Below are 72,089 nucleotides of genomic sequence, written 5' to 3' on the forward strand. Positions count from 1 at the left end.
AAAAACCCACTCTACTCACTATTGTAGATTTACAAAAGAAAACCAGTAAGGTTATACTCTTAAAATGCCACTTAGCTGCTCCCCTGCTGTAAGCTCCCACACACAGGATTTTCCAAGGTCAGCCGTGAATTTTGCTATTTGTTTGTTTTTCTTAGAACGATCTCCGATGTCCAAAGGTATGTGAAAACAGACAGCAAAAGCAGTTGCTATGCAGATTACTGCTAGATCAGACTGCAGTGTAGGTTTCTCTGTCTGTTTGAATCGCTGCCCAAGTGGTCACTGACCTTTGTCTTCAAGGCCTTTGAGAAGATTTGTAGCTCGGGTTATTGAATTGCTCACCGAACCGGTGGTTTGTTTGCAGACGTTTCGTCACCCTGCTAGGTAACACCATCAGTGTGCCTCTGATGAAACTTCAGTGACTAGAGACTGAATCAACAGTGATGCACTGCACTACATTTGTGACAAAAATCTTTTCAGCTTTAGCAGAATCTTTAGCTTTCCACCTCCAAAGGAAAGTCTACAGACTCTGTCATTCCTCTCTCTGTCTCCTTCCTGCCCCCTATCCTGCAGGCAGAGTGGCCTTGGCTCAGAAGCCCTGGTCTCCTTCCCCTGGCTGTGAAGACACTGGATGACATAAAGTCCCCGCCAGGCTGCTTCACAGGGAAGAGAAGGAGCAATGTGGGATGGGAGTGCTGGTGCAGGGGAAGGTCCATATGGGAAGGGGGTTTGGGAAGGTGAGTGTGAGCAGCAGAAGGAGTTGCGTACAGTATCTCACCTCAAAATCCTGAACTCCCACTGGCATAGCTCCATGGGTGTCCCTACACTCCTGAGGCTTGGGGTCAGTTAGCTCAGTTGGCTGGATGGCTGGTTTGTGATGCAGAGCAATACCAGCAGCATGTGTTCACTTGCAGCACTGACTGAGGTTACAGTGAGGTCTTTGTTTTCAACCTTTCCCCTTGCCTGGGGCGTGCTGACTCTCAGATTAAACTACCACCAGTCACATCCCTCTCTCTAATGCGAGAGCAGTCCCAGGCCCAGTGGACTATAGTAACTTTAAATTTACACTGCAGCGCTTCTAGAAGGCAGCTCCCCGCCACCTTCTCAAGCCAGACAGTCAATGCTGGACCCAGCTTACGAATGCAGTAATATAGAGTTGAACAGAAGGTGAAATCTAACATTTCCCAACTGTTCCCTGCACTGCCACCAGGAGCTACTATTCTCTCATTCGTTCAAACAAGCAGCAGTGTCTGTCTGAATGAACAAGCTTTCAAAGTTGGTGGTTTCGAGACAGTGGGACTGCATACCACAAGCTTGCACTAAGTAAAGGTTATCACAACCGAAGCTTTCACTAGTGGAGAGATGGGTTTGTTCTGAGCCCAGCAGAGAGATAATTTACAAGAAGGCTGAGGTGTGGCCTGTGCTGTGGTTAATTGAACATTGTGGTATTAACTGAGAAACAATGTTTGAACTGCACTTCCCAGACCCTTCAACCAGCCACCATTTACTTTACAAGAGCTGGGTCTTGAGGTTGAACTCTTATTTCACCATCGGTGCCCTGATCTGTTCTGCTGCCTTGTCAAAGGGCAAAACGCCAACTCTGCCCCCCAGTCGCAAGGGAAAAGCTACTTCCTGCCTGCACCACTCTCGACATGTCACAGCCAATAAGCCAATTTGCAAACTCTTCCTTTGTAGCTTAACTCAGTAGCTGGTTTGCTGCACCGGAAACAGGGAAAGAGAGACAGAGAATGAGAGGAAGAGAGAAAGAGGCAGGAAGAGAGATAAGGAGAAAGAGAGAGGGCTGGGAACAAGCGGAGATCTCTGAGCCAGCCTCCCCCTGAGTCACAAACTGCCAATTTTCTGATGTTTGCCCCAGAGTTCCTGAGTGTGGAGTTAATCAGCACAAAGGGAGTTCTGCATTGACAGTGAAGCCTCTGCTTTGAGCTCTGGACCCGGACCTCTGTGCCATCTGGGCTGTGCTCCCCCTTTCCTGAAGGCACTGATGCTTTTGTTTATTCACGCTTTGGATATGGGAGTCACTGGGCCAGCATTTATTACCGATTCCTAATTGCCCTTGAGAAGGTGGCAATGAGCCACCTTCTTTAACTGCTGAGGTCCTCCTGTGGGTTGACCCACAATGCCCTTGGGGAGGGAATTCCAGGATTGTGACCCAGCAACGCTGAAGGAATGGTGATATATTTCCAAATCAGGATGGTGAGTGGCTTGGAGGGGAAATTGCAGGGGGTGGTGTTCCCATGTATCTGCTGCCCTTGTCTAGATGGAAGTGGTCGTGGGTTTGGAAGGTGCTGTCTGATGTGAAACACAGCAACATGAATAGAATCAGTGACGAACAGAGAGGAATTTCCTGAGGCAGTTTGCAGAAGCAAAATTCAGTGAGGGAACTCCATCAAGATTGAGACTTTGTCAAATGTTTGATCATAGACGATTCCAAGGAAGAGCTTAACAAAGATGATGCCTGGTCTGGATTCCTAACAAACGCCGTCATCCATTCCACCTCTGTTTCTGCATCTGTGCTGCTGCTCACTCCAGTCTCTGAGAGATTTTCCTTCAACTATCTTTTCCCAGGTTCTCCTGAGTGTCCCTTCAAAGTGCAGTTCACCGTGTACGTCCCACTGTCTCAGGAGAAACATTCAATATTCTCTCTCTCTCACCAATTAGCCTTTAAAAGGACGTTACCATCACAGCGGGGGCCAGTGGGTTTATGCTGGCCTTTCTAATCTGTGTAGCACAGGCCTCCACTCCTTGAGAATACACCAACCAATAACAGCAAATCCACAACTGCTGTCAATGGCCAATAAGAAGGCAGGTGCTACAAAATGTACGTTTTCAATTCTTTGACAAATGCTCTCATTCCTCCAATTTGGTGCTTCTTGTTTTTTGTCACTCACACCAAACAAATAATCATTGTATCGGGAGGTCTCACAGGGACAAGTGTCAGCCACTTTACAAACTGATTTCAAACTCCACCATTTGCAGCCATCTCCAAAACGCCACTCACCAATGGATTCCAGGAGCAAATCCAACCCTCACACAGGGGAGGAACGTTCTGGAAATCAGCAACTGCCAGGGGGCTCAATGATTGCGCACGGATTTAATTTATATCATATCAGAAGGATAACCACCCACAGTGCCTACTCCCTCAGCACTGACCCTCCGACAGCGCCCACTCCCTCAGCAATGACCCTCCAACAGTGCGGCGCTCCCTCAGCACTGACCCTCCGACAGTGCCCACTCCATCAGCCCTGACCCTCTGACAGTGCCGACTCCCTCAGATCTGACCCTCCGACAGTACCCGCTCCCTCAGCACTGACACACCGACAGTGCATGCTCCCTCAACACTGACCCTCCGACAGTGCGGCGCTCCCTCAGCCCTGACCCACCTACAGTGGCCGCTCCCTCAGCACTGACCCTCCGACAGTGCCCACTCCCTCAGCACTGACACACCGACAGTGCACGCTCCCTCAGCACTGACCCTCCAACAGTGAGGCGCTCCCTCAGCACTGACCCTCCGACAGTGCCCACACCCTCAGCACTGACACACCGACAGTGCCCACTCCCTCAGCACCGGCCCTCCGACAGTGCGGTGCTCCCTCAGACCTGACCCACCTACAGTGGACGCTCCCTCAGCACTGACCCTCCGACAGTGCCCACTCCCTCAGCACTGACACACCGACAGTGCCCGCTCCCTCAGCACTGACACACCGACAGTGCACGCTCCCTCAGCACTGACCCTCTGACAGTGAGGCGCTCCCTCAGCACTGACCCTCCGACAGTGCCCACACCCTCAGCACTGACACACCGACAGTGCCCACTCCCTCAGCACTGACCCTCCGACAGTGCCCACTCCCTCAGCAATGACACACCGACAGTGCACGCTCCCTCAGCACTGACCCGCCAACAGTGAGGCGCTCCCTCAGCACTGACCCTCCGACAGTGCCCACACCCTCAGCACTGACACACCGACAGTGCCCAGTCCCTCAGCACTGGCCCTCCGACAGTGCGGCGCTCCCTCAGCCCTGACCCACCTACAGTGCCAACTCCCTCAGCACTGATCCTCTGACAGTGCCCACTCCCTCAGCCCTGACCCTCCAACAGTGCCCACACCCTCAGCACTGACACACCGACAGTGCCTGCTCCCTCATCACTGACCCTCCGACAGTGCAGCGCTCCCTGAGCACTGACCCACCGACTGTGCCCACTCCCTCAGCACTGACCCTCCGACAGTGCCCACACCCTCAGCACTGACCCTCCGACAGTGCCCGCTCCCTCAGCACTGACCCTCCGACAGTGCCCACTCCATCAGCCCTGACCCTCTGACAGTGCCCACTCCATCAGCACTGACACACCGACAGTGCCCGCTCCCTCAGCACTGACTCTCCGACAGTGAGGCGCTCCCTCAGCACTGACCCTCCGACAGTGCCTGCTCCCTCAGCACTGACCCTCCGACAGTGCCCGCTCCCTCAGCACTGACCCTCCGACAGTGCCTGCTCCCTCAGCACTGACCCTCCGACAGTGAGACATTCCCTCAGCACTGACCCTCCGACAGTGCGGCGCTCACTCAGCACTGGCCCTCCGACAGTGCCCTGTCCCTCAGCACTGACTCTCTGACAGTGTGCACTCCCTCAGCACTGACCCTCCGACAGTGTCCGCTCCCTCAGCACTGACCCTCGGACAGGGTGACATTCCCTCAGCACTGACCCCCCGACAGCGCGGCGCTCCCTCAGCACTGACCCTCCGACAGTGCCCACTCCCTCAGCCCTGACCCTCCGAGAGTGCAGCGCTCCCTCAGCACTGACCCTCCGACAGTGTGGCGCTCGCTCAGCACTGACCCTCCGACATTGCCCACTCCCTCAGCACTGACCCTCCGACAGTGTGGCGCTCCCCTCAGTACTGAACCACTGACAGTGCCCACACCCTCAGCACTAACCCTAAACAGTGCCGCGCTCCCTCAGCACTGACCGTCCGACAGTGCCGCGCTCCCCCAGTACTGACCCACTGACAGTGCGCACTCCCTCAGCACTGACCCTCCGACAGTGCTGCGCTCCCCCAGTACTGACCCTCCAACAGTGCCGCGCTTCCTCAGCACTGACCCTCCGACGGTGCGGTGCTCTCTCAGTACTGACCGTCCGACAGTGTGGCGCTCCCTCAGCACTGACCCTCTGACAGTGCCCACTCCCTCAGCACTGACCCTCCGACAGTGCGGCGCTCCCTCAGCACTGACCCTCTGACTGTGCAGCGCTCCCTCAGCCCTGACCCTCCGACAGTGCCCACTCCCTCAGCACTGACCCACTGACAGTGCCCACTCCCTCAGCACTGACCCACTGACAGTGCCCACTCCCTCTGCACTGACCCTCCGACAGTGCCCACTCCCTCAGCACTGACCCTCCAACAGTGAGATATTCTCTCAGCACAGACCCTCCAACAGTGCCCACTCCCTCAGTACTGACCCTCCAACAGTGCCCACTCCCTCAGCACTGACCCTCCAACAGTGCAACGCTCCCTCGGCACTGACCCTCCGACGGTACGCTGCTCCATCTGGTTTAAGGAACTCACCTCCTTCCTTTGGCAGAGCATTGTTGTCTCAAGGAGACGAGGGCTCAAGCCAACATTCCTCTAAGAATGGACAATGAATGCCAGTCATGCCCTCAATCTCAGAATGAAGGAAACAATTGGACACAAACACTCGAAAGTGTTTCCTTGTCAAATGTTCGGTGAGCAGTTACAAGCCCTGTCTGAATTGACATTTGGGAAGAATGCTGGGCCAAAATTGAGGTTAATTTTCCTCAGCTCGAGCTTTCCAGGCCTGAAATATCCAGAGTTATTGGAGAAAAGAGGGAGTGAGTTTGTAGACATGCTTGCTGAGCCAGTGTGTATGATTGCAGATGTTTCATCACGCTGCTCGGTAACATCATCATCATCGCTGTTCTGTCCCACTTGTTATTTATATGCCTCAGTTTGTCGGGATGTTTGGTAACGCTTCTGGTTCTGTTTCTCAGTGGCTTGTACACAGGGTCTAATTCAATGTGTTTGTTGATGGGGTTCTAGTTGGAATACTGGGCCTCCAGGAATTCCCTGGCATGTCTCTGTTTGACTTGTGCAATTATGGATGTGTTGTCCCAGTCGAATTCATGAACCTCTTTGTCCATGTGTACGAGACAAGTGAGAATTGGTCTCTTGGTGGTTCGTTGGTGTTGGTGTATCCATATTGTCAGTCTTCTTCCAGTCTGGTCTACGTAATGTTTCTCACAGTCCTTGTATGGTATTTTGTATATACTGGTTTTGCTGTTTCTGAGTATGGGATCCTTTATGTTCGTCATTAGCTATTGTAGGGTGGTTGTTGATTTGTGGGCTCCCTGATAACTAGGGGTCTGAGTAGTCTTGTGGTTTTTTCTGAAATGTCTCTGATGTACGGTAGGGTGATTAATGAGTCTGGTCGTGTTGTGTCTTCCTGTTGTGGTCTGTCTCGGAGGTAATGGTAGATTGTACTTTCTGGGTATCCATTTCTTCTGAAGACTCCATATCGGTGCTCCTGTTCTTCTCAGCGTAGCTCCGGGTCGCTGCAGTGTGTTGTGGCTCATTTAAATAGAGTCCTGATGTAGCTCTGTTTGTGGGTGTTGGGATGGTTGCTGGTGTAATTGAGCATCTGGTCAGCATGGATGGTCTTTCTATGTATGCTAGTCTGGATCTCCCCATTGTTTTTGCGTTCTACCATTATGTTCAGGCAGGGTGGTTTGCTGTTGCTCTCTTCTTCTTCAGTGAATTTTATCCCAGTGAGGATGTTGTTTATGCGTTGGTGGGTTTCTTCTAGTTTCTTCTCAACTGCTCAGGCCCCTATGCATCAGGGTAACCCACAAACCAATATCCATCCTACAACAGCTCCTGACGAACGCGAAGGATCCCATACCCAGAGCCCACAAAACCACTTTTATACCCACCATGATTGAATGAATTTGAGTGAGAATGAGTATGAGAGACAGGGAGTGAGTGTGAGTTTGTGTGTGCGAGAGTGAGTGAGTATGAGTGTTAATGAGTGACCACGAAAGAGGGTGTGAGTGTTTGTCTAAGTTTGAGTCAGAGTGAGAGACAGTGAGTGAGAATAACAGAGTGTGAGTGAAGTGTTTGTGTGCCTGTCGGTCGGTGTGTGTGTGTGTGTGAGTGGGGATCTGTGTGTGAGCGTGCGTGTGTGTGCGCGTGCGTGTGTATGTGTGTGAGAGTGGGGATCTGTGTGTGAGAGTGGGGGTGTGTGTGTGAGAGTGTGTGTGTGTGTGGGGGTGGGGGTGTGTGTGGGGGTGGGTGTGTGAGTGTGTGTGAGCATGTGTGTGTGTGTGTGTGTGTGAGAGAGAGAGAGAGAGAGTGTGTGTGAGCGTGTGTGTGTGAGCACGTGTGTGTGAGAGCGCGCACGTGTGTGTGTGAGCGTGTGTGTGTGTGAGAGAGATAGAGAGCGCGCTCGCATGCTGCATGAGTGAGAGTCTGTCTGAACACTGGCTAAATGACAATGAAATGTGCTTTTTTTGTGGGTAATGTAAGGGATTCTGTGATTGCATTAACAATCCAACAGTTCGGCATTCAAAACCAACTGTGGACATTTGGAAGTTCATTGTCAGGTTTAAAAATTGCTTTTCAGTAAAAGTGAACATGAAACAGTCGGATTATTGTGAGTTCCTGAATGTCACCGAATTCAGGAAGCTTGCTGTTAATACCCTTTCTAGTTGCGTGCATGTAACTCCAGGCTCAGGGTTGAATCCTAACTGCCCATGCAGTCATCAAACAAACTTCTGAGTTCTTGGCTTAAGTAATAATTACCAGGCTGTGGCAGAAGTGAAACAAATTTCAAAGAGTATCGACTGAAATATGTTAAGACAATCTTTTATTATACGAAAGCCTTCTTTTGCAATAAAGATAATTAATTCATGTAAAAGTATTTGTTGCCTTCAAACTGTTCCTAAATACAATCAAAGTAACATTATACAGAAATGATGCTAAAATTGCTTAAACACATTGAAAAGTTAAAACGAAATGTATTTTACCAGCAGATCACACAGTGATAAACTGCCGCACATTCTTTGAAAGAAATCCAATCACTGGTATCTATATCACTGAATCTAAGGTACAAAACTTAAAACAACTTGCATTTACAGAGCAACTTTAATGTAATAAACCTCACAAAGCACTTCACAGGAATTTAATTAAATAAAAATCTGGTACTAGGTCTGCGTTATGAAATATTTCAACATGATAGAGGTTACTTTGAAGGAGCAGCAACATAAAGGAGTAAGTGTGAGGTGGGGTGGGTTAGGGAGTGTAAGACACCACTAAGTCCAGGGATTAAAATCCTGTATGTTCAAGAGGCTAGAAACAGGGGAGCGACAGAGATGTCCGCAGGTTTGAGAGCAGGAGTTTACAGGGATTAGGAGAGTTGAGGTCATTGAAGGATTTGAGAACAGGGTGACAGTTTTAATATGGGAACATTCTAATGATGCAAAGATTCTCAACATTTTGATGGTGTCCTGGTCATTACAGTTCTCGGAAGATTTTTGGTTTTTCAAAATCCCTGGTTTCCAAGTCTTATTCATTTGACTGTGACTCCTGGTTAAATCTGATTGTGAATTAGGGGTGGCTCAATGCTGAGAGTCATGGCTGGGAAATGGGAAGCAGGAATCAGTGCTGGCACAAAGAATTTTCCGGGGCTCTGGAATGTTGGGAGTTTGGGGCCGATGGGGATGGGAGTGTTTTGTGGTAGCCTCTTGGAGAGGATGCAGGAGGCTAACTGACCAAGAAGCCAGTGGAAAATGCTGCGAAGGTGAGGAAAGGGAGAGTTTGAGGTAGAGTGCTCAGGCGCATGAGGAAGTGCCTGAGATACAGGAAAACTAGTGCTGGCTTAGAATTTGTGAATTATGCCACATCTGAAGAGATGTTGCAACAGGATATTGAAAGGTGTTGTCCCTCCTCAATATTCAGACCTGTGACCTTGATGTGATGATTATCGCTTGAAGTACTAACTGCCCAATAAGTTCAAAACCTAAAAGCAGAGGAAAATAACAGGAGCAACATTTTAAAGGGGAAAGATGAACATTCAAAGCCCATTTTTAATTTGTAGGTGGCAGGGACCGCAGATGCTGGAGAATCTGAGGTAACGAGGTGTGGAGCTGGATGAACACAGCAGGCCCAGCAGCATCAGAGGAGCAGGAGCTTTCTGGGGAGGGTCTAGGCCCGAATGGTCAGCCTTCCTGCTCCTCTGATGCTGCTTGGCCTGCTGTGTTCATCCAGCTCCACACCTTGCTATCGCCCATTCTTAATTAAAACCAAAAGAACTGCAGATGCTGTAAATCAGGAACAGAAACAAAGTTGCTGGAAAAGCTCAGCAGGTCTGGCAGCATCTGTGAAGGAGAAAACAAAGTTAACGTTTCGGGTCCGATGACCCTTCCTCAGGACTGACAGATGCTGCCAGACTTGCTGAGTTTCCTAGGAACTTTGTTTGTGTCCCATTTTTAATTTTCTGTTTTTCAAATCCTACAGAATTCAACATATTTACACGACAGAATCTACATCACATTCATAGCTTCAATTTATATAGACAATAATGTGGGGAAAAGATTCAAACAACCACAATAAGTATTCTTTTAACAGCAGTTTCATTCCTTGGTCCTGAAAGTGACACTCACTGGGGTACACCAGGGTCCCACACACACTGACTCTCACTGGGGTACAGTCCCACACACACTGACTCTCACTGGGGTACAGTCCCACACACACTAACTCTCACTGGGGTACAGTACCACACACACACACACACACACACATACACACACACACTGACTCTCACTGGGGTACAGTACCACACACACACACACACACACACACACACACACACACAGAGACTCTCACTGGGGTACAGTACCACACACACACACACACTCTGACTCTCACTGGGGTACAGTCCCACACACACACACTGACTCTCACTGGGGTACAGTCCCACACACACACACACTGACTCTCACTGGGGTACAGTCCCACACACACACACACTGACTCTCACTGGGGTACAGTCCCACACACACACACACTGACTCTCACTGGGGTACAGTCCCACACACACACACTGACTCTCACTGGGGTACAGTCCCACACACACACACTGACTCTCACTGGGGTACAGTCCCACACACACACACACACTGACTCTCACTGGGGTACAGTACCACACACACACACACACTGACTCTCACTGGGGTACAGTCCCACACACACACACACTGACTCTCACTGGGGTACAGTCCCACACACACACACTGACTCTCACTGGGGTACAGTCCCACACACACTGACTCTCACTGGGGTACAGTCCCACACACACACACTGACTCTCACTGGGGTACAGTCCCACACACACACACTGACTCTCACTGGGGTACAGTCCCACACACACACACACACTGACTCTCACTGGGGTACAGTACCACACACACACACACACTGACTCTCACTGGGGTACAGTCCCACACACACACACACTGACTCTCACTGGGGTACAGTCCCACACACACTGACTCTCACTGGGGTACAGTCCCACACACACACACACAGACTCTCACTGGGGTACAGTCCCAGACAAACACTGATTTTCACTGGGGTACAGTCCCACACACACACACTGACTCTCACTGGGGTACAGTCTCACACACACTGACTCTCACTGGGGTACACCAGGGTCCCAAGACCGGAACTCGGAGATGAGGACACATTATTCCACCAATTGGATGGTGGTTACCCTTTGGGGATGGGTTTCAGGAATGTTTGTTTTTGGTGGAGCAAGAGCTGAATTTTGGAAAGCACAGTGTTTGTCAACACAGTGAGAATGAGTATGACTGTCACTCAGAATCAGGGAGTTTATGTCACTATAGCAGTTCACAAGTCCTGCTGTCAAACATTGTGGCCATTCTGCTGATGAGGCAGGGTGAGGGGTCAGGCTGGTGAGGCAGGGTGAGGGGTCAGGCTGGTGAGGTGAATGAATCAGGAAATTGAAGAATTGTTCAGGATTGCAGCCACCGGTTTGAAACTGAGAATGAGTGACTGGTCAGTACCTGTGGCAGTGTTTTCTGGACAGCCCATCGAAGAGATTAATGTCCTTGTCACAGAGACGGCTGCGCTCAGGCTCTCTCTAGGGCCATCTCGCTGATACATTAACATTTGTGAAAATCTCTCTTTATTTTGGAATGTCCAGGTCTGGTTTTGCATTACTCTGCAGGCGAGTTTCTCCAGGAGACACTGTCAGTGGGTTTAGACAGTGAGGGTTTCATGGGGAGAAGGTGGTCGTGCTGTCTGTGTCAGTGGCGAAAGAGCCACGTTTACTGGTCAGAGTGGCCTTGAAGTTGGTGTATTTAATCAGCTTCTCGGTGCTCATGCAACCCATCTCCTTCATCAGTTTCAACAGGTCATTGCGGAACTTCACTCCGATGAAGGCATAGAGGAACGGATTGAGGCAACATCTGACATAAGCCAGGCTCTTTGTCACATCGATGGCTATGTTCATTCGCTTGCTCACGTCGCATTTGGTGACTGTCGCATTAACATCATTGATTGTGTCTATCAGCATCACACTGTTGTAGGGTAATTGAAACAACAGGAAGACCAGAACCACAGCAAAGATCACTTTGATGGCTTTGTTCTTTTCAAAGTTCCTGGCTAACAGTAAGGTCTTAATAATGACACAATAGCAGAACAGCATGACTATAAAAGGGATAAAGAACCCCACGGCCAACTGTGTGCCAGCTGTGAGGACAATCGTGCTGTTATCCAGGTTCATTTTGCACAGCAGACCATTCTCACTCTGCTTCTGGTCACTGTAGAGCAGCTCAGGCATGGACAAAAGAAATGAGAATAGCCAAACACAAACTGAGACGATCTTACTGTAGTACACAGCCTTGGAGCGGTGCCGATGAGCTGAAGCAGCTCGGACAATAGAGAAGTACCTGTCAATACTGATACACATGAGCAGCAGCATGCCACTGAAGAAGCTGATACGGTACAGCACATAGACAGCTTTACACATCACTTGGCCAAAGATCCACTGCTTGACCACACTGACAGCCCAAAAAGGTAAGGTGAAGAGAAACAGCAGATCAGCCAGGGCAAGGTTCAGGAGGTACACGTCAGTCATTGTCCTTAAGCGCTTGAAATAAATGTAGGTGACGACAACCAGCCCATTGCCCAGGAGGCCGAGCACAGTGATGACAGTGTAGATAGCTGGAAGAAAGGATTGGCGGAAAGACCGAACATCAGACTTCTGGCACCACTGCACAAAACCATCGTAATCCACAGATTCCAGGTCAACAGTCGAGTCATAGTCATCATAAACAGTATTCATCAGCGTAGTCGACGGCAGTGGGAGCTCGGTGGAGCAGATACCAAGCTGTAACAGAGAACACAACCCATTCAGGAAGATGGGAGCCACTGTCATCAAACCACGCATAGCAGGAATATCAGCCAGACACTGACAGAGACAATGACAGACACAGACTTCACCAGGATCAACAAATCATCGGTGGGAGTATGTCACTCTGTAACCCGGTGAGAGTCAGTGTGTGTGTGCGGGACTGTTCCCCAGTGAGAGTCAGTGTGTGTGTGGGACCGTACCCCAGTGAGAGTCAGTGTGTGTGTGGGACCGTACCCCAGTGAGAGTCAGTGTGTGTGGGACTGTACCCCAGTGAGAGTCAGTGTGTTTGTAACTCCATACCCCTGTGAGGGTCAGTGTGTGTGAGACTGTGCCCCAATGAGAGACTGTGTGTGTTGAGCTGTATCCCAGGAAGAGTTAGGGTGTGAGAGACCCCACACCCCAGTGAGAGTCAGTGTGTGTGAGACCCCGTACCGCAGTGAGAGCCAGTGTGTGTGTGTGGGACTGTACCCCAGTGACAGTCAGTATGTGTGGCACTGTACCCCAGTGAGAGTCAGCGTGTGTGAGAACCCGTACCGCAGTGAGAGCCAGTGTGTGTATGTGGGACTGTACCCCAGTGACAGTCAGTGTGTGTGGCACTGTACCCCAGTGAGAGTCAGTGTCTGTGGGACCCTGTACTCCAGTGAGAGTCAGTGTGTGTGCGACTGTAGCCCAGTGAGAGTCAGTGTGTGTGTGGGACTGTAGCCCAGTGAGAGTCAGTGTGTGGGAGACCCCACACCCCAGTGAGAGTCAGTGTGTGTGTGGCACAGTACCCCAGTGAGAGTCAGTGCGTGTGGCACTGTACCCCAGTGAGAGTCAGTGTCTGTGGGACCCTGTACTCCAGTGAGAGTCAGTGTGTGTGGGACTGTAGCCCAGTGAGAGTCAGTGTGTGTGTGGGACTGTAGCCCAGTGAGAGTCAGTGTGTGGGAGACCCCATACCCCAGTGAGAGTCAGTTTGTATGAACGTCTGGGTCCATGTGGCAGTGGGGACGACATATGTTGGAGGGAGTAGAAGGAAAATGGTGGCAAAAGAAGAATTGTATCTTCTGTTCTTTTTAAACATGGACACCTTGGAGTTAATTATTCAGCCTGTCACTTTCTCTCACCCTCATTTATCCATCTTTATTGTTCACAGGTGTCATTGGCTCAGACTCTCTGAAAATTTCTCTGGGTCTTGAATCTCACCACATCCTGCTTCTTGCTACTGTGTGCATCACAAGGACTGACTTCAATGTGCCTGAAAGTTTACAAGTTCAACTTTGACTGTTCCAGCTTCAGCATGAGTGTGGAAACAATCAGTGTTTAAGATTTACTGATCACAAACATCTCCAGAACTGAATTCTTGTTTCAATTTTTAATCCCTCCTAAACACCACAGCCCACTCCTTTCTCTGCCTCAGATTCCCAACCAGTGAACAGGGCTCAGATGACAGTTCCTCTAAGCAATGGCAGTGGATTCTTAATCTTTCAGGGAAAGTACTTCCCATATCCTCTACTCACTCTCGCTGTTAACATGTCCAACGTTAAACACTTTGTTTGCACTCCCCAACATTCCAAGAGCACTCTGTTGAAACTGAATCTCACATTGCTCATTCTCCCCCTCTTTAAATACCCCAGCTCAGAGTAAAGCTTCCTCTACACTGTCCCTTATTCAACACTCCCAAGGCAGGGAAAGCAAGGGGTTAGATACAGAGTAAAGTTCCCTTTGGTTACGCTGCAAACCCACAAACTAGGATCAGCGAACTATCTTTTGTTTGACTCTATTTCAGCATTGAAAGAAATTTGTCGCCTACCTGGGACATCATGCCCACACAGAGGAGTGTTTGAAGAACAGAACCTATAGCGAGACAGAGAAAAAGAGATGTTGGTTAATGCAAAATCTTCAGCACTGTTCAGATACTGAATCAGTCCATGTTCAAATGCAACAAAATCTGGTAATATCCAGGCTTGGGCTGACAAGTGGCAAGTAACAATCAAGCCACATAAATACCAGGCTGTGACCATCAAAAATAAGAGATAATCTATCCACTGTCCCTGACATTCAATGGTGTTACCATCACTGAATCCCTGCTATCAACAGCCTGGGGGTTACCATTGACCAGAAACTCAACTGGACTCACCACATGAACACAGTGGCTACAAGAGCAGGTCAGAAGCTGGGAATACTGCAGCGAGTAACTTACCCCCTGACTCCCTAAAGCCTGGTCTACAAGGCACAAGGCAGCAGTGCGATGGAATACTCCCCACTGCCCTGGATGGGTGCAAACCCCAGCAACACTCAAGATGTTTGACACCATCCAAGACAAAGCAACCGCTTGATTAGCACCACATCCACAAACATCCCACTCCCTCCACCACCAATGCTTAGTACCAACACTGTGTTCCATCTACAAGGTGCACTGCAGAAATTCACCAAAAATCCACAGACAGCACCTTCCAAACCCACGACCACTTCCATCGAGAAGGGGAGGGGCAGCAGATACATGGGAACACCACCCCCTGCAATTTCCCCTCTGAGCCACTCACCCTCCTGGTTTGGAAATATATCGCCATTCCTTCACTGTCACTGGGTCAAAATCCTGGAATTTCCTCCCTAATGGCATTGTAGGTCAACACACAACAGGTAGACTGCACCGGATCAAGAAGGCAGCTCACCCCCACCTTTTCAAGGGGCAACTAGGGACGGGCAAGAAATGCTGGCCAGCCAGCGAAGCCCACATCCCACAAATGAATACTAAAATAAATTGGATTGCCATTAGTGGTCAGACACATTCTTCATCTTTTATTTGTCTCCCATCTCAAATACTATCTGCCCAGTTACCCAGGAATAACCCAACTAATAAGTTCAACTGGAATTTACTTTGGCCCAAAAACAGTGTTTAGTGCATTTTGAACATGGTGAGAAGCTGGTCACACACATGTTAAGTTTTATGTTCATGTGTGTGTAGGATACCAACACCTAACCCTATCGCAGGTTTTAAGATGATTAAAGAATGCGATAAGGTTGTTAGAAATGATTGACTTTGGTGGTGATGGTGGGAGGGGATGGGGGTCCTAACCAGGGAGTAAGGCCATAAAATTTCATTCAGTGGGGGATTGGGGGTCGGGTGTGGGGGCTGCCATCCTAAGGAAGCACAAATGGGGTGGAAATGTGGCCCCTTGAGGAGAAATTGAGGATGAATTGAACATGTTCAAATGGAAGCTGTTGTTGGGCAGCAGGAAATATTTAGCATTACACAAGGGGGAAAATCCCAGCCTGGCTCGGCTCTCTGTCCTCAGCACCAGGCCTCTCATCGCTTTTACGGCCATATGATCAAATGCAAAGATTTCAAATATTCCTTCGGTTGCTGCACAAGTGAATCAAAGCCTTGAAGGGAAATGTGCAGCGAGTATCTGTGCAGACACAGGTGCTGTTCACCACATCCTATTCAGCTGCTTTATCTGATCCAGAGCCGATAAATGCAGATATTGCTGCTGCACTGCAGGGTTCACAGGCCAGTCTGAAACAGTGTCAAGCAATCACCTTGGAGAGATCTGATAGCGCCCTTCATATACAAAAGTGAGATTACTAGGAGAGGAGGTGTCTAAGAGTTGTTAGACAATGCTCACGTTTCTCTCCGTGAATTAGTGCTGATTTTGATCTGATGGTTGATCTTTTACAAACTAAATTGTTTGAGTGAGTACAAATGAGCCATTTTCTTGTAATGCCTTGGGGACAAGGCTTGGAGCAGATTCACTTCCTCTTCTCAAGGCAGGTCACCGGTTTGATTAGGGCTTTTTTTGATAGAAAGACGTGCGTAGCTTCAGCCCTGCCAACGCGCTGAACTGCCAAACAAGTACTTCTGAAATGTAGTGTCAGCTCTCTGTGCTCACAGTAAAATCCCAAAGACACCAATATGATGGTGGCCAGATGGGTTGCCTTTTTATTAGCTGTTACTTTAGAATGTGGAGGAGGAGTGCAAGGAGAATCTGTTTCCACCTCCACTACGGTTGGTAACCAGGCAACACTAAATCTGAAGTGATTGATAAAAGACTAGGGGTCACATGAGGCGGAAGTTGGCCTCAGGTCAGGATATCTCATTGGCCAGGTGAAAAGTGGATCCCACACCATGGAAACCCTTTTATCAGCAGCAGAACGTGTATTTATCTGTTGCTAGGCTGGGGGTATTGCTGGCCAGTATTTATTACCCATTATTAACTGTGTCAAACATAAGTGAGGGTTAACGTCTTACTGTGTATTGGAATCCCACGAAGACCAGATCGGGTAAGGCTGGCAGATTTCCTTCCCTAAAGGGCATTAGTGAACCAGGTGGGTTTTTTAAAACAACAGTTTACAATGATTGTATCAGAGATAATGGGAACTGCAGATGCTGGAGAATCCAAGATAATAAAGTGTGGAGCTGGATGAACACAGCAGGCCCAGCAGCATCTTCATCGGTCTAGGCCCGAAACGTCAGCTTTTGTGCTCCTGAGATGCTGCTGGGCCTGCTGTGTTCATCCAGCTCCACACTTTGGGCACTTTTGGGCCTGCTTTCCTTTCCCTCTATTCTAGACACTAACTGAATTCAATTTCACCAACTGGCCAAGCAGCATCTCAGGAGCACAAAAGCTGACGTTTCGGGCCTAGACCCTTCATCAGAGAGGGGGATGGGGGGAGGGAACTGGAATAAATAGGGAGAGAGGGGGAGGCGGACCGAAGATGGAGAGCAAAGAAGATAGATGGAGAGGGTGTAGGTGGGGAGGTAGGGAGGGGATAGGTCAGTCCAGGGAAGACGGACAGGTCAAGGAGGTGGGATGAGGTTAGTAGGTAGCTGGGGGTGCGGCTGGGGGTGGGAGGAAGGGATGGGTGAGAGGAAGAACCGGTTAGGGAGGCAGAGACAGGTTGGACTGGTTTTGGGATGCAGTGGGTGGGGGGGAAGAGCTGGGCTGGTTGTGGGGTGCAGTGGGGGGAGGGGATGAACTGGGCTGGTTTAGGGATGCAGTGGGGGAAGGGGAGATTTTGAAACTGGTGAAGTCCACATTGATACCATATGGCTGCAGGGTTCCCAGGCGGAATATGAGTTGCTGTTCCTGCAACCTTCGGGTGGCATCATTGTGGCAGTGCAGGAGGCCCATGATGGACATGTCATCAAGAGAATGGGAGGGGGAGTGGAAATGGTTTGCGACTGGGAGGTGCAGTTGTTTGTTGCGAACTGAGCGCTCAGTTCGCAACAAACAACTGCACCTCCCAGTCGCAAACCATTTCCACTCCCCCTCCCATTCTCTTGATGACATGTCCATCATGGGCCTCCTGCACTGCCACAATGATGCCACCCGAAGGTTGCAGGAACAGCAACTCATATTCCGCCTGGGAACCCTGCAGCCATATGGTATCAATGTGGACTTCACCAGTTTCAAAATCTCCCCTTCCCCCACTGCATCCCTAAACCAGCCCAGTTCATCCCCTCCCCCCACTGCACCACACAACCAGCCCAGCTCTTCCCCCCCACCCACTGCATCCCAAAACCAGTCCAACCTGTCTCTGCCTCCCTAACCGGTTCTTCCTCTCACCCATCCCTTCCTCCCACCCCCAGCCGCACCCCCAGCTACCTACTAACCTCATCCCACCTCCTTGACCTGTCCGTCTTCCCTGGACTGACCTATCCCCTCCCTACCTCCCCACCTACACCCTCTCCACCTATCTTCTTTGCTCTCCATCTTCGGTCCGCCTCCCCCTCTCTCCCTATTTATTCCAGTTCCCTCCCCCCATCCCCCTCTCTGATGAAGGGTCTAGGCCCGAAACGTCAGCTTTTGTGCTCCTGAGATGCTGCTTGGCCTGCTGTGTTCATCCAGCCTCACATTTTATTATCTTGGAATCTCCAGCATCTGCAGTTCCCATTATCTCTCAATTTCACCAACTGCTGGGTCCCCACAGCGTTAGCCTGGGCCTCTGGGCAGTGACATTACCACAACGCCATTAGGCAGGAATCTACCTCTGAGTATCTGGCCCAATCACAACGCTGAGAGCTCAGAGAAACACCACGGAAATCCTTCACAGCCTCCCCCCACATCACCCCAAAACCCACTGGGAGGCTCTCCACACAGCAAGGAGCTGGGGCACCATCAGTTACATCCCTCAGCAACTGCAAAATGCCCACTGATTGCCCATTTAATTAGAAACATGTCCTTCCATCTTTGGACAAAATCCTGCTGAGCTACAGTCACTGTGGGAGCATCCAGGAACCATGTAGTTCCTTCTGACATCTCCTGCCACGAATTTTCCGACTTTCCCAGCTCACGGCCAAGTTGCAGATTTTGTAAAACTCAGCCTGCTACCTCGTGCAGCGAGTCGCTGTGATCGGGTTCCTGCCTGATCACAGAATCAGTCACTGTATTCTAAAGAGGGTTGGATTGATATTTGAAATAAATGTTTGCAGAGCTATCGCAACAGAGCAGAGTGAGCTGATTGGACAGCGCTTTTGAGAGTCGGCACAAATAGAGTGGACCGAGCAGTCACTGTCAGTACTGCATTTATCACTTATTTCAAAACTTCAGACCCAGGCAATTTGGGTTTCTGAGTGTCATTCTGAGAAAGCCTGAAACAAATCACAGTTGTGTTATTAGATTCGGTCGAACAGTTTTGTGTGATTATTTTTACCAGAGCCATCTTATGTTCACTGGGGCCAAGTTACTGTGGAGCAGTCAGCAAAAGGCAGAGTGCTGGAAAATGGGTGTTTGGTAACTGGGAGCAAACTGCTACAGGTAACTAAAACTGATGATGATCTAAATTCTACCTAAATTCCCAGTTTCCCTGACCTGTTTCAGTGAAGGTTTGACCTAGAGGCAGGGACAGTCCCTCTCCTTCTGAGAAATTACTACTACGTAAAACATCAGAAAATAAGACTGAATCATTCATCATTCACTGATAAACAAGTCCCTTGTTGCTTTATCAGATAAAATGAGATGGAATTGCAGCTTAGAGAGAAGGGAATTAACCAGGAGAGGTTAAAGTTAGGAATCCACAGCCAGGTGCAAGAAATCACTGAGGAAACCTCTGAGTGAGTGAGACAAGCATAGAAAGAACAAGCACATTTTCATTGATATAGCACCTTTTACATCTCAAGGTTGTCTCAAAATGCCTCACAATCAATGAAGTAATTCTGATGTGTTGATAGATAATTTACACAGAGCAAGCTCCCGCCAATAGCAACTAAATCAACCATTTAATACATTATTCAATGCTGATGGTTGAGGGGTAACTATTGGACCTGGGACAGGGGCTGTGTGCTTGATCTTTGTGCCTTTTGGCCTTTTGCATCCACTCAAGGTGCCAGTGACAGTCCCAGTTTAAAAGCTCACCTGTCACTGACAGTGTTGCACCCCATTAGCACTGCACTGCCTTACCTTGGTCTTCTCTGAGGGAGCTGGGAATGTAACTCACTGACAGACTCTGTGAAATTTAACCAGACAATGAAGTCCTCCTGAAATCTGCTCAGATTCCTTTCATCGGCTTCCTTCTGTTCTCCACCATATGGAATGTACCTGGAATTATCTCAGATAATCCTGCAGAGCATGAGTCCCAATAGTGAGTAGCAGCTGGAGCATCACAGCTGAGTCTAATGCGGTCAAATGACCAGCACAAGTCACGAGATTGGTATCAGACCCAACGATCCCATTATCATTCTCCTTGCCTTGTCCTCGGGTCACTGTGAGATCAATTACAAGGTGATAGCTGTGAATGATACAGTGACAACCAATGTAAATGGCAGCAGCAGTAGAGAGAGGCGACAGGTAGCTTTGGGAATGCAACAAGAGCATGCATTTAAAATTAGAAAAATGTTGGAAGATTAAACCTCCTTTGCAATAAAGGATGGGGGCAGGTTCTGAAACTGAGAGGCTCATGAGCCATAGGCAGACGGTTTGTACGACACTGTTAATAACAAAACCAAGAGACCTCTTATTGAACTTAGCACGCATCTGATAGTTTAAACCTCTGAGATGCTGGTGATTTCATCAGAAATGTAACTTTGAAACTCAAAACTCCAGTCACAAATTCTGTAACTGCTTGCTTCCAGAATGACACAAATCTGGGCGGCAGTGTGAAATGTGAGGAGGATGTTATGAGAATACAGGGTGACCTGGACAGGCTAGGTGAGTGGACGGATGCATGGCAGATGCAGTTTAATGTGGATAAATGGGAGGTTATCGACTTTGGTGGCAAGAACAGGAAGGTAAATTACTATCTCAATGGAGTCAAGTTAGGTAAAGAGGAAGCACAACGAGATCTAGGTGTTCTTGTATATCAGTCAATGAAAGCAAGCATGCAGGTACAGCAGGTAGTGAAGAAAGCTAATAGCATGCTGGCCTTCATCACAAGAGGAATTGAGTATAGGAGAAAATAGGTCCTTTTGCAGCTATACAGGGCCCTGGTGAGACCACACCTGGAGTATCGTGTGCAGTTTTGGTCTCCAAGATTGAGGAAGGACATTCTTGCTATTGAGGGAGTGCAGCGTAGGTTCACGAGGTCAATTCCCAGAATGGCAGGACTATCGTATGTTGAAAGGTTGGAGCGACTGGGCTTGTATACACTTGAGTTTAGAAGGATGAGAGGGGATCTGATTGAGGCATATAAGATTATTAAGGGATTGGGCACTCTGTAGGCAGGAAGCATGTTTCCGCTGATGGCTGAGTCCAGAACCAGAGGACACAGCTTAAAAATACTGCAGACCCAACATTGACATGTTGCTAAGTCAATAGACAATATAGACAATAGACAATAGGTGCAGAAGTAGGCCATTCGGACCTTTGAGCCAGCACCACCATTCATTATGATCATTGCTGATCATCCACAATTAGTATCCTGTTCTGCCTTATCCCCATAACCCTTCATTCCACTATCTTTAAGAGCTCTATCTATCTCTTTCTTAAAAGTATCCAGAGAGTTGGACTCCACTGTCTTCTGGGGCAGAGCATTCCATATATCCACCACTCTGGGTGAAGAAGTTTCTCCTCAACTCTGTTCTAAATGGCCTACCCCTTATTTTTAAATTGTGTCCTTTGGTTCTGGACTCACCCCTCAGCGGAAACATGCTTCCTGCCTCCACAGTGTCTAATCCCTTAATAATCTTATACGCCTCAATCAGATCCCCTCTCATCCTTCTAAACTCAAGAGTATACAAGCCCAGTCGCTCCAATCTTTCAACATATGATAGTCCCGCCATTCTGGGAATTGACCTTGTGAACCTACGCTGCACTCCCTCAATAGCAAGAATGTCCTTCCTCAAATTTGGAGACCAAACTGCACACAATACTCCAGGTGTGGTCTCACCAGGGCCCTGTATAGCTGCAAAAGGACCTATTTTCTCCTATACTCAATTCCTCTTGTGATGAAGGCCAGCATGCTATTAGCTTTCTTCACTGCCTGCTGTACCTGCATGCTTGCTTTCATTGACTGATATACAAGAACACCTAGATCTCGTTGTGCTTCCCCTTTACCTAACTTGACTCCATTTAGATAGTAATTTGCCTTCCTGTTCTTGCCACCAAAGTGGATAACCTCCCATTTATCCACATTAAACTGCATCTGCCATGCATCCGTCCACTCACCTAGCCTGTCCAAGTCACCCTGTATTCTAATAACATCCTCCTCACATTTCACACTGCCATCCAACTTTGTGTCATCAGCAAATTTGCTAATATTACTTCTAATGCCTTTGTCTATATCATTAATATATATCGTAAACAGCTGTGGTCCCAGCACCGAACCTTGTGGTACCCCACTGGTCACTGCCTGCCATTCCAAAACGGACCCGTTTATCACTACTATTTGCTTCCTGTCAGCCAGCCAATTTTCAATCCAACTCAGTATTTTGCCCCCAATACCATGTGCCCTAATTTTGTTCACCAATCTCCTATGCGGGACTTTATCAAAGGCTTTCTGAAAGTCCAGGTACACTACATGCACTGGCTTTCCCTTATCTATCTTCATAGATACATCCTCAAAAAATTCCAGAAGATTAGCCAAGTACGATTTCCCCTTCGTAAATCCATGCTGACTCTGACCTATTCTGTTACTGCTATCCAATATAAGGGGCAGGCCATTTAGAACAGAATTGAGGAAAAACTTCTTCACCCAGAGAGTGGTGGATATACGGAATGCTCTGCCCCAGAAGGCAGTGGAGGCCAACTCTCTGGATACTTTCAAGAAAGAGATAGATAGAGCTCTTAAAGATAGTGGAATCAAGGGTTATGGGGATAAGGCAGGGACAGAATACTGAGTGTGGATGATCAGCCATGATCATAATGAATGGTGGTGCTGGCTCGAAGGGCCAAATGGCCTACTCCAGCATCTATTGTCTATTGTCTATATTGTCTATTGACTTAGCAACATGTCAATGTTGGGTCTGCAGTATTTCCCAGTTTGTCATTCTGAATCCTTGACCACAGCTGTCCTTGGTTTTTATTTGGGATTCAGGAACACAGGAATTTAGGAACAGGAGCAGGCTTGAGGAGCAGGCTATTCAGCCCCTCAAGCCTGCTCCATTATTCAATATGGTCACGGCTGATCTGGTTGTGGTCACAGCTCCACCTTTCTGATAGCCCCTCCTCCCATGATCTGAAAGTCCTGTCTATCAAAATTCTCTCTAAATCATCCTTCAGAACATTGAATAAGCCAGCCTTGGCTGCTATCTGGTGAAGAGAATTCTGCAGATCATCAACCATTGGAAAGAAAAACAATTCTTCATCTCCATTTTAAAAGGAAGACCCCTAATTAAACTGCCTGTCCTAGTTCCACCTTCTCACACCAGAAGAACCGTCCTCTCAGTGCCCACCACACCCAGTCTCCTCAGCATCTTACACACTTCAATAAAAGCGCTTCTCATTCTTCCTAACTCCAACGGGCTTAGACTCAACCTGTTCAACCATTCTTCACAAAATAATTCCTTCACTTTAGGAATGAGTTGCGTGAAGTTTTTAAAATAGCTTCTGAAACAAATAATCAGAGATAATGGGAACTGCAGATGCTGGAGAATCCGAGATAACAAAGTGTGGAGCTGGATGAACACAGCAGGCCAAGCAGCATCTTAGGAGCACAAAAGCTGACTTTTTGGGCCTAGACCCTGAAACATAATATTCATTTCCAAATAAGGAGTCCAAACTGTACACAATATTCCAGATGTGGTCTCACCAGTGCCCTCTTCAAATGTAGCAAAACGTACCTCCCTACATATTCCTTTCCCCTTGTAATAGATTCCATTTGCCTTCCAAATAACATGCTGTACCTGATCCTAACCTTTTGTGATTCATGTGCCAGATGCACCCAGATCCTTCTGCACCTCAGAGTTCTATAATCTCTCTCTATTGAAGTAATGCATTGCTGTTCTATTCTTCCTGTCAAAATAAGCAAGTTCACATCTTCCCAAATGCCAACTTTTGCCCATTGACTTCTCCGATCTGTATGCATTTGTAGACTCTTTGCCTGTTCTTGACAATTTGCTCCCCTACATTGTCCTGGTGTGATCAGTAACTGTACAAACCTCACATTAACCCCCACCATCCAGGCTGTGATCTAATTATAAAGAGCTGAGGTCCCATTACAGATCTCTGTGGGACTCCACTGGTTACAACTCGCCAACCTGAAAAAGGCCCATTTATCCATATTCCCTGCTTCCAGTTAGTGAGCCAATCCTTTGTCTATTCTAATATGGTCCCTACCCTGTGATTTCTTAGTTACAGATAAATGCAACATGGAAACAGGCCCTTCAGCCCTAACTGGTCCATGCTGACCATGGTGCCCACTCAGTGAGTTCCAATTGCCTACATTTGGTCTATATCCCTCTAAACTCTTCCCATCCATGTACCTATCCAAGTGCTTTTAAAATGTTACTACTGTACCTGCCTCAACTACTTACGCTGGCAGCTTGCTCCATATACGCACCACTCTCTGCATGACGAAGGTGCTTCTCAGGTCCTTCCTAAATCTATCCCCTCCCACCTTAAACCTGGTTTTCCATTCCCCAAACCTGGGGAAAAGCCTATATGCATTCATCCTACCTATGCCCCTTGTGATTTTATACACCTCAATAAGGTCACTCCTCATTCTGCTACGTTTAAAGAAAGAAAGTCCTATTCTGGCCAAACTCTCCCTATAACTCAGGCCTACTAGTCCTGACAACATCCTTGTAAGTCTTCTTTGCACACTTCCCAGTTTAACCATGTCTTTCCTATAACAGGGTGAGCAAAACTGTACACAATACTCCGAGTGCGACCTCACCAGCAACTTATATAACTGTAACATAACATCCCAACTCCTGTACTGAATGCCTCGACTGATGAAGGCAAGCATGCTGAATGCCTTCTTCACTACCCTGTCCATCTGTTACGCTGCTTTTAACAAACTGTATACTTGTACTCCTCAGCCCCTCTGTTCTACAACACTCCTCAGGACTTTACCATTTACTGTACAAGTCCAAAGTGCAACACCTCACACTTATCTGTATTGAATTGCATTTGCCAATCCTCTGCCCACTTCCCCATTTGATCAAGATCCCACTGTAATTTTTGATAAGCTTACTCACAATCAACGATACCTCCTAATGTTGGTTTGTGTAGTAACCTTTGATGCGACTTGTGTAAATTCAGGCACATTCCCAACTTATCCATGACTTCCAAATGAAATATTGGATGTTGCTGTAGGATTGGGAGAATGCAGAAAGTTGTAGCTGAAGGAAGAACATCAGCACATTATGGTTTGTGAAAGAATCAGATTGAGAATCTCTGCCAAAATTCCAGGTTCAGTAGTAAGTAAGTGTGATTAAGTAAGTGTGACACATGCACTGGAAAAGAAAGGGAGAGAGAAAATGATTGCAATTGAGAAGTAAAAGAGGCGAAAGAAAGGGATAGCGACGAAGCAACAAGAGCTGGAGTCACAGAATATGAGGAGGGGGATAGAGAGATATAAAAAATGAGAGTAAAGTGATGAAACGGCCAAACAGGAGAAAAGACACAAAAACAGTAAACCTAAAGGATGATAAAAATAGAAAATAGATTCAGTGTATAGAAACAGAATGAGAATGAGTCAGTGAGTATGAAAATCAGACATTGAGGTTGAAACAGTAAATGTAAGTGAGATAGAGAAATAGAAAATGAGAACAAGATATAGCAGAGTGTGAGTGGGGCAGAGGTTGAAAGAGTTAACATTGAGACATAGGACATGGTGACAAAGAGACCGTTGTCCACAGACAGGAATGAAGATTGAGTAAGAGAGTGATAAAGAAGTAGGGACTGAGAGAAAACCTGAAATGAACTTGTGAAGAGACAAATGGAATGAAAAATACAAACTGATGTGACAGAAAAAAAGGAGAGCAAGCGACAGAGTAAGAAGGAGAGAGAGAGCTAGAGAGGGAGAGTTCAGACAAAGAGAAAACAATATAAAGGGACACACAGATGGTGGGAAGTGGAAAGGTGAGCTATGGAGTAATTAGCTACAAAATGGAGATAAAGCAGAAAGCACAAGGTGGAGAGAAACAGATTGAGAAAGCAGAAAAAAGTGGTAGTGCAGGGAGAGGAGGAATGGGCAGGCGAAAGGAGGAGTGGGGAAGGGAAAGGGGGAATGGGGAAGAGAAAGGAGGAATGGGGAAGGGAGAGGAGGAATGGGGAAGAGAATGGGGAATAGGGAAGGGAGAGCAGGAATGGGGAAGGGAGAGGAGGAATGGGGAAGGGAAAGGGGGAATGGGGAAGAGGAAGGAGGAATGGGGAAGGGAGAGGAGGAATGGGGAAGGAAGAGAAGGAATGTGGAAGGGAAAAGGGGAATGGGAAAGGGAGAGGAGAGTATGGTGGGGGGGAATGGGGAAGGCAGAGGGGAAAAGGGGAAGGGAGAAGGGGGGTGGGGAGGAGGAGTGGGAATGGGGGAGAAGGGGAAATGGGGAAGCGAGAGGGGATATTGGGCCATGGGAGGTGGGATGTGGAAGGGGGAGGGGGAATGGGGAAGGAAGGGGGAGAATGGGGAGGGGAGGGGTAAGAGAGGAAGTTTGGTTGGTGATAGTCCTTGCCAGTGAGCTCACTCATGTCATAAATTTGTGAATAATGTCCATGTTAGTAATGACCTGTCCCATTGAGGAACGAGAGGAAGGGGGCCTTTGTTGTGTTTCTGATGCTAATGAACATTCTGATCCAAGTGCCCCATTCCACAGTGGTTTCTGATCCTCATGTATGAATAATGCATCTCTCTGGCTCCACATGGGGTACATAAAACCTCAATCCTGCGGTGCTGGGATCCTACAGTGCATGTTAGAGGAGGAGAGCGGGCAGACAGAGGGCTCGAGGCATTATCACAGCAGCCGATGCTGAGTGTAGAATTCAGTATGGGCGCAGTACAGGGGATAGTGAGGCTGGAGGTTTCAGAGATAGTTAATGAGTTAGGTGAGGGAACTAAATGTAATATCTAAACATTTGCAGATGATGCAAAACTGGGTGGGGAAGGGGTTAGCTGTGAGGAGGCAGTAGAGATGTCACAGTGTGATTTAGCTGATTGAGTGGGCAATACATAGCAGATGTTGTATAATGTGGATAAATGTGAGATTATTCAATTTGGTAGCTAATATAGGAAGGCAGATTATTACCTGAAATTCTAAATGGAGAAAGGGGAATGTTCAATGAGAACTCAGTATCCTCCTGCACCAGTCACTAAAAGTAAGTGCGCAGCTGCAATAAGGAAGGCAAACTGTATTTTGGGCTTCATAGTGAGATTGGAGGAACAAGGATGGAATGCTGCAATTATACAGGGACTTGTAGAGGCCACACCTGGAATACTGTGAGCAGGTTTCATCTCCTTACCTGAGGACGGATCTTGCTGTGGAGGGAGTTCAACAAAGATTTACCGAATTGGTTCCTGCGATGGCAGGACTGAAGTACGAGGAGAGATTGAGTTGGTTAGGATTGTATTCATGGGGATTTAGAAGAATAAGGGGGGTTGTCATTGAAACCTATAAAATTCTAACAGGACTAGACAGGTTGGATGCAGGAGGGATGTTCCTGATTATGGGGGAGTCCAGAACTGGAGGTCATAGTTTAAGGATAAGGGGAGAACCTTTTAGGACTGAGATGAGGAGGAATTTCTTCGCCCAGAGAGTGGGGATCCTCTGGAATTCACTACCACAGAAAGTGGTTGAGGTCAAAATATTGAATATTTTCGAAATAGCTCTGGTGGCTAAAGGGACCAAGGGAGCTGGGGAGGGATTAGGGTATGTTGGATATTAGGGCAGGATCAGCCATGGCCATATTGAGTGGCAGAACAGGCTCGAGGGGTCAAATAGCCGAGACCTGCTCTCATCTTCTATGTTTCTACATCAGGGAGTAAATAGACCATGGAGAGAAAGGAAAACGAGGGTGAGAACGCTAACATTGAAGGCTGACCAGCAGGGGCTCAATGGAGGCAATTAGCCATTCAGGGAGAGGGACTTGATGTGAGTTGGGTAAAGTTTTAAATGGCCTGTGAGATTATTCTATTGGGACATGGTCAGCTGGGTTTAGGGGTGACAATTGCATGGATGAAGGTTTCAGCAACAGAAAAGCTGAGGTAGGGCCAAGGGTAGGGGCAAGAGTGAGCTTGGGAGATGTTGCGGAGGGGGAGTATGGGGTCTTGATGAAGTATGTGGGTATATGAGGTCCAAAACCGAGCTCAAGTCCAGAGAAAATGCTGAGGACGTCAATGCCCTGGTTCCGCCTTGGACAGCGACCAAGGAGGCAAATGACTCAAAGATGAAGGAATGGATTCTTATGCAGAAAACCAAGGCAAGAATTTACTTATTCTGATCGTCAATTGAAGAAGGATCCAGGAATGTCATCTCCTTTGCTCAGTATTTTAACATTCCTTCCTGGGGAACCAGTGAAGAGCTACCTTCATTTTAATATTCAGTGTAGATGAGTTGTCTCTTCAACACAGCAACTACCAAACAAGGATTCAGTTCACAAACATCATGCTGAGATTTTAGTTATTGGCCTTTTACATTTCCTTCCACACTCTCCAGTCACCTCCTTGGAACTGAGGTTGTGTTGTTCGGAAATCTGGGGGTGGCTGACTGAGGGCAGGGGTTTGGGGTCAGTGTTTGATCAGGAGGCAGGACATTACAGTTATGGGTGACTAGGTTAGCGGGGTGGGGTCAAGGATGACTGGGATCAGGAGTGATAGGGGCAAGGGGTGCATGGGAGCAAGGGGGCAACATTTTTGTCTGTTTCAAATGATGCCGTCAACTATTCATGGCACACTTCTAAGAGAGAAAAAAAATTAAAAGATGAAAGAACTCTACAGGCCTATAAAAGACTTTAGCCGGAATACGCATAAATTGACCTCTGTACATACTTAAGTTTTCACTGAACATAAAATAATGTATGACGCCTCAGCACGTAGGAGGATGGTTGCTGTTGTTGGAGGTCAGTCATCTTAACTTCAGGACATCTCTGCAGGAGCTCCTCAGGGTAGTGTCCTAGGCCCAACCATCTTCAGCTGCTTCATCATGGCCTTCCCTTTTGTACTGAGTTTGAAGTGAGATGTTTGTTATGGATTGAACACTGGTCAGCACTGTTTGCAACTCCCCAGATACTGCAGCAGCAGTCTGTGCCAATATGCAATGGTGCAGGCTTGGACTGATAAGAACAAATAATGTTCATGGCACACAAGTGCCAGGCAATGCCCATCTCTAACAAGAGAGAATCTAGCAATCTCCTCATGAAAGTGAATGGCAATGCCATCACAGAATCTCCATCATCAACATCCTGGGGTTACCATTGACTGGGAATTAAACTGGCCTAACCATAAAAACACAGTCGCATCAGGAGGAGGTCAGAAACTGAGATATGGATTTCTGTTACTGAGGCAGGCCAGGCTTGTTGAAAGGTCCTCATTATACCTAATGGCAGCTGATAACCCAACCACCCTGATGCTCCTCATACCTATATGTTATGGGGGTTACAGCCAAAACAACAACCGGGCCAGTGAGGATCTTATTGAATGGTGGAGAAGACTCAAAGGGGAAAATGCCTGGTCCTACTTCTATGTTCCTATATGTTCAATGTTACCTTTGTAGACACTAATTCCCGAAAGGCAGATCTCATGACCCATATGAAGATGAAAAATATACTGCTAATGCACACACACTTTATTGTGAAAAAGACTCCCATTTATATAACCCATTCAAAACTATTACCTTTCTTCAAATGGTTAGTTTTTTTTAATCTAATTCTATCCAAAAGCAATATTACATAATTATTTAATTTCCTCTTTAAGATATTGATAAAATTGTGAACTCAGAAATCCCTACTGAGAGAATTGAATGTTTTGAAACTCAACCAAACATTCATAATGACTTAAGAACAGTCCTTTTTTGGATGAAGTGTTATTTTTCTCACTTACAGCAGATGGCCTGTCAACTAAAGAAGCTTAGGAGGTTTTTTTTAAACCTTCACTGAGAGCTTAAGAACAATCTGGTTTCAAGGTTAAAGAGCTGGGCATTTATGAAACTTCAATTGCGCATTTTACCCTTCACATGCAATGATGTCTATTCCATCAATTTGTGATACCCTCAGTCCCACATTGAATGCCTTAAAATAGAGAAAGTATGAATGCAGCCATTCCCATTCGTGCAAAATGGGATCCGTCAGAATTAGGAGCTGAATCTCTGCATTCCAGTCACACCTGCCATTTCCTAGGTTTGCTGAGTCTTCCCGATTCCACAGAAAATCCAATCCAGAGATACTGTGTTGAATAACTCACTCCTTGATTTGCCAAAGCCTGTCCACCATCTACAAGGCACAAGTCAGGAGTGGGATGGATTACTCCCCACCTGCCTTAATGGGTGCAGCTCCAACAACACTCAACAAGCTTGAAATCATCCAGCGTGAAGCAGCTCCCACGTGATTAGCACCACATCCACAAACATCCACTCCCTCCACCACCGATGCTCAGTGACAGCAGTGTGTACTATCGACAAGATGCACTGCAGAAATTCACCAAAGATCCTCAGACAGCACCTTCCAAACCCACAACCACTTCCATCTAGAAGGATGAGAGCAGCAGATATATGGGAACACCAGCCCCCACAAGTTCCCCTCCAAGTCACTCACCATCCTGACTTGGAAATATATCGCCGTTCCTTCACTGTCACTGGGTCAAAATCCTGGAATTCCCTCCTGAATGGTACTGTGGGTCTATCTACAGCACATGGGCTGCAGCGGTTCCAGAAGGCAGCTCACCCCCACCTTCTCAAGGGGGCAATTAGGGACAGACAATAAATGATGCCCATGTCCGATGAATGGATATTAAACGAAACATTTCGAGGGAGCAATGTTTGTAATTAAGAACTGATCTCCTGTTGGTGTAAACACTGAACGTTAAGAATACATTTCATATTCAGCTGAATGTCACACTTGGACCCTATTTTGTTTAAGACTTGTTATCATTATTTGTTAAATGATAATAAAAGTCACACCTCTGCATGAAGTTCATTATCTCCCTGTTAATAATTCCTCTAACTAGCTGGACAAGGACATTTTCAGTGTAAACACATAACGCTGTAACTGAAACCTCCCACAAATGGTAGTAATCTAATAATCACTAAACCATATCAAAACCATCTACTCCATAGCTTGTACTGCTACTGTCTGCACATTGTGCTCAAAGATATTTTTACACTTTTGTAAATCGGGTTGTTCATCCAGAAATGTGAGAAACCAGTTAACAATCAGAGGAACAAGTCAGAGTGCACTTACCTACAGATGCAGTCATGATAGTTTCAGTAAAAGCTGCAGAGCAAATTCTCTTTAGACACCTGCTACACACAAAGGCAGGAAGAGTTCAGTTTCTTTAAAAAATGATTCCAGTGAAATCCTTTGACTTCTAGAACCTTAGGAACCTTGATTTTCCTTTCTCCCTCTGGCTAAATCTCTCTCACTTTTTAAATCACTAACTTTTTGTGATTTTCTTAAACTCTGAAATTCTGCTTCTGCAACTAGTCTGGCTTGCTTGTGTGCTCTGTCACACTACTTGAGTGAACTGTTAGAGAGAGTCATGCTCTGACAAGCTACATGCTAATGAAACGAGACAGAGCTAGCGACGGAGGTGGGCTGCTTAGGGACTTCCCTGTCAGCTGATGAAACAGCAAGATCATTTCTAAAGCTAAGACTCAACTGATGAAAGCACTTCTAGAAAAGTAACTGAGGCTCGTGGACATGAGGGACCGTCCAACGTTCCTGAGGCTTGGTCACGCACCATTTCTGGTAAATGTCACAGCACTGGGGATTTATTGAATGTTGCAGTTTTACCACAAAGAGGGAGTTTTACACTGGCTTAAACATTAACTTTGTTTTGGAAAGTATTCACTGAATCCACAATTCCCCTCCTGTCCTATACAGTACCCTAGCTCCACCAACTTCCATTGTGACTACTCAGTATTTTAAGAATAAAGTCACTGGTAAAGATACCTGCTCAGACTCCCACACGTGACTTTCAATGAGTGCAGCTAACTCAAACTGTACATCCTTTGGAATTCATTCTTAAAATGTATTGCCAAGGCTGACATTTATTTCCCATCCCTAATTTATTTTTTGAATATATATAGTTATTCATAGGAAATGGACATTGCTGGTTGGACCAGTGTCAGTGTCCATCCTTAACTGTTCCTTGAGAACATGGTGGTGAGCTGCATTTCTGGACTGTTGCAGCCCTGGGATGTAGGGTCACTAGCACAATGCTTTTAGGGTCAGAATTCCAGGACTTTGACCCAGTGACAACAAATAGTCCTATTGTTCCAAGCCAAGTGCCCGTGAGATGCTACTGATTGGTCCTCTCAACCCACTTCCTGGTCACAGTGGGTTCAGGAGATTGACCAATGATGTTGCTTCCCAGTGAAATGGAGATTGAGGACTCAGAACATTTTGATCCCAACTAATGAATTCAATTCGGAAGGGCAAACACATTTACAGTATGAGGAGCACAGCTGCCAATTTCCCACAGCAAGCTCCTACAAACAAAGACTGCAATGTGATACAAACTGTAGAGATTGTAACCAGGTCAGTCAGATGGACCTCATAGAATGTGAGTTCTCTGATTGGGGCTATAACCTGGTCTAATCGAGGAGCCCTGGCTGACAGTTAAGAACGGGAGTGTCAGACATCCTATTCACTCTGAGAGCTGGCTCTGAGGGAGCTGGATCATTGTAAAGGACGCTCCGCATGTAAATAAAGGGTAACTTGGTGACAAGATACCGGCCTCTGTGGCGTTATTTCACAAAATCTTTAGTTGAGTGACAAATGTTGAGCCGAACACAATGGATATTTGGTCTTCCACCTGACATAACAAACATGGCCTTGAGATGTTACCTTGAGGTTGGACAGGACATTGGTAAGGCCTATTCTAGAGTACTGTGTCTAAATCTGATCACCCTGTCATAGGATGGATATTATTAAACTGGTGAGTGTTCCAAAAGGATTGACCAGGATATTGCTACGGTTTGAGATAAAGGCAGAGGCTGGATAGGTTGGGACTTTTCTTACTGGAGGGTAGCAGGTTGAGGGGTGACATTACAGAGGTTTTTTAAACAGTGTTGGGTATAGACAAGGTGAATGGGAGGGGTCTTTTCCCCACAGTGGAGGATTTCAAAACTTGGGGTATATTTTTAAGGTGAGAGGAGAAAAATTTAAAAAGACATGGGGGCAGATTTTTTACATGGAGAGTGGATCGTTGTGTTGAATGAACTTCCGGCGCAAATGGTGGGTCCGGGTACAGTTATATTGTTTAACAGGCATTTGGGTGAGTACATGAATAAAAAATGTTTGGAGGGATATGGGCCAAGTGCAAGCAGGTGGGTTTAGTTTGTGATTATGGTCAGCATGGAATGGTTGGGCCGAAGAGTCTGTTTCTAAGCTGTATGACTTTATGGAGCTCCTCCAACAGTACAGCGTTCCTTCAGTATCGCACTGGGGAGCTAGCCTTGATCTTCTGAGCATTGAAACCACAATGGACTGAATCCAAAGCACAGGTGTTACCCACTGAACCACAGTTAAGAAACCTGGAATTTGATTTTGATATGTCATTTAATTTCCTTTGACAGCCTGTGTGGTTTCTGGATCGCCTTATACTAGTTTCATTAAGTTTGCTGAATCACAGAATCATTACAATGTAGAAAAACGCCATTTGGCCCACCATGCCTGCACCAGCTCTGTTATCTAGTCCATATCTATTACCTAAAGCCAATCTCCTGCTTCCTCCCCACTCCTCTATACACTACTTCTATCCAAAAAGAAGTCCACTAGCCCCTTGAATGCCTCGATTGAACCTGCTTCCACCATATTATCAGGCAGGACTTTCCAAATTGGTGTGAAAGAGTTTGGATAATGTCAATAGTAATATCTGACCAAAGTTAGGTCAGACTGCGTCGTTACAACCACATTGGTTTGGAAAGTGGTGTATCACTCTGATGCTTGAAACACAGGGAAATCTCAGAGGTGATTCGTTATTTAAAAAAAACTTGGAAATGGACATCGTGCATGAAACTGGAGTCACAATGAAATCACCCAGGTGGAACTCAGCCCCTCATCTAAATCAATTCTCCAACTCATGTCACTTGTGGATTTGTATAAAGTGATTCTTTAGGAAGTGTTCTGTCTGTAAATATTCTTTACTGTCCCCCTACAGCTTCTCTTTCTTCCACAACACCTCGCAGTACAATCGCAGGAGAGGCACTGGCTGCTTTCTCAGAGGCACAGCCCAGACATATCCTTCCAATGGAACAATGATTTCCTTCTTTCTTTTCACTTTAATCAACTGCATTCTCCCCCTCGACGTTGACAGTGCGCTTTGAGCAAATCTGGGTCATATTTTGTGGAACAACACCGCTCAGTCTACAAGTAAGGTCCCAAGCTTATGGTTAAAGTGTCAGTTCACTTCGCCAATCCCACTCCCAATCCAAATCCTCTGATCTCTGCTCCTGCAGTGAAAGTAGAAACATAGAAACTAGGAGCAAGAGGGGGCCATTCAGCCCCTCAAGCTTGTTCTACCACTCAAAATAATGATGACTGATCATCCAACTCACCACTCTATTCCCACTTTTTCCCCATACCGCTTGATCCCTTTAGCTTTAAGATCTCTATATGACTCCCCTTAACAACATTGAATGTTTTGGGCTCAGCAGTGGCAGATAATTCCACAGGCTTCTGGGTGAAGGCATTTCTCCTCATCTCAGTTCTACTTGGCCCAACTGTATCCTTAGACTGTGGCTCCTGGTTCTGGACTTCCTGGTCATCAGGAAAATCCTTCCTGTGTTTACTCTGTCTAATATTTTTAGAAGAATTGAAGGTCAATACAAGCTTGGAGAACAGTGCCTCGATTAGGCGCTTTCCTGCCTTCCAGACCCAATGGTGAGTTCACAGTTTCAGTTCATAACTGTTTAGAATGGGAACGTAATATTATAGTAATGTGCTTGCCAAGGTCATGCGAGCTCCACCTTGAGGCACACTCTCTGTAGGCAGCCATCTTACAGCAAGTTCAGAAAGGACTGTTTGTATGTGAGCTCATAACATGGTGTCAGAAGTGAAGCTGAGATTGAGTGTTGAAGAGTTTTACAGCCACCGAACTGGGCACACAGTAATGCTCGCAGTTGAGTAAGCTACTAATAGGCACAGAAAAGGAACAAAGGAGCAAACCACCTGCTGAAACACCTGGTAGGATACAACCGCTGCAAGATTTCCTCTCCTAGTGCTGGCTGAAACAAAATGCGATGAGACAGAACAGACATTTTCTCCTCCATGATGGCAAAACTATGAAATTGTGACCGGTTGAATTAATAATCCAGAACAGCTGCAAGTAACTACGTTCTATTACTAAAACACTGAAAGAGCGTTGCATACTGTGAATCAGAAACAAAAACAGAAATTGCTGGAAAAGCTCAGCAGGTTGGGAAGGATCTGCGAAGAGAAAATGAAAGTTAACGTTTCGGGTCTTGTCACTCTTCCTCTGAGCTGAGGAAGGTTCTCTGAGGAAGAGTCACTCGACCCAAAATGTTAACTCTGATTCCTCTCCATAGATGCTTCCCAACCTGCTGCGCTTTTCCAGCAATTTCTGTTTTTGTTACATTTTATCACTGTTGTAAGAGACTGCTTCAAAATGTTTTCCACTCTAAATCTCTCCAAAACCAGGAAAAGCAGGCTCAAAATGTTGAAAACCTTGAAGACATGTTTCAATTCCTAATGAATATAGCTCATGCAGAGTGCTTTTTCAATCTAAGGCAGATGATGACAAAGAGATTCATGAATCAACCTGTGGGTCTATTCACTCAGCTGACTGAGTGCCCCAAACGTGCCCAGCTGAAAGGCAATTGAATCAAGGAGACCAATGTATTAAGCATTAGGCAGTGAGATCACATCTACTGAAAGCTGAGAAACTTACTTTCTGGAAAGGGGCCAAAATGCTGATTTGACATTCCTCACATCCACTTTCTTGCCTTTTGCCCATAACCCGTGATTCCCAACTGCTCAATAATCTATCTGTCTCAGCTTTAAACATACACAAGGACTCTGCCCTCACAGCTCCCTGTGGCAGGGAGTTAGAAAGACTGTCAACCCTCTGAGAGAAGAAATTCCTCTGCAACTCATACTTAAATTGTTACCCCTTTATTTTGAGACTGTGCCCTCTGGTCCTGGACTCTCTGAAGATGGGGAAACTTTCCTCTCAGCATTGACCTTATCAAGACCCTTAAGAATCCTGTGATAATGGGAACTGCAGATGCTGGAGAATCCAAGATAACAAACTGTGAAGCTGGATGAACACAGCAGGCCAAGCAGCATCTAGGCCCGAAATGTCAGCTTTTGTGCTCCTGAGATGCTGCTTGGCCTGCTGTGTTCATCCAGCCTCACATTTTGTTACCTTAAGAATCCTGTATGTTTCAATGATGTCACCTCTCATTCTTCTAAACTGTGAGAGTAGAATCCCAACCTGTTTACACTTTGCCCATAAGACAGTCCCCCCAGACCAGGAATCATCCTAGATAATTCTCCACACTGACTTCAATGAAATAATATATTTCCATAAATAGGGAGGGCCAAACCTGCTCACTGTACTCCACATGTGGTCTCACCAGCACCTTGTACAGTTGCAGTAAGACTTCCAAACTCTACACTCTAATTCCCTTGAAATAGGGGCTAACATTCCATTCATGGTAATTTGCTGCAAAAACTGTGTTAAGTCTGAAGAAGCAAATTTGTCTTTCCTTCAGCGATAGCCATCAGAGGTGACTGTTAACACATTAGGGATCTTTTATAACAGGGAATTAGTTACCCTGTACCTCCTGCAAACGAGGGAAAGTATTCAGAGAAGGAAGACAGAGGAACAGCGCTCTGGTCACCAAAAGGCTCATCTCAGCATCTCAGTAAGGACAGGGTCCACTAACTGTCTTCCCAGACAGTCCCTCCATCCAGAACAGCCATGGATAGTGTTCCAATGTGAGTCTATGTGTCTGTCTGTGTGTAATGGGGAGTTTATGAACAGTGAGAGTTTTAATTAGTCACATTATATACCCACCGGTCAGAACTATGTAACTGGAGCTAGAGTCTATTCCAGTGATCCTTGTTAAGTACAGAAACCTGCCCCGTGTTTTCTGTTAACCTATGTCTTAAAACAAAATAAATTGGAGAATCTTTGCAAGCTTTCTAAGAAGTTTACCTTTTGTGAAGACTCTGGGAATAGTGGGGCCAGGTTTCCTGTGTGCTGCCCCAGTGGGGGGTAATAAGAAGCAGCAGCTCAATATTGTACTCATTGGAGTTTAGAAGGTTGAGGGGAGATCCAATAGAAACTTATAAGATAATGTATGGCTTAGAAGGGGTGGACGCTAGGAAGTTGTTTCCTTTAGTAGGGGAGACTAGTACCCGTGGGCACAGCCTTAAAATTAGAGAGGGTCAATTTAAAATGGAAATGAGGAGACATTTCTTCAGCCAGAGAGTGGTGGGCCTGTGGAATTCATTGCCATGGAGCATGGTGGAGGCCGGGATGCTAGATGCCTCCAAGGCAGAGATCGATAAAATCTTGATCGCAGAAGGAATCAAGGGCTACGGGGAGAGTGCAGGGAAGTGGAGTTGAAATGCCCATCAGCCATGATTTAAATGGGGGAGTGGACTTGATGGGCAGAATGGCCTTACTTGCACTCCTATGTCTTATGGTCTTATGATATTGACACCCAACAGTAACATCAAATACAACAAACCAGCATCTTGCTCAAATTAAGTGAAATGCGCAATAAGATGTAACTCTGCGAGTGCTGCAGAAATGAACAATGAAAGGAAGCTCCTGTAGTCGCGATTAGCGTCCCACACTTACAGAGATGAATAGCCAGATGAAGACAAAGGAAATAGACTACATGACCATCAGATATTGGAGCAAAATGAGGCCATTTGGCCCATCGAGTCTGCTTCACCATTTGATGATATCTGATATGTTTCTCAACCTCATTCTCCTGCCTTCTCCCAATAGCCGTCGGCCCTTTACTAATGAAGAACTTATCCATTCTGAGGAAGGGTCACCAATTTCTCTCCACGGACGCTGCCAGACCTGCTCAGCTTTTCCAGCAATTATTGTTTTCGTTTCTGTTTTTGTTTTTACCGCAATTTCAGTTCTTTCATTTTTTTAAGAACCTATCTATCTTAAATCTCGGAACGCGCATTTGGAAAGGCATGGCCCGAGTAAGGGCAGTCAGCTTGGCTTTGTGCACGGCAGGCCATGTCTTACTCATTTGATTGAAATTTTTGAGGAGGTGACGAAGGTGATCGATTGAGGGTATTGCAGTGTATGCTGTTTACAGGGATTTTAGTAAGGCTTTCGACAAGATCCCTCCTGGTAGCTTCATCCAGAAGATTAAGATGTATTGGGATCCACTGCGACTTGGCTGCATGGATTCACAATTGGCTTGCTCATAGAAGGCAGAGGGCAGTGTTGGAAGGGTGTTGTTCTGGGATCCTTACTGACACCTCTGCTGTTTGTAATATATATAAATGACTGAGATGCAAATATAGATGCGTGGGTTAGTAAGTTTGAAAATAGCACAAAGATCGGTGGAGTTGTTGATAATGTAGAATGTTGTAGAAAGTTGTCAAAGGGGATACGGCGAGATATAGATCAGTGGCAGAAACGGCAGATGGAGTTTAATCCAGATGAGTGTGAGGTGCTGCACTTTGGGAGATCAGATGTTAGGGAAAATTATACAGTTAATGGCAGGACCCTGAATAGCGTTCATGTGCAGAGGGATCTTGGGGTTCAAGGCCATAGCTTCCTGAAAGTGGCCACACAAGTAAATAGGTGGTGAAGAAGGCGTATGGAATGCTTGCCTGTATTGGTTGGGGAATTGAGTACAAGAATCAGTATGTCATATCGTAGCCTTATAAAGACTTTGGTTAGGCCACACTTAAGAGTATTGTGTTCAATTCTGGGCGCCACATTACAGGAAAGATGTAGAAACTTTGGAGAGGGTGCAGAATCAGTTTACCAGGATGGTGCCTGGATTAGAGAGTGTGAGCTGTAAGGAGAAGCTAGAAAAACTCAGCTCTCTGCAGTAATGATTTTCCACAGATTAATTACCCTCTGACTGAAGAAATTTCTCCTCATCTCAGTTCTAAAGGGTCATCCTTTCACTTTGAGGCTGTGCACCTGGGTCCTCATCTCTCCTACTTGTGGAAACATCTTCTCCATATCCTCAGACTCTGGGGTGGAGTCCATCTGGCCCAGGTGATTTATCCATCTTCAGGGCTTTCAGCTTCCCAAGAACCTTCTCCTCAATAACGGTCACATACTCATCTCTGTCCGCTGACTGTCTTAAAGTTCTGATATGATGCTAGTGCCTTAAACTGTGAAAATGGATGCAAAATACCGGCTCAGTTCCTTTGCCACTTTGTATTTTCCAGTGGTCCAATGTCCACTCTTGCCTCTCTCTCACCTTTTATATACCTAAACAAAACTCTTCCAATTGTCTTTGTTCTTAGAAGCTAGCTTACTCTCATAATTCATCTTCTCCTCCCCCCCACCCCCTTATTGATTTTGTGGTTATCCTCTGTCAGTTTTTAAAAGCTTCCCAATTCTCTAGCTTCCCATTAATCTTCACCATATTGTGTGCTTTCTCTTTTATGCTGTCCTGGCTTCCCTTGTCAGCTCTGGTTGCCTCATCCTCCCATTGGTGTGTTTCTTCTTTCTTAGGATGAATTTCTCCTGTGCCTCCTGAATTATCCCCAGAAACTCCTGCCATCTCTGCTCCACCATCTTCCCTGCTCGGCTCTCCTTCCAATCAACTCTGGCCAGCTCCTCCCTCAAGTCTTTGTAGTTACTTTTACCCAATTATAATAATGTTACATCGGAACCCAGCTCCTCCCTCTCAAACGGCAGGATGGAGTCTATCATATTATTTCAGAGATAGTAGGAACTGCAGATGCTGGAGAATCTGAGATAAATTCAGAAATTTCTGAAGAAGGGTCTAGGCCCAAAACGTCAGCCTTCTGGCTCCTCTGATGCTGCTTGGCCTGCTGTGTTCATCCAGCTCCACACCTTGTTACCTCTATCATACTATGGTCACTGATCCCTAGGGGTCCCTTCATTTTAAAATCCCTAATCAAGTCTGCCGCATGACACATCACCAAATCCAGAATTGCCTGTTCCCCAGAGAGCTCTACAATAACTGCTACAAAACAATCTCATAGACATCTCACTAGCTCCTTTTCTTGAGATCCACCACCTACCTCATTTTCTCAGTCCACCTGCACAGTGAAGTCCCAGTGCATTTTCTACCTCCTGATATATTTTCTTCCCCACATCCTGATTACTGCAAGGAGGCCCGTACACACAGCCCACCATGGTGCTTTTCTCCATTTGCAGTTCCTTTACCCACATAGATTCTATACCTTCTGGCTCTACATCACTTCTTGCTGCTGATTCACTTTAATTTGTTACTAACAAGGCAACTCAGTCCCCTCTGCTCATTATCCTGTCCTTTCGATGGATAAGCATCCTTGGGTTTAGGCCCCAGCCTGATACCCCTGCAGCCATGTCTCTGTGATCCCCGCGACATTGTACCTGCCAGTTTCAATCTGTGCTACAAGCTCATACACTGTGTGCATTTACGTACAACACTCTCAGTCCTGAGGTGACTGTCTTTCTTCATGTGGTTGTCCCGTTATCTGCTGTGCCTGAAGTTAGATTCCTACATCTTTCCATACTCTGTGCCCAATTACTTGGTCCAGAAACTTTAATAACCACTGCTGAGCCCTCCATCCTTTAGCTTTTACCCAAAATTTTCCACTGAACCCGCATCCCCCACTCTGTTTACCTTAAAGCCCCATTCACTGCCCTAGTAACGCGATTCGCCAGGACTCTGGTCCCAGTGTGATTCAGGTACAGCCTGTCCCATTGGAACAGCTTCCTCCTTCCCCAGTACTGGGGCCAACGTCCCATGAATTTAAACCAGTTTCTCCCACACCAATCTTTGAGCCACATGTTTACCTCTTTAATCTTGTTGACCCTATGCTAATTTGCTCGTGGTTTAGGTAGTAATCCCGAGAACATTACCTTTTCAGTTCTGCTTTTTAATTTATTTCCTCACTGCTCATAGTCCCTCAGCAAAACCTCTTTCCCCAATATTATTGGTACCAATGTTGACCACAACAACTAGATCATTCACTTGTAGTCACACCTTCCTGTCCCTGACCACTGACCAAACTCAAGGAAGTTAATTGAATTAGTGTGACTGCCTCCTGAAACTCAGCATCCAGGTAACTGCCCTGTCGCAGTGTTCGAAACTCAGAGTCCAGCTCATCAACTCTGAGCCTCAGTTCCTCAAGCAACCCACAGTGCTGGGCCCGCTGCTTCTAGTCATTTATATAAATGATTTGGATATGAACATGGGAGGTAGGGTTAGTAAGTTTGCAGGTGGCATCAAAATTGATGATGCAGTGGACAGTGAAGAATGTTACATCAGAGTACAACGGGATCTTGATTGCATGGGCCAATGGGCCGAGGAGTGGCAGTTGGAGTTTAAAGTAGATAAATGTGAGCTGTTGCATTTTGGAAAGACAACTCAAGGCAGGACTTATACACTTAATGGTAAGGTCTGGGGAGTGTTGCTGAACAAAGAGGACCTTGGAGTGCAGGCTCATAGTTCTTCGAAAGTGGAGACAGGACAGTGAGGAAGGTGTTTGTTACGCCTGCCTTCATCGGTCAGTGCATAGAGTACAGGAGTTGGGGTCATGTTGCAGCTGTATAGGACATGGGTTAGGCCACTATTGAAATCCTTGTTCTACTCTGGTCTCCCTGCTCTAGGAAGGATGTTGTAAAACTTGAAAGGATGTGGGACAGATTTATAAGGATTTGGAGAAGGTAAGGACTGCAGATGCTGGAAGCCATAGAACATAGAACATAGAACATAGAACAGTACAGCACAGAACAGGCCCTTCAGCCCACAATGTTGTGCCGACCATTGATCCTCATGTATCAATAAAGGTGGAGTTGGAAAAGCACAGCAGGTCAGACAGCATCTGAGGAGCAGGAATGTCAACGTTTTGGGCCGAAACCCTTCATCACGACTAGGGAGGGAGAGAGGAGCCCAGAAGTAAATAGAAGTGCACTGGGCCTGGAGCTGGGGGGTGGTGGTGGCTGAGTAGGTGGGATGGAGATAGCTGGATGCAGGTAGGGGCTTATTGTGGTTGGTCATTGGGAAGGATGGAGCAGATGGGTAGGTTAGGAGATGGACAGGTTGGGGGTGGAGAGATTTTGAAGCTGGTGAAGTCAATATTCAGGCCATTGGGCTGCAAGCTCCCGAGGCACAATATGAGGTGTTGTTCCTCCAGTTTACATTTGGCCTCACTCTGACAGTGGAGGGGGCCAAGGATGGACATGTCACTAGGGAATGGGAGAGGCAGTTAAAATGGATGGCAGCTGGAAGGTCAGGTTGGTTGGTTTGTGCAGAGCGCAGATTCTCCGTAAACCCGTCCCCGAGTCTGTGCGTGGTACCCCCGATATAGGGGGGACCACATCAGGAGCAACGGATACAGCCGAATGCCACATCCTGGGAGCAGATGGGGTGGAGGCAGAGATATTGTGAGTATGGGGTAGAGTTGGAGACAGAGAGGTCCAGGAAGGGGAGGGGGGGTGTCAGAAATGGTCCAGGTGAATTTGAGGGCACGATGGAAGGTAAAGTTGATGAACTGTTCGAGCTCCTCACAGAAGGACAAGGCAGCACTGATATAGATTTACGGGGATGTTGCCAGGGTTGGAGGGTTTGAGCTACAGGGAGAGGCTGAATAGTCTGGGGCTATTTTCCCTGCATCATGAGAGGCTGAGGGGTGTCTAATAGCGGTTTATAAAATCATGAGGGGCATGGATAGGGTGAATAGTCAAGGTCTTTTCCCAGGATAGGGGAGTCCAAAACTAGAGGGGCACAGGGTTAAGGTGAGAGGGGATGATATAACTGGGATCTGAGGGGCAGCTTTCTCATGCATGCAGAGGGTGCTGTGCATATGGAACGAGCTGACAGAGGAAGTGGTGGAAGTTTAACTGAGAGAAGCTTATTGTGAATGGCATGGATAGAGTGAAAAGTATAAGACCTTTCCCTTGGGTGGACGGGTCAATTACTCGGGGACACAGGTTCAAGCTGCAAGAGGGGAAGTTTAAAAGAGATGTGTGAGGCATGTCTTTCACAGAAAGGGTGGTGAGTGCCTGCCAGAGGAGGTGGTGAAAACAGACACAACAGCAGCGTTCAGGAAGCATCTGGACAAGTACATGGACAGGAAGGGAATAGAGGGATATGGATCCTGTAAGTGAAGGCAGTTTTAGTATGGAAGGGCAAAATGTGGTGGTGCAGGCTTGGAGGGCCAAAGGGCCTGTTCCTGTGCTGTTTGTTCTTTATACTTGGTGGAGGCTGGTATAATTACAACATCTGAAAGGCACCTGGATGGGCACATGAATAGGAAGGGTTCAGAGGGATAACAAAGTGTGGAGCTGGATGAACACAGCAGGCCAAGCAGCATCTCAGGAGCAGGAAAGCTGACGTTTCGGGCCTAGACCCTTCATCAGAGAGGGGGATGGGGGGAGGGAACTGGAATAAATAGGGAGAGAGGGGGAGGCGGACCGAAGATGGAGAGTAAAGAAGATAGGTGGAGAGAGTATAGGTGGGGAGGTAGGGAGGGGAGAGGTCAGTCCAGGGAAGACGGACAGGTCAAGGAGGTGGGATGAGGTTAGTAGGTAGATGGGGGTGCGGCTTGGGGTGGGAGGAAGGGATGGGTGAGAGGAAGAACCGGTTAGGGAGGCAGAGACAGGTTGGACTGGTTTTGGGATGCAGTGGGTGGGGGGGAAGAGCTGGGCTGGTTGTGTGGTGCAGTGGGGGGAGGGGACGAGCTGGGCTGCATTTGGGATGCAGTGGGGGGAAGGGGAGATTTTGAAGCTTGTGAAGTCCACATTGATACCATTAGGCCGCAGGGTTCCCGAGCGGAATATGAGTTGCAGTTCAGAGGGATGTGGGCCAAATGCCGGCTAGTGGGACTGGATTAATTTAGGTTTCCTGGGTGGTATAGACAAGTTGGGCCGAAGGGCCTCTTCCTGTGCTGGACAGGTCCATGAATCTATGACTTACGACAGATCACTCTGGTCACTCTGCACCACAGTGGGGTCCAACCAGCTCCTACATCACGCAGTTACAGCACATCGCCTGGCCCTGCATCCTCAATTTTAATGACTTAGTTCTTAATTTGATTTTTAAAAGTTTTATACTAGTCTTTTAGCTTGTCGCCTGCAAACATTTCCCTCGTTATCTTCGACCTGAATGTGACCTTTTGTGGATAGTCAAATTTGTAGCTATTACCAGCCAATGAACTTACCTGCGATGTCACCTTATTGTGCTGGGCCCCTGACCCGAGGTTTCATTTATCCAGTTAAATAAAACTTTCCAAACTATGAGCCAACCTCTCCAGTCACCGTAGACTATAATTCTGATCACTGGGAGATGTAGCAATGATTCCTACTGAGTCTGTCAAATTCTGTACCCACACGCCAGGCAATGTGGCTTTCCAGATGTTGTGAAGAGTGACAACAGCTCTCAGTTGACCAATGAGGAACTCAGTCACTTTGTTAAGGATTGAGAACTTCAATACCATACATTCTCCCGACGCTGTCCCCGGGCCAATGGATAGCCTGAGGCAGCAGGAAAACTCATCAAAGGAATCAAAAGGAAATCGAGCACATCACATGCAGATGTACGCATGGTAATCCCCCCGGGTGCTGAAACTCACTAACTAAAGGCTGGCAGAGGAGTCCAGCACAGAGTCTAATGTCAAGGCACACCAAAACTACACTTCCAAAAGCCAAACCAAACAGAATTAGTAACAGGTGTGAGTAACACAAATCAAGGTAAAATGGCAGAAAACCAAATTTCCTTTTGACAAGATTGCCAAAGCATTGTCGGCGTTGGGAGCCGTACAACAATTGTCACAGCGATTTGTGTGGAGCATGAGATTGACCAGGTACTGGGACAACCAATGGTCTGTGGGGCCCAACTGGCGATGCTACTCCTCAACTGCAGCAGCCAATCAGACCACTAACCACCCACCAGCCTCAAGGTGAACAACAACAGGCCCCTCAACAACAGGCCCCTCAACAACAGGCCCCTCAACAACAGGCGTCTCAACAACAGGCACCTCAACAATAGGCCCCTCAACAACAGGCACCTCAACAATAGGCCCCTCAACAACAGGCCCCTCAGCAACAGGCCCCTCAGCAACAGGCGTCTCAACAACAGGCACCTCAACAATAGGCCCCTCAACAATAGGCCCCTCAACAACAGGCCCCTCAGCAACAGGCCCCTCAGCAACAGGCGTCTCAACAACAGGCCCCTCAACAACAGGCATCTCAACAACAGGCGTCTCAACAACAGGCACCTCAACAACAGGCGTCTCAACAAAAGGCACCTCACCCACAGACGTCTCAACAACAAGGACCTCAACAACAGGCACAACAACAACAGGAATGACAACAACTGGCACCTCACCTACAGGCATCTCAACAACAGGCACCTCAACAGGCACAACAACAACAGACATCTCAACAACAGGCACCTCAACACCAGGCATCTCAACAACAGGCACCTCACCAACAGGCATCTCAACAACAGGCTCCTCACCCACAGGCGTCTCAAAAACAGGTACCTCACCCACAGACACCTCAACAACAGGCACAGCAACAACAGGTGTCTCAACAACAGGCCCCTCACCCACAGGCAACTCAACAACAGGCGTCTCAACAACAGGCTCCTCACCCACAGGCACCTCAACAACAGGCGTCTCAACAACAGGCACCTCAACAACAGGCATCTCAACAACAGGCACCTCACCCACAGACACCTCAACAACAGGCGTCTCAACAACAGGCACCTCACCCACAGACACCTCAACAACAGGCGTCTCAACAACAGGCACCTCAACAACAGGCATCTCAACAACAGGCACCTCACCCACAGACACCTCAACAACAGGCGTCTCAACAACAGGCACCTCAACAACAGGCATCTCAACAACAGGCACCTCACCCACAGACACCTCAACAACAGGTACCTCACACACAAACATCTCAGCAACAGGCACCTCAACAACAGGCATCTCAACAACAGGCTCCTCACCCACAGGCGTCTCAACAACAGACACCTCAACAACAGGCATCTCAGCAACAGGCACCTCACCCACAGGCACCTCAACAACAGGTACCTCACACACAAACGTCTCAGCAACAGGCACCTCAACAACAGGCATCTCAGCAATAGGCTCCACACCCACAGGCAACTCAACAACAGGCATCTCAACAACAGGCACCTCACCCACAAACGTCTCAACAACAGGCACCTCACACACAGGCGTCTCAACAACAGGCATCTCAACAACAGGCATCTCACCCACAGGCGTCTCAACAACAAGCACCTCAACAACAGGCACAGCAACAACAGGCATCTCAACAACAGGCACCACACCAACAGGCACCTCACCCACAGGCACCTCACCCACAGGCATCTCAGCAACAGGCACCTCTGCAAAAGGCATCTCAACAACAGGCACCTCACCAACAAGCACCTCAACAACAGGCATCTCAACAACAGGCACCTCACCCACAGACACCTCAACAACAGGCGTCTCAACAACAGGCACCTCAACAACAGGCATCTCAACAACAGGCACCTCACCCACAGACACCTCAACAACAGGTACCTCACACACAAACGTCTCAGCAACAGGCACCTCAACAACAGGCATCTCAACAACAGGCTCCTCACCCACAGGCGTCTCAACCACAGGCACCTCACACACAGGCGTCGCAACAACCGGCATCTCAACAACAGGCATCTCACCCACAGGCGTCTCAACAACAAGCACCTCAACAACAGGCACAGCAACAACAGGCATCTCAACAACAGGCACCACACCAACAGGCACCTCACCCACAGGCACCTCACCCACAGGCATCTCAGCAACAGGCACCTCAACAAAAGGCATCTCAACAACAGGCACCTCACCAACAAGCACCTCAACAACAGGCATCTCAATAACAGGTACCTCACCCACAGGCATCTCAACAACCTGCATCTCAACAACAGGCATCTCACCCACAGGCGTCTCAACAACAGGCACCTCACCCACAGGCACCTCAACAATAGGCATCTCAGCAACAGGCACCTCAACAAAAGGCATCTCAACAACAGGCACCTCACCAACAAGCACCTCACCCACAGGCATCTCAACAACCTGCATCTCAACAACAGGCTTCTCAACAACAGGCACCGCAACAACAGGCACCTCAACAACAGGCACAACAACAGGCACAACAACAACAGGCATCTCAGCAACAGGCACCCCAACAACAGGCGTCTCAACAACAGGCTCCTCAACAACAGGCGTCTCAACAACAGGCACCTCACCCACAGGCACCTCACCCACAGGTACCTCAACAATAGGCATCTCAGCAACAGGCACCTCAACAAAAGGCATCTCAACAACAGGCATCTCAACAACAGGCACAACAACAACAGGCATCTCAACAACAGGCATCCCTCCCACAGGCGTCTCAACAACAGGCACCTCAACAACAGGCTCCTCAACAACAGGCATCTCAACAACAGGCACCTCAACAACAGGCATCTCAACAACAGGCACCTCACCCACAGGCATCTCAACAACAGGCACCTCACCAACAGGCATCTCGACAACAGGCACCTCGCCCACAGGCATCTCAACAACTGGCACCTCCCCCACAGGCGTCTCAGTAACAGGCACCACAACAACATGCGTCTCAACAACAGGCACCTCACCAACAAGCACCTCAACAACAGGCATCTCAATAACAGGCACCTCACCCACAGGCATCTCAACAACAGGCACCTCACCGACAGGCATCTCGACAACAGGCACCTCGCCCACAGGCGTCTCAACAACTGGCACCTCCCCCACAGGCGTCTCAACAACAGGCACCTCAACAACAGGCGTCACAACAACAGGCACCTCAACAACAGGCATCTCAACAACAGGCATCTCACCCACAGGCACCTCAACAACAAGCACCTCAACAAACGGCATCTCAACAACAGGCACCTCAACAACAGGCGTCACAACAACAGGCACCACAACAACAGGCACCTCAACAACAGGCATCTCAACAACAGGCACCTCACCAACAGACACCTCAACAACAGGCATCTCACCCACAGGCGTCTCAATAACAGATACCTCACCCACAGGCGTCTCAACAACTGGCACCTCCCCCACAGATGTCTCAACAACAAGCACCTCAACAACAGGCACCTCAACAACAGGCACCTCACCTACAGGCATCTCAACAACAAGCACCTCAACAACACGCAACTCACTCACAGGCACCTCACCAACAGGCGTCTCAACAACAGGCACCTCAACAACAGGCACCTCACTCACAGGCACCTCACCAACAGGCGTCTCAACAACAGGCACCTCAACAACAGGCGTCACAACAACAGGCACCTCAACAACAGGCATCTCAACAACAGGTAGCTCACCCACAGGCGTCTCAACAACAGGCACCTCACCCACAGGCGTCTCAACAACTGGCACCTCAACAACAGGCATCTCAACAACAGGCTCCTCAACAACAGGCACCTCACCCACAGGCGTCTCAACAACAGGCACCTCACCCACAGGCATCTCAACAACAAGCACCTCAACAACAGGCATCTAAAACAACAGGCACTTCATTCACAGGCACCTCAACAACAGGCTCCTCACCCACCGGCACCTCAACAACAGGCACCTCACCCACAGGCACCTCAACAACAGGCTCCTCACCCACAGGCACCTCACCCACAGGCACCTCACCCATAGGCACCGCAACAACAGGCACCTCAACAACAGGCACAACAACAGGCACAACAACAACAGGCATCTCAGCAACAGGCGTCTCAACAACTGGCACCTCACCCACAGGCACCTCACCCACAGGTACCTCAACAACAAGCACCTCAACAAACGGCATCTCAACAACAGGCACCTCAAAAACAGGCGTCACAACAACAGGCACCACAACAACAGGCACCTCAACAACAGGCATCTCAACAACAGGCACCTCACCAACAGACACCTCAACAACAGGCATCTCACCCACAGGCGTCTCAATAACAGATACCTCACCCACAGGCGTCTCAACAACTGGCACCTCCCCCACAGATGTCTCAACAACAAGCACCTCAACAACAGGCACCTCAACAACAGGCACCTCACCTACAGGCATCTCAACAACAAGCACCTCAACAACACGCACCTCACTCACAGGCACCTCACCAACAGGCGTCTCAACAACAGGCACCTCAACAACAGGCGTCACAACAACAGGCACCTCAACAACAGGCATCTCAACAACAGGTAGCTCACCCACAGGCGTCTCAACAACAGGCACCTCACCCACAGGCGTCTCAACAACTGGCACCTCAACAACAGGCATCTCAACAACAGGCTCCTCAACAACAGGCACCTCACCCACAGGCGTCTCAACAACAGGCACCTCACCCACAGGCATCTCAACAACAAGCACCTCAACAACGGGCATCTAAAACAACAGGTACTTCATTCACAGGCACCTCAACAACAGGCTCCTCACCCACAGGCACCTCAACAACAGGCACCTCACCCACAGGCACCTCAACAACAGGCTCCTCACCCACAGGCACCTCACCCACAGGCACCTCACCCATAGGCACCGCAACAACAGGCACCTCAACAACAGGCACAACAACAGGCACAACAACAACAGGCATCTCAGCAACAGGCGTCTCAACAACTGGCACCTCACCCACAGGCACCTCACCCACAGGTACCTCAACAATAGGCATCTCAGCAACAGGCACCTCAACAACAGGCGTCTCAACAACAGGCACCTCACCCACAGGCATCTCAACAACCGGCACCTCAACAACAGGCATCTCAACAACAGGCACCTCACCCACAGGCACCTCAACAACAGGCACCTCACCTACAGGCATCTCAACAACAGGCACAACAACAACAGGCATCTCAGCAACAGGCACCCCAACAACAGGCATCTCAACAACAGGCTCCTCAACAACGGGCGTCTCAACAACAGGCACCTCACCCACAGGCACCTCAACAACAGGCACCTCACCTACAGGCATCTCAACAACAGGCACAACAACAACAGGCATCTCAGCAACAGGCACCCCAAAAACAGGCGTCTCAACAACAGGCACCTCACCCACAGGTACCTCAACAATAGGCATCTCAGCAACAGGCACCTCAACAAAAGGCATCTCAACAACAAGCACCTCAACAACAGGCATCTCAACAACAGGTACTTCATCCACAGGCACCTCAACAACAGGCTCCTCACCCAGAGGCACCTCAACAACAGGCACCTCACACACAGGCACCTCAACAACAGGCTCCTCACCCACAGGCACCTCACCCACAGGCACCTCACCCATAGGCATCTCAACAACAGGCACCTCACCAACAGGCATCTCAACAACAGGCATCTCACCCACAGGCATCTCAACAATAGGCACCTCAACAACAGGCATCTCAACAACAGGCACCTCACCCACAGGCACCTCAACAATAGGCACCTCACCTACAGGCATCTCAACAACAGGCACAACAACAACAGGCGTCTCAGCAACAGGCACCTCAACAAAAGGCATCTCAACAACAGGCACAACAACAACAGGCATCTCACCCACAGGTGTCTCAACAACAGGCACCTCACCCACAGGTGTCTCAACAACAGGCACCTCACCCACAGGCATCTCAACAATAGGCACCTCAACAACAGGCATCTCAACAACAGGCACCTCACCCACAGGCGTCTCAACAACAGGCACAACAACAACAGGCACCTCACCAACAGGCATCTCAACAACAGGCATCTCACCCACAGGCATCTCAACAATAGGCACCTCAACAACAGGCATCTCAACAACAGGCACCTCACCCACAGGCACCTCAACAATAGGCACCTCACCTACAGGCATCTCAACAACAGGCACAACAACAAAAGGCGTCTCAGCAACAGGCACCTCAACAAAAGGCATCTCAACAACAGGCATCTCAACAACAGGCACCTCACCCACAGGCATCTCAACAACAGGCACCTCACCAACAGGCATCTCGACAACAGGCACCTCACCCACAGGCGTCTCAACAACTGGCACCTCAACAACAGGCTCCTCAACAACAGGCATCTCAACAACAGGCACCTCACCCACAGGCATCTCAACAACAGGCACCTCACCAACAGGCATCTCGACAACAGGCACCTCACCCACAGGCGTCTCAACAACTGGCACCTCCCCCACAGGCGTCTCAACAACAAGCACCTCAACAACAGGCGTCACAACAACAGGCACCTCAACAACAGGCATCTCAACAACAGGCACCTCACCCACAGGCACCTCAACAACAAGCACCTCAACAAACGGCATCTCAACAACAGGCACCTCAACAACAGGCACCTCACCAACAGGCATCTCAACAACGGGCACCTCAACAACAGGTGTCTCAACAACAGGCACCTCAACAACAGGCACCTCACCCACAGGCGTCTCAACAACTGGCACCTCCCCCACAGGCACCTCAACAACAGGTGCCTCAACAAAAGGCACCTCAACAACAGGCACCTCACCCACAGGCGTCTCAACAACAGGCACAACAACAACAGGCATCTCAACAACAGGCTCCTCAACAACAGGCACCTCACCCACAGGCGTCTCAACAACAGGCACAACAACAACAGGCATCTCAACAACAACAGGCTCCTCAACAACAGGCTCCTCAACAACAGGCACCTCAACAACAGGCACCTCAACAACAGGCACCTCACCCACAGGCATCTCAACAACAAGCACCTCAACAACAGGTGTCTCAACAACAGGCACCTCACCCACAGGCATCTCAACAACAGGCACCTCAACAACAGGCATCTCAACAACAGGCACCTCACCCACAGGCACCTCAACAACAGGCACCTCACCTACAGGCATCTCAACAACGGGCACCTCAACAACAGGCATCTCAACAACAGGCACCTCACCCACAGGCATCTCAACAACGGACACCTCAACAACAGGCACCTCACCCACAGGCATCTCAACAACAGGCACCTCACCCACAGGCACCTCAACAACTGGCACCTCACCCACAGGCATCTCGCCAACGGGCACCTCAACAACAGGCACAACAACAGGCACCTCACCCACAGGCTTCTCAACAACAGGCACCTCACCCACAGGCACCTCAACAACTGGCACCTCACCCACAGGCACCTCAACAACAGGCACCTCACCAACAGGCACCTCACCCACAGGCATCTCAACAACAGGCACCTCAACAACAGGCACCTCAACAACAGGCACCTCAACAACAGGCACCTCACCAACAGGCACCTCACCCACAGGCATCTCAACAACAGGCACCTCAACAACAGGCACCTCAGTGACAGATGCCTTGACAACAGGTACATCACTAACAAGCTAGTCAATGACATGTAACTCAACCACACATACCACAAGAACATGTTCCTCAACAACAGGCACCTCAACAAACGGCTGTTCACCGACAGTCTCCTCACCAACAGATATTCTTGCATCAACAAGTGACAGAGGGAGGCTCATGAGGAGCATAAACCCCAGTACGGGCTGAATGGGCTGAATGACCTGATTCTGTGTAATCCAACAAAATCCTATTTGATGACCACCAACCCTTTTTATTTTCAGACGGCAGTAATGAGTTCCCTGTTATTATGTCCTCTACACTTCCTTTAACAGTATCTTCTGCCTCTTTCCTTGCATCATTAACATCTCCTTTTGCCCTGAACTACCTTTCCATTGATCTTTACATTTCTACAGCTTTCCACCCAATTGTAGATCTTCCTTTTTGTTCTTTACTTCTCCCGGCTCAGTATTTGCTCTATTTCCAACATTTTCCAGGGTTTGGCGAAGGGACAGAAACCTGTAATGTTAGTTGGTTTTGATGATGTCCAACCTCCTGAAGATTTCAATTATTTTTGGAACTTTTGACTTGATTCTTTAATCTGATTCACAATTAAATCATTGCAATCCCAAGAGTAGATAGAGTTGATAGCCAGAGACTATTTCCCAGGGCAGAAATGGCTAGCACGAGGGGTCATAGTTTTAAGCTGGTTGGAGGAAAGTATAGAGGGGATGTCAGAGGCAGGTTCTTTACGCAAAGAGTTGTGAGAGCATGGAATGCGTTGCCAGCAGCAGTTGTGGAAGCAAGGTCATTGGGGTCATTTAAGAGACTGCTGGACATGTATATGGTCACAGAAATTTGAGGGTGCATACATGAGGATCAATGGTTGGCACAACATTGTGGGCTGAAGGGCCTGTTCTGTGCTGTACTGTTCTATGTTCTATGTTCTACAACCAGATAACTGTACAACCAGATAACTACATCACCGGGTCACCAGCAGAATCAGTTATAACCATTACAGCTCGATAACCACAATGAGATAACCAGCACAACGAGATTAGGAAGTGGCATTTTGAAATTCAGGAAAATAAATCAGTGGAAATGATTGGACTGATATTTCAGAAATGAATTTTGACCTTTCTCTGAAGGAGCTTTGTACAGATATGATGTGGAGGTGCCCATGTTGGACTGGGGTGGTCAGGGTCAGAAATCACACAACTCCAGGTTATAAACCAACAGGTTTGTTTGAAATCATGATGTTTCAGAGCGCTGCCCCTTCCTCAGGAGTCTCAGGTTGGAGTCCTGACTATCCCAGATGTGTGTCACAGCATGTCTGAAGAATTTGATTGGAAAATATCAACTAATTAGTACAAGGTTAAATAGGTTTGGTTAAAGTGAACACAGAAAACTTTCCAATGCTGAAAATTGATTGATCTTTCAGTCCCAAAGTATTAAAAATACAGAAAGAAGTGGGTGGACAGAGTTCAGATGGAGACCAATTTACAAAGAAGAGAGACGGGTGAGTGACCTTCCCCCGTCTGCCTGCCAAGTGTAAATCCCTGTGTGTGAATGGGGAGTGGGCCATTTCGAACTGCGCGTGGAACAGCACGCAGCTTGTTAGAACATAGAACATAGAACATAGAACAGTACAGCACAGAACAGGCCCTTCAGCCCACAATGTTGTGCCGACCATTGATCCTCATGGATGCACCCTCAAATTTCTGTGACCATATGCATGTCCAGCAGTCTCTTAAATGACCCCAATGACCTTGCTTCCACAACTGCTGCTGGCAACGCATTCCATGCTCTCACAACTCTCTGCGTAAAGAACCTGCCTCTGACATCCCCTCTATACTTTCCACCAACCAGCTTAAAACTATGACCCCTCGTGCTAGCCATTTCTGCCCTGGGAAATAGTCTCTGGCTATCGACTCTATCTATGCCTCTCATTATCTTGTATACCTCAATTAGGTCCCCTCTCCTCCTCCTTTTCTCCAATGAAAAGAGACCGAGCTCAGTCAACCTCTCTTCATAAGATAAGCCCTCCAGTCCAGGCAGCATCCTGGTAAACCTCCTCTGAACCCTCTCCAAAGCATCCACATCTTTCCTATAATAGGGCGCCCAGAACTGGACGCAGTATTGTTGATAGTCACAGCAGCAAAGGCTGATTTTTTTTTCTCTTGGAGACTTAGTGGGAGCAGGAGTGGGGATAAGCAAACCTTCAACTCTCAACTTCTCTCACATGGCACTGATAGGCCGCTGTACGTCTTTAGCAGATGCAGGAAGTAGCTGAACTGTTTTTTTGAGATACCTGTCTCTCTGAGGCAGGCTGGCCCCTCTGAACTTGTATGTTCCTCCCACCTCAAGAGATTTAATCTCCTCAGAGCAAAGTGTGCATTCTGCACAGTGGATCAAATCTGCTGGCTACAATCTAAGCAAATATTTGACTGAACAACAGCCATTCAGAGAAACACTTCCTCTGAAAAACAGAAATGAATTCATGCAGACTGATATTGGAGATCTAATCTGTCTCTGGCTCTGTCTGGATTGGTGCATCAGTGACTGACTGCATCACTGTACATGAAGGAGAAATACAAACAATATCAGGATTTATTCAATGGCTGAGCGTGGGACTGGTGAACTGCACGGAGACTGATTTCAGAGAACTGCAAGTAATCAGAGCTGGAAGTTAAGAGAAGACATCAGCTTCTCATTGCAAACTACCCATTGGAATATCAAAGAATTGTAACACACAAGATTCTAAGGGGATAATAAAATGTGAGGCTGGATGAACACAGCAGGCCAAGCAGCATCTCAGGAGCACAAAAGCTGACGTTTCAGGCCTAGACCCTTCATCAGAGAGGGGGATGGGGAGAGGGAACTGGAGTAAATAGGGAGAGAGGGGGAGGCGGACCGAAGATGGAGAGAAAAGAAGCTAGGTGGAGAGAGTATAGGTGGGGAGGTAGGGAGGGGATAGGTCAGTCCAGGGAAGACGGACAGGTCAAGGAGGTGGGATGAGGTTAGTAGGTAGATGGGGGTGCGGCTTGGGGTGGGAGGAAGGGATGGGTGAGAGGAAGAACCGGTCAGGGAGGCAGAGACAGGTTGGACTGGTTTTGGGATGCAGTGGGTGGAGGGGAAGAGCTGGGCTGGTTGTGTGGTGCAGTGGGGGGAGGGGACGAACTGGGCTGGTTTAGGGATGCAGTAGGGGAAGGGGAGATTTTGAAACTGGTGAAGTCCACATTGATACCATTGGGCTGCAGGGTTCCCAGGCGGAATATGAGTTGCTGTTCCTGCAACCTTCGGGTGGCATAATTGTGGCAGTGCAGGAGGCCCATGATGGACATGTCATCTAAAGAATGGGAGGGGGAGTGGAAATGGTTTGCGACTGGGAGGTGCAGTTGTTGGTTGCGAACTGAGCGGAGGTGTTCTGCAAAGCGGTCTCCAAGCCTCCGCTTGGTTTCCCCAATGTAGAGGAAGCCACACCGGGTACAGTGGATACACTATACCACATTGGCAGATGTGCAGGTGAACCTCTGCTTAATGTGGAATGTCATCTTGGGGCCTGGGATAGGGGTGAGGGAGGAGGTCTGGGGGCAAGTGTAGCATTTCCTGCGGTTGCAGTGGAAGGTGCCGGGTGTGGTGGGGTTGGAGGGCAGTGTGGAGCGAACAAGGGAGTCACGGAGAGAGTGGTCTCTCTGGAAAGCAGACAGGGGTGGGGATGGAAAAATGTCTTCGGTGGTGGGGTCGGATTGTAAATGGCGGATGTGTCGGAGGATGATGCGTTGTATCCGGAGGTTGGTGGGGTGGTGTGTGAGAACGAGGGGGATCCTCTTAGGGCGGTTGTGGCGGGGGCGAGGTGTGAGGGATGTGTTGCGGGAAATACGGGAGACGCGGTCAAGGGCGTTCTCGATCATTGTGGGGGGAAAGTTGCGGTCCTTAAAGAACTTGGACATCTGGGATGTGCGGGAGTGGAATGTCTTATCGTGGGAGCAGATGTGGCGGAGGCGGAGGAATTGGGAATAGGGGATGGAATTTTTGCAGGAGGGTGGGTGGGAGGAGGTGTATTCTATGTAGCTGTGGGAGTTGGTGGGCTTGAAATGGACATCAGTTACAAGCTGGTTGCCTGAGATGGAGACTGAGAGGTCCAGGAAGGTGAGGGATGTGCTGGAGATGGCCCAGGTGAACTGAAGGTTGGGGTGGAAGGTGTTGGTGAAGTGGATGAACTGTTCGAGCTCCTCTGGGGAGCAAGAGGCGGCGCCGATACAGTCATCAATGTACCGGAGGAAGAGGTGGGGTTTGGGGCCTGTGTAGGTGCGGAAGAGGGACTGTTCCACGTAACCTACTAAGAGGCAGGCATAGCTGGGGCCCATGCGGGTGCCCATGGCCACCCAACCAGTCCAACCTGTCTCTGCCTCCCTAACCGGTTCTTCCTCTCACCCATCCCTTCCTCCCACCCCAAGCCGCACCCCCATCTACGTACTAACCTCATCCCACCTCCTTGACCTGTCCATCTTCCCTGGACTGACCTATCCCCTCCCTACCTCCCCACCTATACTCTCTCCACCTAGCTTCTTTACTCTCCATCTTCAGTCCGCCTCCCCCTCTCTCCCTATTTATTCCAGTTCCCTCTCCCCATCCCCCTCTCTGATGAAGGGTCTAGGCCCGAAACGTCAGCTTTTGTGCTCCTGAGATGCTGCTTGGCCTGCTGTGTTCATCCAGCCTCACATTTTATTATCTTGGAATTCTCCAGCATCTGCAGTTCCCATTATCTCAGATTCTAAGGGGACTTGAAGAGTAGATGCAGAGAGGTATTTCTTTCACTGTAGGACAGACTAGAAGCCAAGAGCATTATCTCGGCATAAGGGGTTGCTCATTTAAGACAGAAATAAGGATGACTTTTCTTCTCTCAGAGGGTAATAAATCTGTGGAATTAATTACCACAGAGGGCTCTAGGCCTGGGTCATTAAGAATATTCCAGGTTGAGATAGAAAGATGTTGAATCAGAAAGGGTAACATAAAGATTGGGGGGAAGGGCAGCAAAGTGGAGTTGATAATGATCAGATCAGCTACAATCTCATTGAATAGCAGAGGAAGCTTGATGGGCTGAAAGGCCTACATCTACTCTAATGTCATGTGGTTTTATTATGATCCTGCTGCAAAATGTACACCCCCCTGTCAAACACAGCCAGGACAGGGACAGCACAGGGTTTGATACAGAGTAAAGCGCTCCCTACATTTTACTATCAAATATTTACTACAACTGAGTATGTGCAGTTGTTTGATATAAAGTCTAAAACTTTATTTTATATAAACTAATTTAGCTTGTAGTTTGTTGCTGGTATTAAACCAAAATCTATACTTTTAATTCTTTAGTGGCCAGCCTTAAGCATGGTTTAACAAAGTGTGGAGCTGGATGAATGCAGCAGGCTAAGCAGCATCTTAAACCTGTTGTGTTCATCAGCTTTTGTGCTCCTCTGAAGCTGCTTGACCTGCTGTGTTCATCCAGTCCCACGCTTAGTTATTTCAGATTCTCCAGCATCTGTAGTTCCCATCACCTCTTAAGCACGGTTCATTTAGGGTTCCAGTTAAATAGCTGTTTAACTAAGAACCAGCTGAATCTGGATCCTGCTGAGGTCAGATAGGCTTTTTGTCTTAGCAACAAATAAAACTAGCTAGCTTCAAGATGGCACCGGCAAGCAAGAAGTTGGTTTGAAGCGTGTCTGCTTCAACACCAGGAGCGTCCGGAATAAGGTGGGTGAACTTGCAGCATGGATTAGTACCTGGGACTTCGATGTTGTGGCCATTTTGGAGACATGGATAGAGCAGGGACAGGAATGGTTGTTGCAGGTTCTGGGATTTAGATGTTTCAGTAAGAAGAGAAGATAGTAAAAGGGGGGGATGGTGTGGCATTGTTGGTCAAGGACAGTATTACAGTTGCAGAAAGGATGTTTGGGGACTCGTCAACTGAGGTGGTATGGGCTGAGGTTAGAAACAGGAAAGGAGAGGTCACCCTGTTGGGAGTTTTCTATAGGCCTCTGAATAGTTCCAGAGATGTAGAGGAAAGGATAGCAAAGATGATTCTTGATAGGAGTGAGAGAGGCAGGGTAGTTGTCATGGGGGACTTCAACTTTCCAAATAGTTTGAGTACTATAGATGGGTCAGTTTTTGTCCAGTGTGTGCAGGAGGGCTTCCTGACACAGTACGTAGATAGGCCAACAAGGGGCGAAGCCACATTAGATTTGGTACTGGATAATGAGCCTGGCCAGGTGTTAGATTTGGAAGTAGGTGAGCACTTTGGTGATAGCGATCACAATTCTGTTATGTTTACTTTAGTGATAGAAAGGGATAGGTGTATACCACTGGGCAAGAGTTATAGCTGGGAAAAAGACAATTACGATGAGTTTTGGCAAGATTTAGGGAGCATAGGATGGGGAAGGAAACTGCAGGGGATGGGCACATTAGAAATGTGGAGCTTATTCAAGGAAAAGCTCCTGTGTGTCCTAGATAAGTATGTACCTGTCAGGCAGGGAGGAAGCGGTAGAGTGCGGGAGCCGTGCTTTACAAAGGAGGTGGAATCTCTGGTCAAGAGGAAGAAGAAGGCTTATGTTAGGATGAGATGTGAAGCCTCAGTTAGGGCACTTGAGGACCACGAGGTAGCCAGGAAAGACCTAAAGAGAGAGCTCAGAAGAGCCAGGAGGAGACATGAGAAGTTGATGGCGGATAGGATCAGGGTAAACCCTAAGGCTTTCTATAGGTATTTAAGGAATAAAAGAATGACGAAAGTAAGATTAGGGCCAATCAAGGAGAGTAGTGGGAAGTTGTGTGTGGAGTCAGATGAGATAGGGGAAGCGCTAAATGAATATTTTTCGACAGTATTCATTCTAGAAAACAACAATGTTGTTGAGGAGAATACTGAGATACAGGCTACCAGACTAGGTGGGATTGAGGTTCACAAGGAAGAGGTATTAGAAATCCTTCAGAGGGTGAAGATAGACAAGTCCCCTGGGCTGGATGGAATTTATCCTCGGATACTCTGGGAAGCCAGGGAGGAGATTGCCGAGCCTTTGGCATTGATCTTTGACTCGTCATTGTCTACAGAAATAGTGCCAGATGACTGAAGGATAGCAAATGTGGTTCCCCTGTTCAAGAAGGGGAGTAGAGACAACCCTGGTAATCATAGACCAGTGAGCCTTACCTCAGTTGTTGGTAAAGTGTTAGAAAAGGTTACAAGGAATAGGATTTATAATCATCTAGAAAAGAATAAATTGATTAGGGATAGTCAGCACGGTTTTGTGAAGGGAAGGTCGTGCCTCACAAACCTTATTGAGTTCTTTGAGAAGGTGACCAAACAGGTAGATGAGAGTAAACCGGTTGATGTGGTGTATATGGATTTCAGCAAGGCGTTCGATAAGGTTCCCCACAATAGGCTATTGTACAAAATGCGGAGGAATGGAATTGTGGGAGACATAGCAGTTTGGGTCGGAAATTGGCTTGCTGAAAGAAGACAGAGGGTGGTGGTTGATGGGAAATGTTCATCCTGGAGACCAGTTACTAGTGGTGTACCGCAAGGGTCGGTGTTGGGTCCACTGTTGTTTGTCATTTTTATAAATGACCTGGATGAGGGCGTAGAAGGATGGGTTAGTAAATTTGCAGACGACACTAAGGTCGGTGGAGTTGTGGATAGTGACGAAGGATGCTGTAGGTTGCAGAGAGACATAGATAAGCTGCAGAGCTGGGCTGAGAGGTGGCAAATGGAGTTTAATGCAGACAAGTGTGAGTTGATGCACTTTGGTAGGAATAACCGGAAGGCAAAGTACAGGGCTAATAGTAAGATTCTTAGCAGTGTAGATGAGCAGAGAGATCTCAGTGTCCATGTACACAGATCATTGAAAGTTGCCACCCAGGTTGACAGGGCTGTTAAGAAGGCATACAGTGTTTTAGCTTTTATTAATAGCGGGATCGAGTTACAGAACCAAGAGGTTATGCTGAAGCTGTACAAAACTCTGGTGCGGCCGCACTTGGAGTATTGTGTACAGTTCTGGTCACCGCATTATAAGAAGGATGTGGAAGCTTTGGAAAGTGTGCAGAGGAGATTTACTAGGATGTTACCTGGTATGGAGGGAAGGTCTTACGAGGAAAGACTGAGGGACTTGAGGCTGTTTTCGTTAGAGAGAAGAAGGTTGAGAGGTGACTTAATTGAAACATATAAAATAATCAGAGGGTTAGATAGGGTGGATAGGGAGAGCCTTTTTCCTAGGTTGGCGACGGCGAGCACGAGGGGGCATAGCTTTAAATTGAGGGGTGAAAGATATAGGACAGATGTCAGAGGTAGTTTCTTTACTCAGAGAGTAGTAAGGGAATGGAACACTTTGCCTGCAACGGTAGTAGATTCGCCAACTTTAGGTACATTTAAGTCGTCAGTGGACAAGCATATGGACGTACATGGAATAGTGTAGGTTAGATGGACTTGAGATCGGTATGACAGGTCGGCACAACATCGAGGGCCGAAGGGCCTGTCCTGTGCTGGAATGTTCTATGTTCTATGTTCTTACTGCACCTTAGCACTGAAGTGTGACTTACAGTATGGTGCCAAAGTTAAGTGGTTATGAGGAGGAAGTAGCTTGTTGCTTTTGTTTTCCTGAAACATTTTCAGCCTCAGGAATTATTTTGATACTCTGTTCCAGGAGAAGTTGCTAGTTATTTGGTAAATGACTTGGATTTATTCTATTTCTAAGGTTCAAAATAGTTTAACATCTGGTGATCAAGTTAATCAACATAACTGTGATGTAAACTCTCACATTTATATTTATTTTTAATATGGCTAATTGGATGTTTGGTTTGTGGGTTTTGAAATAGTTACGTGGATTTTCTATGTATCTGAAGTTATCAATCAATTTATAGTTATTTCTGTAGCTTTTGAAGCCTGTCTTTACAATGAATTGATCTTGTGCACCAGTGATGGATTTTCACAACCTTGCAAAGAAAAGAAAGGAGCTGTTAGGTTAGAAAGTTTGGGAACCTGCATTTTTAAGCTTAAGAGAAACAGCACATCTTGGAGGCAGTTTTTTTAATTTTATTTGAGTTTGGAGGACTGTGAAGTCCTTGGATGAAGACGATGTTTAAGTTTATGCACTAGAAAGAAGCTTTCTGAGTTCCAGTTTAAACATTAAAGTCACAAGTACAAAGTCACACCTACTGAGGTGTTACAAACAGAGACTCTGATGTAGGTATTGTACTAGTGGTGTTTTTGGGTAGCATATAAGGTGTTTTTTGGAGTATTATATCAAGAGTGTGTTTTGGATGTTATGCAAAAACTGTTATATTGATTTTCAAATTATAAAGGAGTATTTTGGGTGTAATGTAATACATTTGCCAATGTTTAGAACTATCTTTAGAATTTTGTAATTTACATTTCAGTGAGAAAACACTGAAGTTGGCTGGACAGGTGATGTGATGCAGCTGCAGAATGTGGGAGGACCTGAATGTCAATTTGATCGAGAGCTAACATGTTTAGAGCAGCTTTGACTCAGGGTTTATCAGCTGGAGGTGAATGAGTAGCAGAGGAATGGTGTTCCCATGTACCTACTGCCCTGGTCCATCCAGATGGAACAGGTCAGAGTTTGGAAGGTGCTGCCTAAGGATCTGTGATGAATTGCTGCAGTGCATCTTCTGGATAGTACACCCTGCTGCTCCTGAGTGTTGATGGTGGAGGGAGTGAATGTTTGTGGATGTGGTGCCAATCCCCTGTATTGGAACAGCTTGGCTAGGGCCCTGGCACATTCTAGAACACACGCCTTCAGAATTACTGCCAGAATGTTGTCAGTGCCCATAGCCTTGCTGGTTTTGGCGAAGGTACACAGTTGGCATAGTCCCCATTAACCATTCGAATACCTGGTGTTTGAAAACCAGCAAGAACTGCTTATTCCTGCAGGAGTAAATTGTGAGGCACAAATAAAGCTGAATATATTTTTGTTGAAAGCCAGGATCTGGAGGGTGGGTTTGATTGTAAAGAGCCCCTCTCTGCCCACACCCTAACATCCTCACCCTCCCACCCCAGCCACAAAGAAGATTTCAATCAGCTAAGCCACACACAGTGAACGCTAGCTCCATGTGAGATGTGCAGACACAAGAGATGAAACCTTTCATACTCTGCTCCAGTTTAACTTCAGACTCATTGTGGTTACTGAGTTTGAGAATAACAAATGCTGCAGGCATTACATCAAAAGCAACAATGTTTATGGGCCTCTGGCAAACAGACTCAGCATGAAACTCTTGGAGAGAAATTCAAGCAATATTGTTTGCCTAACCCCATGCCATCCCTGTTCTGGGAATGTTTGATGGAAGACAATATGGAGGGATCTTCTCTCTGTACCTAGCCCTGTGCTGTCCCCATCCTGGGAGAGTTTGGTGTGTACAGTGAGGTCTTACCCTGGGGATTTTGTTGATATAGTGACTGGTGTAAACAGGGTAAATTTGGGCTTTTCCCAGCAAGAACTCCCTTAGGTTTGAAGAGCAAAGTTTGAAACGCACATAGAACAGATGGAATTATTGACGTTGTCATACATTTCCCCGAAACAAAAATCACATCAGTGATCAGTTCCTTTTTTTCGACTAAAATTTAGGCACTTTGTGAAGAAAGACTTCCTCTTTTCATTCACCCCTGGGCCATGTAGATTCAAATTCACTTCAAAATAAAGGCAGGCAAAGGAGTGAGGCAGTATTGTACAGAATTCTATTTTTATATGGAGTATTGACGATATCGGTCAGTAGCCACAAAGGCTCGATGATACAGCTGGGACGTCACACATTTCACATTGAGATCTCCTGCAGTTTTGGCTTTTCCCAGAATATCACAGAAAGAGGTTCACGTGGACGTTTGGTAAGGAAACAGTTCAGTGATCTCATGTACAGCAAGCACTACACTGAGTGAACACTTTTCCGCTTTGGTTACAGTTACGCGGGGGGAATGTTGGATAGGATTAGACAATGAAACTGAATCGATGGAGCCTACACTCCTCTGAATAAAGAGCTGGAGTTATGCTGGGGGCAGATCACAGACTCACAGAATGGTGATGGTGTTAAAGTAACTCAATCAGCCTCATGTCTGCACTGGCACTCTGACCAAAATCGTGACTTCTCACCATTCTCCAGCCATTTTCCTTTCTATTCAAATAATTATTTCATGCCCTCTTGAAGGCCTCAATTAAACCTGCCTCCACCACACTTCCAGGGAGTGAGCTCCTATCCTGAACTACTCACTGTGAGTAATCTATCTCAACTCACACTTATTTTGCAATTCACTTTAAATTTGTTTCATCTCGTTCTTGATGCTTTTATGCTGAGAATAGTTTCTTCCTCTTTATTGTTATTCATTCCTATCCACTGGTCTGTGGCTAGTGGCCAGTTATTGATGGCCTTCCGCCAAACAACAACATGATTGGAAACACAACAGGTAACTGACCAGCTTGGAGCTATGAACAAGGCAGAGAGACGCCACCAGATCCTCACAAGCTTAGAGCTCTCTGTCTGTTCTCTGCAGGAAAGCTACTTCAATCCTGGAGAAAACCAGTTTAATTTCATGTGTTGTGTGGGTCACTGGCTGGCTCAGCGATTATTGCTCATCTGTAATTGCTCTGAGGCCACATTGCTGTGGGCCTGAAGTCTTGAGGTCAGATCAGATATCAGTGGTTTCCTTCCCAAATTAGTGATTTAACTCTTCTTCAGTAGCTGTTGTAGACTGTGATTCTAAATTAACAAGTTGGAGATTTTGTCCAAGTGTGCACCAGTGACCTTGTGCCTCTGACAAACCAGTGATTGCATCTGGAGAAGGAAGACTGAGAAACAGAATATGATCAGCACAGGAACTATTTCAGCAGATCAGAGAGCCAGTGCAGCCTTTCCAACTTTCCTCCTATCTATGGCATCCATGCTTTATTCACATGTGTACAAGTGTGTGTGTGTATGCAGAGGGGGTGTTTATAAAGGACTTAGAGATGATAACTAGTCACGTCACATGACAGTTTTCCTGTAGCCAGAGTTTATTTACTGATTTTTGTGATTCTTGTTTGTTACAGGAACGTGCTTTCTGCGAGGGTCTGAAACAGAGAAGTTGGGAATTCTACATAGTTCTAAAAATCTTTAATTTTTGAGACAAGCCTGAGAATTGTGCAGTTTGATTTATAGCATGCCACCCCAGTCAGAGTAATGACAGAATGCATCCAGACATCATTTCTTCATAATTATTAATAGGATCTTGCTCCTCCTTATCTCCGAAACATCCTTCAGCCTTCCACAATCTGAATTCTTTAGTTTTGTGTCTGAGCGTACATAATATTCTATCAATAAAAGCCTCACCTTTGCCCAAGCTCGGAAATTCCCTCCATCTTTCCATGCGGGAACTCTCCTTCCTCCATTAAGGCACTCCTTGAAAGTTCCTTCTTTGTCCAAGCCAATCACCATCACAACACCGGTCAATATTTCACTGGGAGTTTCACTGATGAGCGCCAAGCGATTGCACCTTCACTGTACTGATGCTGCACAGAGTGCAACTAAACATATTGTGATAACACAGTGTGGAGCTGGATGAACACAGGAGACCCAGGCAGCATCAGAGGAGCAGGAAAGCTGACATTTCGGGTCTGGACACTTCATTTCTGAAGAAGGATCCAGATCCCGAAATGTCAGCTTCCCTGCTCCTCTGATGCTGATCGGCCTGCTGTGTTCTTCCAACTCCACACCTTGTTATCTCAGACTGCCCAGCATCTGCAGTTCCTACTATTTCCAGACCGATCATACTGGCCTGTATTTCAAATGCAGCAGAAGCAAAATAATAGTGTCCTTCACTGAAACCATAGGAAGACACTCACAAAGACTGAGCAGTCTCTGAGCCAAGGATTTCCCTCTTCCATTTGTCAGTGTTACTCTGTCACCACCTCCAGGGAATCAGCTCAGTTGCTCAATGGGCTGGTTCGTGATGTGAGGGATGACAACAGCATGGGTTCAGTTCCTATCACCAGCTGAGATCATCATGAGGGACTCTCCTTCTTAACATCTCCCCTTACCTGAGGCACGGTGACCCTCAAGTTAAACCACTACCAGTCAACGCTTTCTGTCTCTAGTCATGATGTGGAGCTGTTGGGGTTGGACAAGGTCAAAAGTCACACAATACCAGGCTATAGTCCAACAGGTTTATTTGAAATCACAAGCTCTCAGAGTGCTGCCCCTTCCCTCTGTAATTACCACAGTCAGGCCCCTTTTCTTGAGGGTGGCCACAGCTCCAGCATCTCTGAGATCTCCCAGCATGCTCACTTCCTTCCAGAAAAGGGTAACAAGACTCATGTCAAAACTGGCCCTCTGTCATAATTTCGAATTTTAGCAGATATTCCACCTGCACTAGATGCCTTGTTGTTTCTCCAGCTGATGGGTGACTTTTTCAATCTCACAGTGAGTTGGAGGCACACTGAGGTGGTGATGGGTCGTGAGTTGCAGGATGGTGTTGGGAGAACATAGAACATAGAACAACACAGCACAGAACAGGCCCTTCGGCCCTCGATGTTGCACCGACCTGTGAACTAATCTAAGCCCCTCGCCCTACACTATCCTGTCATCATCCATATGCTTATCCAAGAATCTCCCCGATATCTACCTCCACTCGCTTTAAAACTATGCCCCCTTGTAATAGCTACCTCCACCCCAGGAAAAAGTCTCTGGCTGTCCACTCTATTCCTCTGAACATTTTGTACACCTCTATCAAGTCACCTCTCATCCTTCGTCGTTCTAAAGAGAAAAGCCCTAGCGCTCTCAACCTTTCCTCACAAGACTTTCCCTCCATTCCAGGCAGCATCCTGGTGAATCTTCTCTGCACCTTCTCCAGTGCCTCCCACATCTTTCCTGTAATGAGGCAACCAGAACTGGACACACTACTCCAGATGTGGCCGAACCAGGCTTTTGTACAGCTGGAGCATAATGTCACAGCTCTTGAACTAGATTCCTCTATTAATGAAAGCTAACACACCATCCGCCTTCTTAACAACTCTATCCACCTGAGAACTTGCATGAAGGCTGTGTTTAGTTTGAAGGAGCCCTCATTGTGCTCCCTCCAGTAAGTGCTGACTGCCTTCCAATCTGTAATAAGTGACTCTCTGTTCTTGGCTGTCCCTGGAGTCACTGCGTACTTGGACTAGAGATGGCTTCGACTGCACTGAGGACAACATGCACATCCTGGTTATCAGTAAGTTGCTGACTCTCTCCATATACTGTCTGTTCTCCCGGTGATGGCTGCTTTATTCCACCCTGGCCTCCAGATGCCTGGAGGTTTATTTCCTGTCACTGGAGTTTTAGTGGAGCTGCCAGTTCAGGAAGGCCTTGTATTTATGGTCTAGGACATCCTAGATCTCCTGATCCTTCTTGTGGGTGGTTTCCTGGTGTTTCCTGGTTGAGAAGCTAAGTGAATCCACACAGGTGCTGACAACAGAGGGTTCTCAGGTAGATCAGGTGCTAGTCGTGTATACACTAACCGAGCATTTACTGGGCTACCCGCAATGAAATGAGAAAACAGATACAGCCTGATGATGCTGATGATGGCCTAATACTGAGAAAGATCCCCAGTTCTCATGTGTTTTAACATTTTGTTGAAGGAATGTGTGGGTATTTAGATTGAGTGCTGTAACTCAACAGTAATGAACTGAACTGCCACAGTAACTCTGTAATGCTGAAGTTTTGTTTAAAGTAGACGGTGAAGTGGATAAGACCATAAGACCATAAGACATAGGAGCTGAAATTAGGCCATTAGGTCCATTGAGTCTGCTCTGCCGTTCAATCATGGCTGATAAGTTCCTTAACCCCATTCTCCCCCTTTCTCCCCGTAACCCACGATGCCCTTGATAATCAATAACCTATCTACCTCAGTCTTAAATGTACTCAATGACCTGGCCTCCACAGCCTTCTGTGACAGTGAATTCCATGGATTCGCCGCTCTCTGGCTGAAGAAGTTTCTCCTTATCTCCGTTCTAAAAGGCCTTCCCTTTACACTAAGGTCTTTGGGTCCTAGTCTCTCCTTCCAAAGGAAACATCCTCCCAACATCCACTCTGTCAGGCTATTCGGTATTCTGTAAGTTTCAGTTAGATTCCCCTCATCCTTCTAAACTCCAATGAGTATAGTCCCACAGCCCTCAAACATTCCTCATATGTTAAGCTTTTCATTCCTCTGAACCTGCTCCATGGCCATCCTTCCTGAGATATGAAGCCAAAACTGCACACAATACTCCAAATGTGGCCTGACCAGGGCTTTATAAAGCCCTAGTAGTACATCCCTGCTTTTATATTCAAGCCCTCTCAAAATAAATGCCAACATTGCATTTGCCTTCCTGACTACTGACTCAACCTGCAAGTTTACCTTGAGAGAATCCTGGACTAGAACTCTCAAGTCTCCTTTCATTTCAGACTTCTGAATTTTCTCCCCATTTAGAAAACAGTCCATGCTTCTATTCTTCTTACCAAAGTGCATAATCTCACACTTTCCCACATTGTATCCCATCTTCCACTTCTTTGCCCACTGTCCTAACCTATCCAAGTCCTTCTGCAGCCTCCCCACCTCCTCAATACTACCTGTCCCTCCACCTACCTTTGTATCATCTACAAACTTAGCCAGAATGCCCAGAGTTCCTTCATCGCGATCATTAATCAATAAAATGTAAAGGTGTGGTCCCAGCACTGACCCTTGTGGAACACCACTTGTCACCAGCTACCATCCTGAGAAAGACCCCTTTATCCCCACTTTCTGCTTTCTGCCAGATGCCAATCTTCTATCTATGCCAAGACCTTGCCTCTAACACCATGGGGCTTTATCTTACTCAGCAGCTTCCTGTGTGGCATCTTGTTAAAGGTCTTCATGAAGTCCAGGCAGATAACATCCATTGGTTCTCCTTGGTCTAACCTGCTCTTTACCTCCTTCAAGAAACTAACAGATTTGTCAGGCATGACCTCCCGTTGATTAAACCATGCTGACTTTGCCCTATTTTGCCAGCGCTTCCAAGTATTCAGAAATCTCATACTTCACAGTGGACTCCATAATCTTACCAACAACCAAGGTTAGGCTAATCGTCCTGTAATTTTCCGTCTTTCACCTTACTCCCTTATTAAGCAGGGGTGACATTAGCAATTTTTCAGTCCTCTGGGACCCTCCTCTGGGAATCCAGCGATTCCTGAAACATCGCCACTAATGCTTCCACTATCTCTTCAGGTATGTCCTTTAGAACTCTGGGGTGTGGTCCATCTGATCCTAGTTATTTATCCGCCTTCAGGCCAATCAGTTTTAGTAGCACCTTTTCCTTGGTGATGGCCACCATAGTCAGATCTGCCCCCGACTCTCTTGAATTTGTGGGATATTATTCGTGTCATCCGCTGTGAAGACTGACGCGGAGTAATTATTCAGTTCCTCCGCCATTTCCTTGTTCCACACTACTACCTCTCCACCATCATTTTCCAGTGGTCCAATGTCCACTTTCACCTCTGTTTTGCCCTTTATATTTCTAAAGAAACTTTTACAGTCTTCATTTATATTACTGGCCTAGCTTACCCTCATATTTAATCTTCTCCTGCTTTATTTCTTTTTTTGTTGGTCTTTGTAAGCTTCCCAGTCCTTGTGTTTCACACTGCCCTTCGCCACATTATATCCTTTCTCTTTTGCTTTTATGCTATCCCTGCCTTCCTTAATCAGCCATGGTTGTCTCATCCTCCCTGTACCATGCTTCTTTGTCCTAGGGATGAATTTTTGCTGCCTCTCCTGAATTACTCCCAGAAACTCTCGTTATTGCTGTTCCATTGTCTTTCCTGCTAGGGTCCTCTTCCAGTCAATTCTGCCCCGCTCCTCTCTCATACTTCAGTAATCACCTTTACTCAGCTGTAATACCATTACCTCTGAATATATCTTATCCCTCTCAAATTGCAGAGTAAATAATGTGATAATATGGGCTATTTATCAGCTGAATTTGAGATTGTTATGGGATTGCGCTGTGTAAATATCATATAATTGAGTGGATGACATAAAGGGTGAGGAAGCCAAAGGTGAGGTCAACATTTGTTAAGTCCAAATGATGAGCATCTTTCCCGGGAAACACAAGCCAGCCATAATAAGGTCATTAGTCAAACCGACGTGGAGAGCACGACTTATGATATTTGCGAGTGGTCAAACTAATCACTTACTGGGAGACTGGACAGTGTTAGATTCTGAACGCACCGTTTCTTTGCATGTAACAACAGTAAAAAGAACTATTACCTCACAGCACAGTTCGCTAACTGGGGAACAGGAGTCATGTGACCAGTGATAGTAGGAACTGCAGATGCTGGAGCATCCAAGATAACAAAGTGTGGAGCTGGATGAACACAGCAGGCCGAGCAGCATCTCAGGAGCACAAAAGCTGACGTTTCGGGCCTAGACCCTTCATCAGAAATCTAGGCCCGAAACGTCAGCCTTCCTGCTCCTAAGATGCTGCCGGCCTTCTGTGTTCATCCATCTCCCCACGTCATGTGACCAGTAGCTGGAAGCTGAGACAGAACAGGCTGATCACAGTTTGCGGCCTGATCCTCAGACAGTTCACACAGAAAGGCTTACTTGCGACTGTAAAGAGGGTATGGATGAGTTTTGTGTAGTTTAGTTCATTTTAATAAAGAACACTGGCTGCATAACAAGATCTAACAGAGGCTTATAACAGCTCAGTCATGTACACAAATGTTACATTTACAGACACAGGTCCAGGCTAATGTTACGGTATCTAGTTACAGACAGTAACAATGCTTCCATCTGTGTCTCTTGCTTCAAATGACACACGTATCAATGGAGTCTGAGACCTTCCTACCTTCAGGTCACATGCTGTGATAGTGTGATGATATCTTAGATAGATAGATAGATTCCCTACAGTGTGGAAACAGGCCCTTCGGCCCAACAAGTCCACACCGTGCCTTGGAGCATCCCACCCAGGTCCATCCCCCTATAACCCACACACCCCTGAACACAACGGGCAATTTAGCATGGCCAATCCACCTAGCCTGCACATCTTTGGACTGTGGGAGGAAACTGGAGCACCCGGAGGAAACCCACACAGACATGTTCCTGAAATGTGCACTGACATACTAACATTGTGGTGTGAAGTAGTATCCCAACCCCTGGAATGGGAGGCCCAGGTTCAGGTCTCATCTGCTCCTGAGGTGTGTAATAACATCTCTGAACAGGTTGATGAGAAAAGTAGGTTAAATCATTTGTTAAAAATAAAGTTTGAGATAAAGAGTCCATGATACAAACTAAGCAGTTTCGGCCTTTTCTGTGCCCTCTCAAAGCATCTTTTTTAAGAAAAAGGTATTTATGGGCTGAGGATGTTACTTACCCGTCCCTCATTGCCCAGAAAGTCAGCTTCATTACTGTGGTCCTGGAGTCACCTGTAGGCCACGCCAGGTAAGGACAGCAGTTTCCGTCCCTAAAGGGCACGAGTGAACAGCATGGGCTTTACAACAATTGACAATGTTTATTCGGTTGCTATTACAGCTAGCTTTTAATCCCATACAAAGAACAAAGGGAACAAAGAACAATACAGCGCAGGAACAGGCCCTTCGGCCCCCCAAGCCTGCACCGAAACATTTTGCCTTTCCACACTGAAACTGTCCTCACTTATAGGATCCACATCCCGCTGTTCCCTTCCTATTCATGTATTCGTCCAGGTGTTTCCTGAATGCTGCTATTGAGTCTGCTCCCACCACCTCTTCTGGCAGTGCGTTCCAGGCACTCACCTCCCTTTCTGTGAAAAACGTGCATCTGACATCTCTTTTAAGCTTCTCCCCTTGTTCCTTGAACGTGACTCCTCTAGTCATTGACCTGCTCCTCCTGGGGAAAAGTCTCCTACTTACCACTCTGTCCACATCATTCACAATCTTATAAACGTCTATGAGGTCTCCCCTCAGCCTCCTGCATTCCAGTGAAAACAAACCCACTCTATCCAACCTTTCTTCACAGCTAAAATCCCCCAAACCAGGCAACATCCTGGTAAACATTTTCCGTACCCTCTCCAAAGCATCCACATCCTTCTAGTAGTGTGGTAAACAGAACTTTAGCCAATATTCCAAATGAGACCTAACTAAAGTTCTGTAAAGCAGCAGGATAACTTGTCTATCCTTATACTCAATGCTCCTTCCAGTGAAGGCAAGCATGCCATAGGACCTTTTTACTATGTTATCCACCTGCACTGTCACCTTCAGTGATCTGGGGACCTGCATACCTAGGTCCCTCTGCACATCAATACTCCTAAAGGTTCTGCTATTCACTGTATAATTTCCACCTGTACTTGACCTTCCAAAATGCATCCCCTCACATTTGTCCAAATTAAACTCCATCTGCCATTTTTCTGCCCATGCCTCGAATTGACCTGTATCCTGTTGTAACCTCTGACAGTCCTCACTTTCTGTAACTCCACCAATCTTTGTATCGTTCACAAACTTACTAATTAGACCAAGTACGTTTTCCTACAAATCATTTATGTAAATCACGAACAGCAGAGGTCCGAGCACTGATCCCTGTGGAACACCACTAGTCACAGCTCTCCATTCTGAAAAGTATTCTTCCAGTGCTACCCTCTGTCTCCTATGACTAAACCAAT

The 72,089-nt window shown here is 47.2% G+C and overlaps 1 protein-coding gene across 1 annotated transcript; it reads right to left on the minus strand.

Annotated features, from left to right (window-relative positions):
• Positions 1-9,305: 9,305 nt before the first annotated feature.
• ccr7 (chemokine (C-C motif) receptor 7) lies at positions 9,306-31,476 on the minus strand. The gene is made up of 3 exons (XM_048560745.2): positions 31,195-31,476; positions 14,244-14,287; positions 9,306-12,430 (listed from the first exon to the last, which is right to left on the minus strand). The coding sequence occupies exons 1-3, from the start codon at positions 31,208-31,210 to the stop codon at positions 11,315-11,317; spliced, it is 1,176 nt and encodes a 391-aa protein (XP_048416702.1). The 5' UTR covers positions 31,211-31,476; the 3' UTR covers positions 9,306-11,314.
• Positions 31,477-72,089: the final 40,613 nt, after the last annotated feature.

The sequence above is a fragment of the Stegostoma tigrinum genome, chromosome 31 (assembly GCF_030684315.1).
Source record: "Stegostoma tigrinum isolate sSteTig4 chromosome 31, sSteTig4.hap1, whole genome shotgun sequence".
NCBI lineage: Eukaryota > Metazoa > Chordata > Chondrichthyes > Orectolobiformes > Stegostomatidae > Stegostoma > Stegostoma tigrinum.

What these genes read in the sequence shown, in the direction of transcription:
- ccr7 (XM_048560745.2), bottom strand. An exon ending in GTGTGGGCATGATGTCCCAG is followed by an intron (nt 12,431 to 14,243) that starts GTAGGCGACAAA and finishes TCTCTGTTACAG; the next exon opens with CTTGGTATCTGCTCCACCGA.